The following is a 59981-nucleotide window of genomic DNA, read 5'->3' as shown; positions in this document are numbered from 1 at the left end:
TCTGACAGACTCATCGGCTGCTATAACAAACACACAGCCGCCGCTGGTGGCTGTATGTTTGTTACTCTGTAGTGTGGACTGCGCTCGCTGTCTGCACTACACGGCCCGGGGCTTGCTGAAAATCTGGTCGCCAGGCAACCTGGCCCTCGGATTTTGTCGAGCCCTGGTATAGTAATACCAGGGTTCTCATGTAGTGTATAGTAATACCGGGGTTCCCCTGTAGTGTATAGTAATACCAGGGTTCTCATGTAGTGTATAGTATAGTAATACCGGGGTTCCCGTGTAGTGTATAGTAATAATACGGGGTTCCCATGTAGTGTATAGTAGAGTAATACCGGGGTTCCCGTGTAGTGTATAGTATAGTAATACTGGGGTTCCCGTGTAATGTATAGTAATACCGGGGTTCCCATGTATAGTATATGATATTGATCAGCAATGAAGAAATTTATAACGGGAGAATCTACCTCATGTGATCCATAACAGCCCATATGTGGGATCATGTAATGGGTACAAGGACCTGTGTATGAGGCTATCTGATGGGTCAAAGCGTCTCCCTATGTCAGTAATGTGTCTGCTCTATGTCAGTCATACAGATATAATAGGACAGTTCCCCCTTATACATGGACTAATGTACCTGCCCCTCTGCACATCCCCCAGCTTTGGTCTGAGGACTGGAGGAGGATGCTGGGAATTGTCACTGGAACCATCTATGGTAAATCATCTCCACATTTTCTCTGATAACAACTTAGATACTATTACTGATGTCTGTATTACAGTAAGAATTAACGACATGAAGAAAACATTGATAGAGCCGATGTATTTAGCTTTGGTCACAGAACATTTAGTTTTAAACATTGGTTATGAAATATCAGTGTGTTCTGATGTCTCTACACAGGACACTTCATGGTTATAGCAGGACTGGCTGAGCTGACCCACCACCTCCTAATAATGGTAGGCTGGCTGTTACTGTGCTTCATGCTCAGCAGTGATCACACAGTGCTCCACCACCTGTGACTCCCATCTGACTGCCCTGATGGACTCTGAGCTTAGCCAATCAGCATTGACCACACACTGCTCCACTGCCTGTGACACCCATGTGACTGCCCCGACTCTGAGCTTAGCCAATCAGCAGTGCCGTCAGTCATTGCCATGCAGAGCTGCTCTGCTGTGACATACTGAGTGTTACCGTGACATCACAGACACCTGGCTGCTGCCCAAGCTGCATGTCTGGTGGAAGAGTCTCTGGAGTAAGTGGGGGATGGCCAGGCCACAGGAGTCAGTCACAATGAGCCAACATCGGAACTGAATTATTGATGGTGAGGAAACATTGTAACCTCAGCCTTGTGTAAACCATCGAACATTGGAACCAAGCTATCGATAGTGTGATCTGGCAACATGTATAATGCTGACATGAGAATAATGACATTAGCCATGTTGATAGTCATCATGTAGATCTGTAGAAAGTCACCATATTCTCCCCGGTGGCCCAGCAGCTACTTACCTGCTCCTGATGGCTGCAGCGGCTTCCAGGTCCCGGTGGTAATGTGACTTCACACATGGGATCCTCCAGCATTCCAGGAAGTATCCTGCTAATCTTCCATATAGTGCCTAACTCTAACCCCTCACAGCCTATTCCTATCCCCCACAGCCTAACTATCCACTCACAACCAAACACTATCCCCCACAGTTTAACCCTATTCACCACAGTTTAACCCTATCCCCCACAGCCTAACACTATCCCCTACATCCTAACCTTACCCCCTCACATCCTAACCCTATCCCCTCACATCCTAACACTATCCCCTCACATCCTAACACTATCCCCCCACATCCTAACATTATCCCCTCACATCCTAACCCTATCCCCTCACATCCTAACACTATCCCCTCACATCCTAACCCTATCCCTTCACATCCTAACCCTATCCCCTCACATCCCAACACTATCTCCTCACCCCTCACATCCTAACCCTATCCCCTCACATCCTAACCCTATCCCCTCACATCCTAACCCTACCCCCTCACATCCTAACCCTACCCCCACACATCCTAACCCTATCCCCCTCACATCCTAACCCTATCCTCCTCACATCCTAACCCTATCCCCCTCACATCCTAACCCTATCCCCTCACATCCTAACCCTATCCCCTCACATCCTAACCCTATCCCCTCACAGCCTAACCCTATACCCCCACATCCTAACACTATCCCCTCACATCCTAACCCTATCCCCCTCACATCCTAACCCTATCCCCCTCACATCCTAACCCTATACCCCCTCACATCCTAACCCTATCCCCTCACAGCCTAACCCTATACCCCCACATCCTAACACTATCCCCTCACATCCTAACCCTATCCCCCTCACATCCTAACCCTATCCCCCTCACATCCTAACCCTATCCCCCTCACATCCTAACCCTATACCCCCACATCCTAACACTATCCCCCACATCCTAACACTATCCCTCACATCCTAACCCTATCCCCTCACATCCTAACCCTATACCCCCGCATCCTAACACTATCCCCTCGCATCCTAACCCTATCCCCTCACATCCTAACCCTATCCCCTCACATCCTAACCCTATACCCCCACATCCTAACCCTATCCCCTCACATCCTAACCCTATCCCCTCACATCCTAACCCTATCCCCCACATCCTAGCCCTATCCCCTCACATCCTAGCCCTAACCCCTCACAACCAAACACTATCCTTCACAGCCTATCCCCCACAGTTTAACCCTATCCCCCACAGCCTAACACTATCCTCCACATCCTAACCCTATCCCCTCACATCCTAACCCTATCCCCTCACATCCTAACCCTATACCCCCACATCCTAACACTATCCCCCACATCCTAACCCTATCCCCACACATCCTAGCCCTATCCCCTCACATCCTAACCCTATACCCCCACATCCTAACCCTATACCCCCACATCCTAACCCTATACCCCCACATCCAAACCCTATACCCCCACATCCTAACCCTATCCCCTCACATCCTAACACTATCCCCCACATCCTAACCCTATCCCCTCACATCCTAACCCTATCCCCTCACATCCTAACCCTATCCCCTCACATCCTAACCCTATACCCCCACATCCTAACACTATCCCCCACATCCTAACACTATCCCTCACATCCTAACCCTATCCCCTCACATCCTAACCCTATACCCCCACATCCTAACACTATCCCCTCACATCCTAACCCTATCCCCTCACATCCTAACCCTATACCCCCACATCCTAACACTATCCCCCACATCCTAACCCTATCCCCCACATCCTAGTCCTATCCCCTCACATCCTAGCCCTAACCCCTCACAACCAAACACTATCCTTCACAGCCTATCCCCCACAGTTTAACCCTATCCCCCACAGCCTAACACTATCCTCCACATCCTAACCCTATCCCCCACATCCTAGCCCTATCCCCTCACATCCTAACCCTAACCCCTCACAACCAAACACTATCCTTCACAGCCTATCCCCCACAGTTTAACCCTATCCCCCACAGCCTAACCCTATCCCCCACAGCCTAACTATCCTCCACAGCTAAACCCAATCCCCTCACAACGTAACCCTAACCCCCCCACAGATTTATCCTAACAGCCCCAAAGCCTAAGCCATCCACCCGCAGTCTAACTCTATCCCCCCACAGCTTAACTCTAAACCCCCAAAGTCTAAGTCTCGCACCCACAGCCTAACCTTAGTTATTACAGTGTCCTGTATAGACAATGGAATACATTCTAGGCATTGTCCTCAGTAGCATATAAATACCAGTAATATTGCCCTATACTTTTATTCTAAGCAATCCCAATACCAAATTCTTACCCCAATAGTGCAAATGTTATTCATAGCAAAGTTTTAAAAAAAACATTAAAGATATTATACCTTCAATGTTTAAATATACTAATATACTGCTGTTACACTGACACATATTCATTACCCATTATCAAGGATAAAATGAGTACAGAAAGTATGTGCGTGTATGCGGATAAGCGTGTGTGTGTATGTTCTATAATAGGATTGGGGTAGAAGGTCCCTCTGCTAGAGTAGATGGACACCTCCAAACACACAGCTGCCAGGAAACAACACACCAGACCAGGGTTTTCATGCAAGATAGCTGCAGCTAGTTTTTATTGTACAGTATAAAAATGTAAAGCAAAAATAAATGTTAGCCCATCTGGGCACTAACTAAACAATAAATTCCCTCTCACAAAGTGGCAGGGCCTACTGCCTTAAACACCAACATAGGCATATGCACAGTACTTACAAGTGGTACATCAAAGTGTCTCTGAACAAGCCTGACTGCCTGCTCGCCTCAAATATGAGACCCTGAGCCAAACCCTGACACAGCTTTTATGAGCCCCCTACAGGTGCGATCACTAATTAGCCTGCTCTCAGGATGAAGGCCAGAAAACCCGAACTAGCCTTGTGGATAGAGCCCTATCTTCTCTCTCACATCCACACTCCCAGGACCCATTATCCAGCTTTTACTTAAAGCACAAATGCTAATCAAGCAGAGACATATCCTGGGGGTTTACTTTAAAGTACATAGGTCAGAAACCTTGGACACATATATACCATTTATCACTTTACCAGTGCTTCTGTCACAGTGTATACACTCTCTAATGATATATAAAAATGTACATTGTAATCAAACATTGTTTAGTTCACTGTAACTTGCAGGAAACGAGTATAATAAATCTGGGGTTCCTGCTATTTATACTTTATTACAGATTATATACAATGCAGACAGCCTCCCCTCCCCCACCCTTATCTGCAGCTGACTGACCCCCTCTCCCCTTCATCAGGAGCAGGCAGCTGTCTCCTATCACTCAGTCACAGCGGCCTCCGCGTCTTGCTGGTGCTGCTGTCACTGTGACTGTGAGGCTCCTCCTCATCGCTCTTCTCCAGCAGCACAATGTGACTGAGCACACACAGAGAGCTCCTGTGCAGTGACATCACCATGTGCAGTGACATCACCATGTGAGTTAGCAGCTGAATGCCCAGTGATTGAGGTGGGGAGGTGGAGCTTGGGAGCTACTAGGCAGACTCTTTCCTCCCGGGCCAGGATGTGTATGTAAATCCTTTCCTGACCGGGCGGATGGTAATTAGATTTATTTACAGGGAATTGGGTGATCTGGCTAATGGGTGGCTCAGTGCACACCCGGACCACCCCTTAGTCTCACCTATGATGCTATAATAGCTATTATCCCAGGCTTTGTGTGATAGAGATAGATGTGATTGTATGGATCGGTATGCAGTTGGGAAGCCGGCGGACCTAATCCCGACAGCCGGCTTCCCAACTGCTTAATCCCGGTGAGGGTTAAATGACTGGAGTCTAAATCTAGATGCCTGTCATTTTACTGAGGCCGGGAGACCGGCGCCCGGCATCCCGATCGAAGGGACGCCGAGCGCGGACAGCCGCGGGGGCGGAGGGTTAGGTTTAGGGTTCCCAGGGGGGACTTAGGGTTAGGCACCCCCAGGGGGGACATAGGTTTAGGCGTCGGGGAAGGGCGGGTTAGGTTTAGGCACTTAGAGAGGGGATTAGGGTTAGGCACTGGGGGGAAAGGTTAGGGTTAGGCACCCCTAAGGGAGAGTTAGGGTTAGGGGGTAGAATAGGTTAGTGAATACTTACCTGGGGACAATCGGGATTTTCATCCTTGTCGGGCTGGCGCTGCCGGGATTTGAACCGCCGGGCATGGGTCCGGCAGTAAATCATACTGATTCCGTATAGATCAAATGGGTTTATTATCAGGGGAAATTAATGAATGAACAGTTTGGAATGGGGTAAAATGGCTGCCACCATGTGGCTAATCAAAAGGATTCTATGCTGTCCTTCCCCTTACATTTCACTGTATATCTGTACACACCTGTACACACATACATCTGTACACACACACACACCTGTACATATGTACAACCCTGTACACACACACGCACACATATGTATACACGCACTACCCTGTACACCAGGGGTGGGGAATCTTTTTTCTGCCAAGGGCCATTTTGATATATATAACATTATCATCAGGCCTGGTGCAGGCCACACCCCTCCACATAATGTTACACAAGGGCGGGGCCACAATCACTGGTAATTACAGCAATGCCCGGAGCATCCTGAGCTGTAAGGGCAGTGGTGGGACCATCTGAAGCATCCTAGGGACGCTCCAGGTGGCTCTGCTGCATAGATTCTGGCTGGAGGGGGCCATTCTAGGTACCCTACTAGCCAGATGAGGCTAGCAAAAAATGTTCCGAGATTCAGACCAAATGATTCCGAGGGCCTTATATGGTCCTCAGGTTTTCCATCCCTGCTGTATACACACATACACCTTAAGTGTTATTTTTGAATAATGTGTGCAATGTTTTCCTAAATGAAATTATCCTAATGCTGTAAAGGAATAGTTCCTGGATAAAACCTTGCGAGTAAGATATTAATGATGTATAATAAGTTATTAATTATGATAACTTACTAAATGATAAAAATAGATTTGTTTCCAGTATATGAGATTAAAACTAATGGGAAAGGTAAAAGAAAAACAAACAGAGGAAAAACCACCTTTACATACATGACGGTTAAAAACTAATTATTAGTAAATACGTGTATTTGAAATAGTAATTGTGACTTTTTGTGATTATCAGTACATTATACTGTAAGAACCATATAAATTATTATTGTTGTATTCAATAGTAAAATATAACAAAATAGTATGTTAGTTTTAGTTTACTGATTGTGCCCTCTATTGCAGGGTCGGATTAAGGCTTGTGGGGGGCCCCTCCCCACTCCATAATATTACTAATGATACAAATATCGGCATACTACATGTGGGACCATTGGGGAGGGTGGTCTCTAGGCAGCCAGGTGCCACCTTACAGTGCCAGGCTGCCAGCCAGAGCCCCCCTTCACAGCCGCTGTCCTTGCAATGAGCATTTACCTGTCAGGACCCTGGTGGTCGCGATTGGTGAGAATTATGCACCCGGCGGCCACCTTCCTTCTGCTGGAGCCGCACATGGTCACCGGTCATAACTGAGCAGCAGCCGAGGCTGGGAGAGCAGGGAGCCAGACGAGCGCCGATCCCATCCACCCTGGCCGAGGCTGGGAGAGCAGGGAGCCAGACAAGCGCTGATCCCATCCACCCTGGCCGAGGGGAAGGTGGAAACACTGGACTGGAAGGTAAGTATGTGGGAGGGACTGCAATGCTGCCGAGAGCTGGCCAGGTCAGGGAGGGTTCAGAGTAGGCTGGGTAGGAGAAATGTGTGGGGGACCCTAGGTGACCGCCCCATCTATAATCCAGCCCTGATCTATTGGAAATATGTTATAAATAATGTATTGTACACTGAATAATTATAGCACCTGCTATTGGAAAGATATTGTATATCTAATTATTGTGTATAATGTTTTCTGTTCATTGTCACCTCTATAGAACTGGTAGTAAATGTGTTAAAATCTATATTATTATAATTCCACATGTTGGAAATAAATTCTGCGGCACTCAGATCAAAATTGCCTATTATTGTAATGTATAATAATTATACTATATTTATAACATTATATAAAAGATTAATTTGTGAAAATTAAAAAAAAGATATATTAAATACAAGGGATATATATATATATATATATATATATATATATATCAGCATAGAGTAAGGAATTACTTACTCTATGCTGTTATCTATCTGAAGGAGGGCACCGACCATTGTTGGATGGGATTTAGGTGTTAGTGCTAAGCGTTTGGACTGATATATATATATATATATATATATATATATATATATTATGCAGGTTGAGTCTCCCATATCCAAAATGCTTGGGACCACAGGTATTTTGGATATGGGAATATTCCGTATTTTGGAATAATTGCATACTATAACGAAATATCTTAGGAGTGAGACCCTAATCTAAACACAGAATTCATTTATGTAAGTAATTGCTCCTAATATTTAATTGGAATGGGACATATTTAATACACTAATAGGATTGTTTGTGAAATATATTTTAGAAATCATTAATTAAATATCTCAATATCTGGAGACCAGTGAGAGTGTATATCGGAGGTATCAGGGGATACAATCACATAGGAGCGTCATCTGGAGACCAGTGAGAGTGTATACCGGAGGTATCGGGATACAATCACATAGGAGCATCATCTGGAGACCAGTGAGAGTGTATACCGGAGGTATCAGGGGATACAATCACATAGGAGCATCATCTGGAGACCAGTGAGAGTGTATACCGGAGGTATCAGGGGATACAATCACATAGGAGCGTCATCTGGAGACCAGTGAGAGTGTATACCGGAGGTATCAGGGGATACAATCACATAGGAGCGTCATCTGGAGACCAGTGAGAGTGTATACCGGAGGTATCAGGGGATACAATCACATAGGAGCGTCATCTGGAGACCAGTGAGAGTGTATACCGGAGGTATCAGGGGATACAATCACATAGGAGCGTCATCTGGAGACCAGTGAGAGTGTATACCGGAGGTATCGGGATACAATCACATAGGAGCGTCATCTGGAGACCAGTGAGAGTGTATACCGGAGGTATCGGGATACAATCACATAGGAGCGTCATCTGGAGACCAGTGAGAGTGTATACCGGAGGTATCAGGGGATACAATCACATAGGAGCGTCATCTGGAGACCAGTGAGAGTGTATACCGGAGGTATCAGGGGATACAATCACATAGGAGCGTCATCTGGAGACCAGTGAGAGTGTATACCGGAGGTATCAGGGGATACAATCACATAGGAGCGTCATCTGGAGAGCAGTGAGAGTGTATACCGGAGGTATCAGGGGATACAATCGCATAGGAGCGTCATCTGGAGAGCAGTGAGAGTGTATACCGGAGGTATCAGGGGATACAATCGCATAGGAGCGTCATCTGGAGAGCAGTGAGAGTGTATACCGGAGGTATCAGGGGATACAATCGCATAGGGGCGTCATCTGGAGACCAGTGAGAGTGTATACCGGAGGTATCAGGGGATACAATCGCATAGGGGCGTCATCTGGAGACCAGTGAGAGTGTATACCGGAGGTATCAGGGGATACAATCGCATAGGGGCGTCATCTGGAGACCAGTGAGAGTGTATACCGGAGGTATCAGGGGATACAATCGCATAGGAGCGTCATCTGGAGGCCAGTGAGAGTGTATACCGGAGGTATCAGGGGATACAATCGCATAGGAGCGTCATCTGGAGGCCAGTGAGAGTGTATACCGGAGGTATCAGGGGATACAATCACATAGGAGCGTCATCTGGAGACCAGTGAGAGTGTATACCGGAGGTATCAGGGGATACAATCACATAGGAGCGTCATCTGGAGACCAGTGAGAGTGTATACCGGAGGTATCAGGGGATACAATCACATAGGAGCGTCATCTGGAGACCAGTGAGAGTGTATACCGGAGGTATCAGGGGATACAATCGCATAGGAGCGTCATCTGGAGAGCAGTGAGAGTGTATACCGGAGGTATCAGGGGATACAATCGCATAGGAGCATCATCTGGAGAGCAGTGAGAGTGTATACCGGAGGTATCAGGGGATACAATCGCATAGGAGCGTCATCTGGAGAGCAGTGAGAGTGTATACCGGAGGTATCAGGGGATACAATCGCATAGGAGCGTCATCTGGAGAGCAGTGATAGTGTATACCGGAGGTATCAGGGGATACAATCGCATAGGAGCGTCATCTGGAGAGCAGTGAGAGTGTATACCGGAGGTATCAGGGGATACAATCGCATAGGAGCGTCATCTGGAGAGCAGTGATAGTGTATACCGGAGGTATCAGGGGATACAATCGCATAGGAGCGTCATCTGGAGAGCAGTGAGAGTGTATACCGGAGGTATCAGGGGATACAATCGCATAGGGGCGTCATCTGGAGACCAGTGAGAGTGTATACCGGAGGTATCAGGGGATACAATCGCATAGGGGCATCATCTGGAGACCAGTGAGAGTGTATACCGGAGGTATCAGGGGATACAATCGCATAGGAGCGTCATCTGGAGACCAGTGAGAGTGTATACCGGAGGTATCAGGGGATACAATCGCATAGGAGCGTCATCTGGAGAGCAGTGAGAGTGTATACCGGAGGTATCAGGGGATACAATCACATAGGAGCGTCATCTGGAGGCCAGTGAGAGTGTATACTGGAGGTATCAGGGGATACAATCACATAGGAGCGTCATCTGGAGACCAGTGAGAGTGTATACCGGAGGTATCAGGGGATACAATCACATAGGAGCGTCATCTGGAGACCAGTGAGAGTGTATACCGGAGGTATCAGGGGATACAATCACATAGGAGCATCATCTGGAGACCAGTGAGAGTGTATACCGGAGGTATCAGGGGATACAATCACATAGGAGCGTCATCTGGAGAGCAGTGAGAGTGTATACCGGAGGTATCAGGGGATACAATCGCATAGGAGCGTCATCTGGAGAGCAGTGAGAGTGTATACCGGAGGTATCAGGGGATACAATCGCATAGGAGCGTCATCTGGAGAGCAGTGAGAGTGTATACCGGAGGTATCAGGGGATACAATCGCATAGGAGCGTCATCTGGAGAGCAGTGATAGTGTATACCGGAGGTATCAGGGGATACAATCGCATAGGAGCGTCATCTGGAGAGCAGTGAGAGTGTATACCGGAGGTATCAGGGGATACAATCGCATAGGAGCGTCATCTGGAGACCAGTGAGAGTGTATACCGGAGGTATCAGGGGATACAATCGCATAGGAGCGTCATCTGGAGACCAGTGAGAGTGTATACCGGAGGTATCAGGGGATACAATCACATTTGAGCGTCATCTGGAGACCAGTGAGAGTGTATACCGGAGGTATCAGGGGATACAATCACATAGGGGCGTCATCTGGAGGCCAGTGAGAGTGTATACCGGAGGTATCAGGGGATACAATCACATAGGGGCATCATCTGGAGACCAGTGAGAGTGTATACCGGAGGTATCAGGGGATACAATCACATAGGAGCGTCATCTGGAGACCAGTGAGAATGTATACCGGAGGTATCAGGGGATACAATCACATAGGAGCGTCATCTGGAGACCAGTGAGAGTGTATACCGGAGGTATCAGGGGATACAATCACATAGGAGCGTCATCTGGAGACCAGTGAGAGTGTATACCGGAGGTATCAGGTTATACAATCACATAGGAGCGTCATCTGGAGACCAGTGAGAGTGTATACCGGAGGTATCAGGGGATACAATCACATAGGAGCGTCATCTGGAGACCAGTGAGAGTGTATACCGGAGGTATCAGGGGATACAATCACATAGGAGCGTCATCTGGAGACCAGTGAGAGTGTATACCGGAGGTATCAGGGGATACAATCACATAGGAGCGTCATCTGGAGACCAGTGAGAGTGTATACCGGAGGTATCAGGGGATACAATCACATAGGAGCATCATCTGGAGACCAGTGAGAGTGTATACCGGAGGTATCAGGGGATACAATCACATAGGAGCGTCATCTGGAGAGCAGTGAGAGTGTATACCGGAGGTATCAGGGGATACAATCGCATAGGAGCGTCATCTGGAGAGCAGTGAGAGTGTATACCGGAGGTATCAGGGGATACAATCGCATAGGAGCGTCATCTGGAGAGCAGTGAGAGTGTATACCGGAGGTATCAGGGGATACAATCGCATAGGAGCGTCATCTGGAGAGCAGTGATAGTGTATACCGGAGGTATCAGGGGATACAATCGCATAGGAGCGTCATCTGGAGAGCAGTGAGAGTGTATACCGGAGGTATCAGGGGATACAATCGCATAGGAGCGTCATCTGGAGACCAGTGAGAGTGTATACCGGAGGTATCAGGGGATACAATCGCATAGGAGCGTCATCTGGAGACCAGTGAGAGTGTATACCGGAGGTATCAGGGGATACAATCACATTTGAGCGTCATCTGGAGACCAGTGAGAGTGTATACCGGAGGTATCAGGGGATACAATCACATAGGGGCGTCATCTGGAGGCCAGTGAGAGTGTATACCGGAGGTATCAGGGGATACAATCACATAGGGGCATCATCTGGAGACCAGTGAGAGTGTATACCGGAGGTATCAGGGGATACAATCACATAGGAGCGTCATCTGGAGACCAGTGAGAATGTATACCGGAGGTATCAGGGGATACAATCACATAGGAGCGTCATCTGGAGACCAGTGAGAGTGTATACCGGAGGTATCAGGGGATACAATCACATAGGAGCGTCATCTGGAGACCAGTGAGAGTGTATACTGGAGGTATCAGGGGATACAATCACATAGGAGCGTCATCTGGAGACCAGTGAGAGTGTATACCGGAGGTATCAGGGGATACAATCACATAGGAGCGTCATCTGGAGACCAGTGAGAGTGTATACCGGAGGTATCAGGGGATACAATCACATAGGAGCGTCATCTGGAGACCAGTGAGAGTGTATACCGGAGGTATCAGGGGATACAATCACATAGGAGCGTCATCTGGAGACCAGTGAGAGTGTATACCGGAGGTATCAGGGGATACAATCGCATAGGAGCGTCATCTGGAGAGCAGTGAGAGTGTATACCGGAGGTATCAGGGGATACAATCACATAGGAGCGTCATCTGGAGAGCAGTGAGAGTGTATACCGGAGGTATCAGGGGATACAATCGCATAGGAGCGTCATCTGGAGACCAGTGAGAGTGTATACCGGAGGTATCAGGGGATACAATCGCATAGGAGCGTCATCTGGCAGGCCGCAAGCCAGCTCTTTTTGCCCCTTTATTACACCACAGTGGTTGGATACCGGCGGTGAGTGACTGTATTGGAACACACGGGAGGTCGCAAGTCGGCTCTATCAATCATTTTACTTACATATTTACTAACAAAGACTGCGTTTGGTATTTTCTCACGTTGCTCTGGACTGAACTTCATTCATTCATTCTGGACTGAACAAATCATTGAGCTAACTATGAACAGATCTTTTATATATATTCGCACACAGATTGCTATACATATTGGTTGATGTCATTTGTATGTATATAGGATGCTTATGATTATAGGATAGGTTAATAGAATATATTGTATATTTTTTAATAAATAAGGTATTTTACCCATATGTATTTGTGATTATCACCACTATAGCGTGGTTATATATTCTTTGTAGATCTGATAGGTGATGTGTGAGGAGTTGTATAGCAGCTATACACAGATGGGGGTCATCCTCTAATAAGATATAACATGTTATACAAAGGGGAGGGTTGTACAACGCTAGGGAAATCTAAAGTACTATAATAACATATGGCCTGATAAAGATGCATAAAATGTATGGTATGTAATATGAAAATATCAATGATAACAATATTACAAAAACATATATAGCATTCAGGCAAAATCTGACAAGATGTTCTAGTGCATCACTAGTATGTCCATATAAGCGGGCACCAATAATAGTAAATAGAGAACCAGATGTAAATGGTGACGTCACAAGCTAATAGGTGATGGAAAGAAGTTTGGTGCATCCGGGTAATGGCCAGTTGGCAGATAGTTATATTACCAGGTTGCTGTGACAGAAGTCCGTCCAGTCTTTAGCAGGAAAGCTCGCAGTGGGTGATGGCTGGCGGGTGTAATCGCTGTGTTTCCCCATATTCCTGCTTTCACTCCTGGTCCGGATAAGGAAGGACAAGTGTCCCAAACGTATCCAGCGTTTGTCTGTCCCAGATAGCTTTTTTAAAGGGAAATTCATTGCCTGGGACAGAGAAACGCGTCAGCTAAGAGATTAGAGGTTTCCCCATACTGGAGTTTATACTGGACTGTGTTCATTCATTCTTGGACTTTACTGGTTATAATACCACCAGAGTTTTCATACTAAAGCTGCTCTGACTACATCGTGCTGTCTGGGATTGAAAGACTAAAGGGACTGCACAGGCTGCTGGATATTATTAACCCATTCTGGACATTAATCTTCATGTATTTCTCCCACATATGAAAAGAGTGGTACCGGTAACTATATATGGAACTTTATACATTACTACCATACACAGTGATTGATACTAGTCTATGGGGTCTTGAACCTCTGAGGAAAACGTTATACCCTGTACTTTTATGGCCTATGCTAATTAGCAGCTTATGATATTAATTCATGTTGTGTACAATTTTATTGTTTATTAAATTGTGTATTTGTATAAATGACAGAACACTCTCATGGCCATTTCTATTTCTATTTATGTTTATACATATTTTTAGACTTATTGTTTCATTAGAGATACATGTATCACACATCATATGCGCCGGTTGTCTCTACCCCCCTTTTTTTGGATATATTGTATTTGTTCCCAGAGAGACTACTCTGGTACAGGGCATCAGATTTTAGAGTGTTTCTTTATATAATTGACCATTATTAGTAAATTACAGTGCCATATAGATATTTTTATTTCTCTTGGGATACATTTGGAGTGACACTTACAGCGCCTTATACTTTTGTATTTTTGCTCTATGTGAATGTGAACCTATAAATTGTATTGCAGTGACTGTTGGGAGTTAGTGCATTGAGAATTGAAGCCATGCGCTGGTGCCAATCGCTCATGGGCAGGTTGAGGGGGGCAGTACTCTATTTCTTTGTGCAAATAAATCTTTTGGACTTTGGAACTCCAAGTAAGCTGAGCGGCCTTCACAATTATTTTACTTTAATAAGACAAGTAGCCAAACGCCTTAAATGGCTTTGCCAGTTCTTTTATGAGAAGGGGGAAGAAGGCTGATAAAATTCCGACAGCTCGACTATGTTCTACCAGAGCTCATAAAAATATATCAACCCGGGATCCCCGCAACCAGCTGGTTCACGATCCTACATCTATTAGAGCTGCCTTCCTAGATTACTACGCTGACCTCTACAACCTATCTCCCTACCCTGCCCCCTCATCCCCCTTGCCCACACTGACCTCATCTCTGACTTGGCCAAAGCCAATATCCCAAACTATCTCAGTGCTATAGACCATCTTAATGCTGAGATTTCTATTGCGGAGATTGAACAGACAATCAAAGATCACAAAAATGGCAAATCTCCTGGCCCAGTTTTACAGCCATTTGCTACAAAAAAAATTCTCTGACTCGCTCATACCTCAACTCCATTCTCTCCTTAATAAGGTTTTCCGAGGTGATCTCCTCCCTCCTCAGATGCTGGAAGCCAGAATTGTAGTAATCCCTAAAAATTATTTAAATCCATTTCTCCCCTCTTTAATCCATTACGATTGGGTGGGGTTTATCCCAGGACGCCAGACGAGAGACAACACCAGGTGTGTTGTTGATCTTATCCAATTCTCAAACTCCAGGAGAACCCCTACTATCTTACTCTCCCTAGATGCTAAAAAAACATTTGATAGGATCTCCTGGAGTTTTATGAGGGCTGTTCTTGAAGCTTTAGGTATGTCTGGTGGTTTTCTCACTGGCCTCCTGGCACTATATTCTGCCCTCTCTGCTACGGTCCTTATCAATGGTGTCCCTTTGGCCCAGTCTGCATCCATAATGGCATATGGCAAGCTTGTCCCCTCTCCCCCTTGATATTTGCTCTTATAATTGATCCACTTGTGGCTCAAATTAGATCCCATCCTGATGTACACAGTGTGCAAGTGGGACACACCAGTCCCAAGATCCCTCTCTTTGCGAACGATATTCTCCTGTCTCTGACTCAACCTGCAATTTCTCTCCCTAATCTTTTTTCCACCCTTCAGTCTTAAGGTGCGTACACACTAGACGATATGCTCCCTGAGCGATATCGTGTAGTGTGTCCCCGGCAGGCTGTGCTCAATGTCGTTCATGACATTGAGCACAGCTGCTGAACGATATCATTAACGATATCGTTCAGCGCCGGGCTCTCTCCCCCATTCCCCAACATGCAGCAACCTGACGAGGTCGTCAGATTGTGCTGCATGTTCAGGCGATGGACAATGTCGGAAACGACCAGCGGGAGTGCGCATTGCTGGTCGTTTCCGACATAAAAGTGCACGATTTGTGCACGATTACTGAGCGATTGCATGATTACGATGTCGTAATCGTGCAGTCGCTCAGTAATATCGCCCAGTGTGTACCCACCATAACAGTACTGTCTCAGGCTATAAGTTTAATTATACCAAATCAGAAGCCATGTTGCTACATGTTCCCCCCGGGAGGCTGAATGCCTCTGAACTAATTTTAATTTCAAATGGCAACCCAAAAATATTAAGTATCGGGGGAGTCATCTTACATCCTGTTATGACTCTCTTTTCGTAAAAATTTGCCACCTTTGTTTTCCCCAATGCAGACCAATTTAACGTCCTGGAACCATCTTATTTTGTGGATGGGTAGGATCATAGGGCCTGATTCAGAGCCGGACGCTATCTGCACTCGCTCTTCCAGAAAAAGGGGCTGGCTATTTAACCGTTCGCTCTTTGCGGTCTGTTCACGCCTCTATGTCTGAACGAGCGAACAAAACATGCGAATGTAATTTTTATAAAAACGCCCCCTGGCCGCTCGCATCATACGTCATGTCCGCTATATATTAGATTAATCGAGTACATCGAACGGCGTATGAACTGCTCGCTATTCTTGTGGTTGGTTTTTCCTACCACAATCATGCAAGCAGTTCTAACTATAAAACAACCAAGTGACGTGGTCGATGACGCTGCTGTATTAATTATGCACACCCTTAAAACGCCTGTTTTGACCTTTAGGCACGCCTGCGTTCTGATCTCCACTCCCCGTTTTCAAGCACCTTCCCCTGTTACCACCCACATACGCCTCATTCTGTCACTCAAAATACCAGGCATTCGCTATTTAGCGAGCACACGATTTTCGGCCACACTGACTGGTTCGCGCATGCGTATTATAATCCGTACGCATGCACAGTTGTGCGAACATCGGTCGGAACGAACGAGCGGCCGCTTACAAGCGGCTCTGGATCAGGCCCATAGTCATTAAGATGACTATTAAACCAAAAAGGCTATATCTTTTTCAGACCCTACCCGTAACTGTTCCTGCTTTATTCCTTATTAATATTAAAAAAGCCCTTATCCATTTTATTTATAATGACAGACTTTTGCGAATTGCCTCTAAAACCTTGGGGAGGTCAAACCTAGGAGGTGGTAGAGGGCTTACTGATATTATACTCTGCTATCTGACCTCCCATTTTTCCAAACTTATCGTTTCCTACTCTCCCTGAGGCTCTATTTCTTGGCTTGATATTGAATTGGCCTTTGCCAATCTTCCAGATTTGACCCTTATGGGGTCTATCCCCTACACAGTGACCCTATGCATCTAACTGCTCCCCACTTTCAAATTTAATGCTAAACTTTGGGACTTCTACTCTCTCAAGATGAATCTTTCCACACCATCATCTCCTCTGACCCCTATTTGGCACAATTCTCAGTTCCCTTCTGGATTATCCTCCACGAGGTTTCGTAACTGGTCTCGAGTGAGATTTAAGGCCCTCATTCAGAGCCACTCGCTAGCGGCAGTACGCTCGTTCCGAGCGATGTTCGCACATCTGCGCATGCGTACGGATCGTTATACGCATGCGCGAACCAGTCAGTGCGGCCGAAATTCATGTGCTCGCAATATAGCGAATGCCTGCTATTTTGAGTGACAGAATGAGGCGTATGTGGGTGGTAACAGGGGAAGGTGCTTGAAAATGGGGAGTGGAGATCCGAACGCAGGCGTGCTTAAAGGTCAAAATGGGCGTTTTATGGGTGTGCATAATTAATACAGCAGCGTCATTGACCACGTCACTGGGTTATTTTATAGCCAGAACTGCTCGCAAGATTGTGGTAGCAAAAACCAACCACAAGAATAGCGAGCAGTTCATACGCTGGTCGATGTACTCGATTAATCTAATAAATAGCGGACATGACGTATGGTGCGAGCGGCCAGGGGGCGTTTTTAACAAATAAACGAGCGTATGTTTTGCTCGCTCGTTCAGACTTAGAGGTGTGAACAGACTGCAATTTGCGAACGGATCATTTGAATAGCCACCCCTTGTTTTTGAACGAACGACCGCAAATAGCGAACGGCTCTGAATCAGGCCCTAAATTCCCTGCCTATTTGTCCGACGAGGGTCAATGGTTATCCTTGTCTGAATTACAACAAAAATCCCCATCCCAGACACTTAACCCTTTTGAATTCCTTCAAATTTGCCATTTTCTACACTCCCTTCTTGCACTCTCTGTTCTCCGAGCCCTTACTCCTTTTGAGAAACTATGTAAACACTCCCTTGTCCAAAGGCTTAATCTCCAAGTGTTATGTCCTCTTTCTAGAGGTCACCCTCCCTTCTCTGAGGCCCCATGAAGTTGCTTGGGAGCAGAACCTTGGACCTCCTCCAGATGATAAGGCCTGGGACGATATGAGACTGGGAATAGCCAAAAGCTCTATTGCTACTAAAGTCAAGAAGTCAGCATAAAAAAATTATTATCGCTGGTATTATACTCCAGAGAAATTTAACAAAATGTTTCTGTCCTCCTCATCCAATTGTTGGTCGCAAGAGTATTATGATCCATATATGGTGGAATTGTCCGAATATTGTCCCCTTCTGGGACCTGGTTCATTGTCTTTTAAATTCCCTCCTGGAGGTTTCGATACCAAAAGACCCCTGGATATTTTTGTTGTGCTACCCCCTCCAGGCCTTAGCAAATTGTCTAGAAAATTGGTCGCACACATTTTGTCAGCAGCAAAATCCTTGATTGCCTTAATTTGGAAGATTTCTGCCCCTTCCCTCTCTGCTGTTAAGTCTTAGATTTGGCATATTGCGGCTATGGCGGAGATATCTTATTACCTCCATGACCCAGGACATGTTTTCACCCAAGTCTGGGCTCCCTTGCTGTTTGCTGAATGTAGACCCACATCCCCTTTCTCTTGAGTATTCACTTTGTGAATGGACCCATATGCGGCAGATTAAACATCCTTCTTCACTTTCCTGTTTCCATGGTCTTATTCTGCTATAACCTCTTATTTTTTTGGATGCTTTTTGTGTATCTGTGTTTATTATATGGTTTTGTGGCCTTCACAGTGCTGGAATCGCAACTGCAAAGCTGCCTGCATGCATAAATCCTATATCTATAGCCTGCATGTATACATAATATATAACCTGCGTATATGCATCATATATCTATAGCCTGCATACATAAATCATATATCTACAGCCTGCATGTATAAATCATATAGTATATCTATAGCCTACGTGCATAAATCCTGTATCTATAGCCTACGTGCATAAATCCTATATCTATAGCCTGCATGCATAAATCCTATATCTATAGCCTGCGTGCATACATCATATATCTATAGCCTGCGTGCATACATCATATATCTATAGCTTACCTGTATACATCCTATATCTATAGCCTGCATGCATAAATCATATATCTACAGCCTGCGTGTGTATATCATATATCTATAGCCTGCATGCAATCATCATAAATCTATAGCCTGCATATATACATCATATCTATAGCCTGCATGTGTATATCATATCTATAGCCTGCGTGCATACATCATATATCTATAGCCTGCGTGCATACATCATATATCTATAGCCTGCGTGCATACATCATATATCTACAGCCTGCGTGTGTATATCATATATCTATAGCCTGCATGCAATCATCATATATCTATAGCCTGCATGTGTATATCATATCTATAGCCTGCATGCATACATCATCTATCTATAGCCTGTGTATATACATCATATCTATAGCCTGCGTGTATATCATATATCTATAGCCTGCGTGCATACATCATATATCTATAGCCTGCGTGCATACATCATATATCTATAGCCTGCGTGCATACATCTTATATCTATAGCCTGTGTGTATACATCATGTATCTATAGCCTGCGTGTATACATCATGTATCTATAGCCTGCATGTATACATCCATATATCTATAGTCTCCATGCCTACATCATATATCTAAAGCCTGCATGCACACATCATATATATATATATATATATATATATATAGTCTGCATGTATAAATCATATCTATAGCCTGTGTGCATACATCAAATATCTATAGCCTGCATGTATAAATCATATATCTATAGCCTGCGTGTATACATCCTATATCTATAGCCTGTGTGTATACATCATATATCTATAACCTGCATGTATAAATCATATATCTATAGCCTGCATGTATACATCATATATCTATAACCTGCATGTATAAATCATATATCTATAGCCTGTGTGTATACATCCTATATCTATAACCTGCGTGTATAAATCATATCTATAGCCTGCGTGTATAAATCATATCTATAGCCTGCGTGTAGACATTATATATCTATAACCTGCGTGTATACATCATATAGCTATAGCCTGCGTGCATCTTTGCAATTGCGATCCTTGCTGATTCAGGCCTATATACCAATCTCCCTGTACACATGTAAGGAGAACGAGGCCGCTCTGCTAAGATGGAACCTGCCTGATAGGACATCTGCAGCTGAGTATTCTGAGCCATGGACCAGGCAGAGCTGTCACAATGCAGCTTTCTCTATATTCTAGGACTGCGTATTCCAACATGTTATTTCCCTTTACTGCACAACTATGGGCCTGGGGCACAGATGGAGCTTGTGCACAGCTATGGGCCTGGGGCGCAGATGGAGCTTGTGCACAGCTATGGGCCTGGGGCGCAGATGGAGCTTGTGCACAGCTATGGGCCTGGGGCGCAGATGGAGCTTGTGCACAGCTATGGGCCTGGGGCGCAGATGGAGCTTGTGCACAGCTATGGGCCTGGGGGGCAGATGGAGCTTGTGCACAACTATGGGCCTGGGGGGCAGATGGAGCTTGTGCACAGCTATGGGCCTGGGGCGCAGATGGAGCTTGTGCACAGCTATGGGCCTGGGGGGCAGATGGAGCTTGTGCACAGCTATGGGCCTGGGTCGCAGATGGAGCTTGTGCACAGCTATGGGCCTGGGTCGCAGATGGAGCTTGTGCACAGCTATGGGCCTGGGTCGCAGATGGAGCTTGTGCACAGCTATGGGCCTGGGTCGCAGATGGAGCTTGTGCACAGCTATGGGCCTGGGTCGCAGATGGAGCTTGTGCACAGCAGCTGGGCCTTTGGGTGCAGGGACGCCTGTTATATCCAGTCATATCTGCTCTCTCTATTGGATCTCTGCACGGGAAGAAGGCAGCACAGCTACGTACATACGGTGAGGGTTATGTTGGACGGGCTTCTCTCACGGGTACAAGATACTGTAGGAAAAGGTCTGATAGGATCTTGTTTGTTTTTGCAAATATTGATTTGGAGACTGATTGAACCTTATACAACTTATCATGATGGAAAACAAATGAGCCATAAATGGACCTATAGGCTCCACCTCACCAAATATAGCTGAGTGGCTCTAACACTATTGGCAGCTATATGGTAATGATGGGAAATGAATGGTGTCTCATCGGAAACATCAATGGTTTGTTTTCAGTGGTCGATGGTTTACCCAAAGATGGTGAGGTTCCGATGTTTCCTCACACTAGTGATGTTCCGATGTTGGGTCAGTGTAACGCGCCTAATGCAGAGAGTTATCAGTCAGGCATGCAGCACAGGAGTGGCGGGCAGTCACTCTGAGCCTGTCACTGTGTCTATGACATGATGATGGCACTCAGCATGGCACTGCCTGCCAATGACTGAGTGCCCGGCTGATTGGTTAAGCTCGCAGTCTGTCAGCCCAGTCACATGGGTTGCAGAGCAATGTGTGATCACTGCAGAGCATGAAGCACAGCAGCAGCCAGTCCACCACTATTAGTAACAGGAGTCAGCTCAGCCAGCCCTGAGGAGACGAAGGGGAGTCTTGTGTGGTAACATCGGAAACCATCGATGTTCTGGGATCAGTGCTTAGGTCTAAACAATGTTGTGTGACGAATGCTAATTACACTGACACTATGGACCTCATTCAGACCCGCTCGCAAGTGTGTCGATGTTTAGGCCCTGCGCACTGCACGTGCGCAAGCCCCGGAGCGAGACACTCTCCCGCTCCGGAGCTTACTACAAAAGGGGCGGTTGTCAATGTTGATCGACAGCTCGCCCCGTTTTGTAGGCATGGCGGGGGGTTGTTTCAAAAACGGAGGAGTTCCTTAAGGAACGCCTGAAGTTTTGTGGGCGGCCGCACTGACATCAGCAGTGATGTCAGTGGGGAGCTTCCTGCTCGATCAGAGCAGGAAGCTCCCTGGGGCTTGCGGTTGCCAAAACCCAACCTTAGGGTCTCGTCGCAAGCCTCGATGGTCTTGACCATCAACCTGGTCGGTCGCTAAAGCTGTGGATGGTAACCCATAGCTTAGCTAGCAACCAGGAGGCCGCACTTGAAAAAAAAAGCGGCCGCCCACATTCAGAGCGACTGCTTGCATTTTGCAAGCGCCTCTGAATGAGGGCCTATGTTCTCTTTATGTCCAATCCCTACTATAATGCAAACATCTGTAACACTAGTTATTAATGCTGTCATGTGAGAAAATGTGGAGAATTACCATAGATGGTTCCAGCAATAATGTAACTTCCTCCAGTCCTGTAACTAAAGGTGAGGAATGTGCAGAGGGGCAGCTACATGTGTCCATATATAAGGTGGTATTGTCCCATTATATCTGTATGACTGACATAGAGCAGATACACATTACTGACATAGGGAGACGCTGTGACCCAGACAGGCTCATACACAGGTCCTTACCCATTACACCACATTATACACAGGTCCTCGTAACCATTACACCACATTATACACAGGTCCTTGTACCCATTACACCACATTATACACAGGTCCTCGTACCCATTACACCACACTATACACAGGTCCTCGTGCCCATTACACCACATTACACACAGGTCCTTACCCATTACACCACATTATACACAGGTCCTCGTGCCCATTACACACAGGTCCTCGTACCCAGTACACCACATTACACACAGGTACTCGTACCCATTATACCACATTATACACAGGTCCTCGTACCCATTACACCACATTACACACAGGTCCTCCTACCCATTATACCACATTACACACAGGTCCTCGTACCCATTACACCACATTACACACAGGTCCTCGTACCCATTACACCACATTATACACTGGTCCTCGTACCCATTACACCAAATTATACACAGGTCCTTGTACCCACACCACATTACACACAGGTCCTCGTACCCATTACACCACATTACACACAGGTCCTTGTACCCATTACACCACATTATACACATAGTACCCATTACACCACATTACACACAGGTCCTCGTACCCATTACACCACATTATACACAGGTCCTCGTACCCATTACACCACATTATACACAGGTCCTCGTACCTATTACACCACATTATACACAGGTCCTCGTACCCATTACACCACATTATACACAGGTCCTCGTACCCATTACCCCACATTATACACATAGTACCCATTACACCACATTACACACAGGTCCTGTACCCATTACACCACATTATACACAGGTCCTCGTACCCATTACACCACATTATACACATAGTACCCATTACACCACATTACACACAGGTCCTTGTACCCATTACACCACATTATACACATAGTACCCATTACACCACATTACACACAGGTCCTTGTACCCATTACACCACATTATACACAGGTCCTCGTACCCATTACACCACATTACACACAGGTCTTCGTACCCATTACACCACATTATAGACAGGTCCTCGTACCCCTTACACCACATTATACACATAGTACCCATTACACACAGGTCCTTGTACCCATTACACCACATTATACACAGGTCCTCGTACCCATTACACCACATTATACACAGGTCCTCATACCCATTACAACACATTATACACAGGTCCTCATACCCATTACACCACATTATACACATAGTACCCATTACACCTCATTACACACAGGTCCTCGTACCTATTACACCACATTATACACGGGTCCTCGTACCCATTACACCACATTACACACGGGTCCTCGTAACCATTACACCACATTACACACGGGTCCTCGTACCCATTACACCACATTATACACAGGTCCTCGTACCCATTACACACAGGTCCTCATACCCATTACATCACATTACACACAGGTCCTCGTACCCATTACACCACATTACACACTGGTCCTCGTACCCATTACACCACATTATACACAGGTCCTCGTACCCATTACACCACATTATACACAGGTCCTCGTACCCATTACACACAGGTCCTCGTACCCATTACACAACATTACACACAGGTCCTCGTACCCATTACACCACATTATACACAGGTCCTCGTACCCATTACACACATGTCCTCGTACCCATTACACCACATTATACACAGGTCCTCGTACCCATTACACCACATTACACCACATTACACACAGGTCCTTGTACCCATTACACCACATTATACACAGGTCCTCGTACCCATTACACCATATTATACACAGGTCCTCGTACCCATTACACCACATTATACACAGGTCCTCGTACCCATTACACCAATTTATACACAGGTCCTCGTACCCATTACACCACATTATACACATAGTACCCATTACACCACATTACACACAGGTCCTCGTACCCATTACACCACATTATACACAGGTCCTCGTACCCATTACACCACATTACACACAGGTTCTCGTACCCATTACACAAAATTACACACAGGTTCTCGTGCCCATTACACCACATTACACACAGGTCCTCGTGCCCATTACACCACATTACACAGGTCCTCGTACCCATTACACCACATTATACACAGGTCCTCGTACCCATTACACCACATTATACACAGGTCCTTGTACCCATTACACCACATTATACACAGGTCCTTGTACCCATTACACCACATTATACACAGGTCCTCATACCCATTATACCACATTATACACAGGTCCTCGTACCCATTACACCACATTATACACAGGTCCTCGTACCCATTACACAAAATTACACACAGGTTCTCGTGCCCATTACACCACATTACACACAGGTCCTCGTGCCCATTACACCACATTACACAGGTCCTCGTACCCATTACACCACATTATACACAGGTCCTCGTACCTATTACACCACATTATACACGGGTCCTCGTACCCATTACACCACATTATACACAGGTCCTCGTACCCATTACACCACATTACACACAGGTCCTCGTACCCATTACACCACATTACACACTGGTCCTCGTACCCATTACACACATGTCCTCGTACCCATTACACAACATTACACACAGGTCCTCGTACCCATTACACCACATTATACACAGGTCCTCGTACCCATTACACACATGTCCTCGTACCCATTACACCACATTATACACAGGTCCTCATACCCATTACACCACATTATACACAGGTCCTCGTACCCATTACACCACATTATACCCATTACACCACATTACACACAGGTCCTTGTACCCATTACACCACATTATACACAGGTCCTCGTACCCATTACACCACATTATACACAGGTCCTCGTACCCATTACACCACATTATACACAGGTCCTCGTACCCATTACACCACATTATACACAGGTCCTCGTACCCATTACACAAAATTACACACAGGTCCTCGTGCCCATTACACCACATTACACAGGTCCTCGTACCCATTACACCACATTATACACAGGTCCTCGTACCCATTACACCAAATTATGGGCTTTACTTACATTTATAGTTTTTTTCCTTTAATTATATTTCTTGATTACTGACCATTATATTATTATATATCACCCTCTCCCTCATTACCCCCACACCCCGCTTTTTTCCTTTATACACAAGTTATTACTAAACACAGCATTGAGGCAGAATTTTCTACATCAGAGTCATTTTATTGCAAGGTTACAAGAATATAGTTTCCTTCTGTAGTAACACTTGGAATGTTATTTATTGAATATTTAATACTACAGATTACTATAATATTGTGTGAATGTTTTGCTGCTAGAATAGTGCAAGAAAAGCAGATTATAAAATGAGCAGCTGCTGTATCCTGCAAACCTGGGGGCAGACACACAAGCAGCAGATAAGGTGGGTGGTGCTGGAAATCTGTAACTACAAAGAGAATGGTAACAGCAGCACAGAGTATTTCAGCTCATATAACTCCATTACAACTATGATCAGACAAGACTGACATGGATACAGCTAGGTAACAGTACAGAGTAATGATGTGAGGCTCCCGGCATACTGGTGCAGTGACGCTGTGCTGTATACCTGTATATAGATAACAGATCATATATCCAAAGCTCAGAGATGTGCAGCATCCTGGCATTTTCCATCAGGTGGGGTCTGTACGTATTAGGAGCCATCCATGAGGAATAGGTGTCCTGGCTTTCTCTCTTTGATATAATATGGTCCTTACATTAATGATGAGATTAACATCCTGCACATAATAGTCCTGTAACGTCGTTATTCATACAGAGCAATTCCTGTTATTATTCATGGCTTGTGTACAATGTGTCATTTCTGTATTACTCATGTATTATAAGCTGCAGGATATGATACTCGCACAGTGCTGTCATTCCCTCCATGACACACATACAATACAGATGACATATTATCTAAGACATATGTACTAACAAAATGCTGATATATACCATGACAGGAGGTAATAACAGGACAGGCCAGTGTATCCATGCAGGTGCCCATCAGAGAGCAAATCCCCAACACCAGAGCGGTGTCACAGTGACAGGAGACAGGAAAGAGGGGAACAGGTGTAAGACAAAACCTTTCTTGTTTGGGTATGAGAAATGGATACTAAGACAGTCACAGTAAGAAAGATACTAAAAGCAAAGTTAGGATAAAGCTAAAAACAGGATTTTGGTACTTACCGATAAATCCCTTTCTCCGATTCCACAGGGGACACTGGAGTTCAAGACAGTGGGGTATAGACGGTGGTAGAGTAGAGCCTGGCACTTTAAATAATTTAGAAGTGTGACTGGCTCCTCCCCCTCTATGCCCCATCAGCCCCAGTTTAAGAACTGAGCCCGAGAAGAGACAGAGGACAACAGGAAAACGAGGAGAAGAAGACCACAGAACGGAACAAGACCGACTGAAGGAGAACAGAGGAAACCACTGCAGGGAATCATGCAGTCACACAACCATAGATGGAACCAAACAACTGGCAGGTATGCAGCGCTGGGCGGGCGTCCAGTGTCCCCTGTGGAATCGGAGAAAGGGATTTATCGGTAAGTACCAAAATCCTGTTTTCTCCTTCATCCACTAGGGGACACTGGAGTTCAAGACAGTGGGGACGTCCCAAAGCCAACCTCCTGGGTGGGAAGCGCAGAGAACATGCCAACCCTTTGGCCAACCGAACAGGGACCGCCAAGAACCAGAGGTTCAACGGAAAGGCAAGAGCTGAGGATCAAGTGTCGTGAGCCAGGAGACAATCAGAACTCCCTGTGGAACAGACACAGAAATTCCACAACTTACAGCGTAAATAGAATGGAATAAACGGCTAGCGAGAAAACACCCTCAGGTGAGAAGCATCATAACGCTGTAAACTCAGCTAAAACCAGACCAAGCCGGACTGTTGGGAGCAGAGAACTCCAACCCGAATCCATATGAGAAGGGCAGTAACCCGAGAATAAAACTCGAGAAAACCATACCAGATTCGGAAACAGAAAGCTGCAACAGTCGCAGATAGCAGAATACCAGCACTGTTGGACATAGTCATAAAGATACAAGTATAACGATCCCAATCTACAGAAACAGAGCTGATCCTGTCCACAGACTCCTAACAAAGAGTATGCAGAGAGGTAAAAGTCAAGGCCGAACAGTCACCATGAACCATTCTGGAAGTCCAACTACTACAAAGTTGTAAACCAGCGGAAGGGAGAGACCACAGAAGTCTCCAACGAGTGGAGATCACACTGGGAATGAGGCCGAGGCAGCCTCGAGAGGATTGAGATTACAATACCTGTCAGAGGGTCAGACAGCAGAACAACCCATTCTAAAAACAGAGTAGAAAACAGCGACTGAACACCTGCAGCCGAAAAGCAAATCACAGCCACAAACTCCAAAACAGACAACTTCCAACATGATGGAAGTGCGTAGTCAGTACCAACCGCTGGCCTGAACATAGTGTGAAACAACCAGGATACCCTAGTAGTTAAAGAGAACGGATGCAACAGCCACCCAGGGAGCTACCAATATAGGGAAGCACTCCATACCGCAAGGCTAGAGCACTAGGACAACCCTGAAGGTACCAGTCAATGTGATGAAAACATCCACAGAGACTGAACAGGAAATCCACCAGGCCCCCTGCATAGGACATATTGACTGTCACACTTAATGTAAAGATGTGCACTAGACCCTCGAAGCGCTTCAGTCCATAATCCCAACAGATCTAGTAGAAGAGTGTCACTAATCTCAATGTTGAAACTATGCACCAGGGAAGCTCTAAAGTGTAGAGCCAACTGATTAAAAGAGCAGATGGCTGCTAGGACCGCAGCTAGGGTGCATAAGGGAGAAAGCAGCTATGCAATGACAGGTTGGGCATTAGTGGGGTAAGCCCGCTTACCTGTGAGCGGCCAAAAGCCCTCTGGACGCTATGTAGAATGTCACTGACCTTTTTCATCTCACAGCAACCTGCCCCGTCAGGTATAGGGAGTAGCTTCAGTGGGCTAAGACCCAATGCTCTACAGCACGGACTTCAGTCTGGAGATGTTGCAGTAGAAAACACTGTATAAACTAGCAAAACGTTAGTGGAGGCAGGAAGGTTGTTCAACAGGACTCTATACCTGAGCTTGTTATATTAGGGATGTGTATCCATATAGACATTATACCTATACCACAAAACGGTCTACTAGTTTAAGTATCAGTACATTAACACTTATAATGGAGAAGTGTGTATTACGCCCATCAATCTAATAAAATCCAGGCCTGACCCTGCCTATATCGGCGGGCGGCCCTAGGCCTTCATGTAATTTAACAAATGAATCCCTGATTACAGAATAGAACCTGGATTCTCTATGTACAGATAGAATGTACCTAGGGGCCCTTTAGAGACTCATGTTATTGAGATATGTGACAAGACAATAATATGGAGTACCGGAATATATACTGAGAAGGGTACCTGTACATAGACAAAGTGCATTAGTTATCCCAAGAAAGGAAGGGACATATCTGTAGTGATAACCCCAATAGGGTTAAAAACCAGGTTTTGCCAATTATTAGAAAATATGCATACAAGGAATGGGAATATATCAGTATATATACACCCGTACATACAGATAAACATAGTTGCATAAGAAGGCCATCTCTTTGAAAGCAAGAGTAGTGCCAACATAGCAAGTTAACTTGTCAGACTCCTGCATCGGGAGATCAGCATGCTATATTTATATATGTCCTGCTATATCCTGCATTCTGTGTCTTATAAGTTTGCTACCAAGTGCAAAGTTGAAATAATCATAGATCACCCTAAAGGGGGGCGCCATAGATAGGGACTAACAAGAAGGAACTATAACCCCAGGAGGATGGAAGTACATATCTTTATATACAAGAAGGCCCCAGTCATGTATAGGGTTCATAATAGAAGCAATGTCTATCAGTATGTAAGCTGCAGAACATGACTCTAGTCTACAGAGCCACCATTTAATATATATATATATATATATATATACACACACATATGGATAAGCTGACAGCCTTGGCAATCCCAGGCGGCTTCCCATCTGTGGAAATATAGGTACGTACACACACCCACATACAAATCCTTAGGGAGAGATGGTGTAAAGCGGAGTTATTATACCAACTACTGCATGAGGAGAGTCCAGCCTTCAATTGCAGAATCCTTCTTTTAAATATGCTAGGTACCAGACATAAAACTGATAACAGATCCTACCTCTGCCTTATAAGGATAAGAAGCGATATATATATCTCCATATATGCATACCTACATACAAGATTAGTAGGTGACGATAATATTTAAAATTAGAACATGAGCAATAGTTAGAGCCATGGAAGGAAGGAACTGAGCCACAGGACTCCAGCATGTATATGTTCTATAGCAGGGCTTAGTATAAATACATGTGGCTTACCTCAACGCAGGGAGACTGCTCAAGTGTCGCGTGTAGCCATCAGCCTGCTACGGTGTAATGGGCAGGATATTTTATCAGCGTGCTGTCCCAGACTGGTATTGGACCTGGGACCCCTCTGTTACTGGTGTGCTCGCCTTAATCAGTGGAGCTATATATGTGTGCAGAAGAGTAACAATCCACAAATTTAAGGGATTACTGTCCCCAAAAAGTGAGCTGTATTCTAACAGAGCCTTCCCAACATATTAAAAGGGAGACCTGTCCCTTGGGAAAAACCGCAGCGCAATCCCCCCATCTAAACAGGGGATAAAGGCCTGCTGTTGTTATTAACACAGCTAAAGAAGTGGCCGTCCCAGCCTCTAATGCTGGGCCACAGGGATGGTAAGCCCAATATGGGATTCTCGTTCCTGAGAATGGATCATTCGGGAGGACCTGACCCAAGGCCTGCCCCCTCAGCCAACGCTGGGTTGAGACCCAACCCAATGGAGAGTTCTCCTCACCCACAGATATCGTTCCAATATTTTTGTATATGTGCTGCCAAAGCGTGCACTGGAACGCTTGTCACCCTTGCGCAGTGTGCTAATTAACCTCTCTGGAATAAGGCTTGTCCATAGACCACCCGATTAGCAGAGTAGAAAAAAGGTATACACATACATTCATACATATACACACACACACCCCCCCCACATACAGCCTATATGGGATTACATATACATCTACATACACACACACAACGCGTACATATACATGTGTTGCAGAAGAGACAGAGATGACTCTTACATTGCGCTAGGGTAAAGTTATACCACGCTGTGTGCGCAAAATGTCCATGCTAGCCGGGAAGAGTCCCGGCTAACATAAGCTGTCCCCTCAACAGAACCGCATAAAGCGGAGTCATAGTGCACCTGCTAAGCGCAAGGTTGAGGGAGGGGCAGCAAAAGGCTAGACATATCCATCAGAGCAGCAGGTGTTAGGGCAATGAGCTATACTGCTGTGGAGGGCGCCGATGCGGCTTAAACACAAGTGCCCCGAAGTAGCTAGCGCCGGAGCTTATACATTAAAGCACCGCCTCAGCAGGCTAACAGCTACGCTGTTATAAAACACACGCAAGCACAGGGAGAATATACAAACTCCACACAGGGTCATAGTGGGAAACAAACCCATGACCTCAGTGCTGTGAGGCGGCAATGCTAACCATTACACAGTCTGTGCTGCCCTGTTAAATATATACCGGCTGCCTCAGTGCTACTGGCGCTGTACCTACTGTGAGAGCTCCAGCGCTTTTTGTAAGTGATAGCGCAGTCAGCCGTCTGTCACTTACCTGACCTACAGGTAACAGAGCTTCAATACACATCTCCCCATTGTGGGGGGAGGGGCAGGAGACCCGGACTCAGCCGGCTACACCTAGCGGCGGGACCCGTACTTTCATTTTCTCCCCCGAGCAAGAGTGAGTCAGCGTTGTGCTGTACGACGGACCCCTCTTAATAAAAGAGGGAGTTGTTTATATTGTCCTTAAGAGGGAAGCGCGCTCTCTTGCAGGCGCTGGTCCGCGCTGCATACATCACTGTGTGTAGGCGCCGGGCACGGGGAGCGATCACGAGTAAAAACTTGGTCTCAAAAGAACACCTCTCCTGCTTAGGAGAGCATCAGCTGATGTCCACTGCTCCCGTGAAATGACTCAGCGCTGTGCTTGCCGGCTATGCGGAGTGCTGCTGCGGAGTAATAAGGGGGAGAACCCTTACAAATGGCGCCGCTGTTGCAGTACGCGCCATAAGTGTATGTTTAGGGCGGGTCTCGACGCCGGGTCCGTGCGCTGATGAAGACAGCGGGACTTATTAGCCACGGTAGCCCGCCTTTGTGAGGAGGGCAAGCGCCATCGGCGCTGCTAACGAGCTTCTCTATGCAGCAGCGCTGACAGCCGCGTGGTGTACACAGCGCGGCAGTGAGGAGGGAGCCCGACTATAATAGGCGCCGCTAGCTTGCATGACGCACCATTTCGCTCCAGCAGCCCCAGCGACGACCGGGCTGTAATTTGCGCCCTCGTGACTACAGCACCTGGTGACCCCCTTGACCTGGAGATCCGAAGTCGGGGAGAGGGTGGTGCGGGGGGAGGGGAAAGTCGGGCCCTCTTAACAGTGACAGTGTCACTTATACATCCACTGCTTCTGCCAATCAGGAGCAGTGGTCATACTCACAGCTGCTGCGGCCGGGATGCTGGGCTGAGGGGGCGGAGAGGAACCCGGACACATGCCGTTGTCAGCAGTGGCGGGTCTTCTCGGGGTCCGATGACTCCTTTGTGTGTGCCCCCTCCTCAGGGTCACCGGACAAAGGCTGCAGTAGCCGTGTGGTGCCCTTCCCGGCGGCTCCCACGTAGCAGGCAGACTGCCACAGCAAGCAGCCTGCCTGTCCTCAGTGTTAAATAAAAATTAAAAAATATGAAAAAGGCTGGAGACAGCCTGATGTGCGACCGGCTCTCTCGGGCACATTCTAAAAACTGGGGCTGATGGGGCATAGAGGGGGAGGAGCCAGTCACACTTCTAAATTATTTAAAGTGCCAGGCTCCACTCTACCATCGTCTATACCCCACTGTCTTGAACTCCAGTGTCCCCTAGTGGATGAAGGAGAAAAACAAAACAGTAAAAACTGCATAACAAGAACCTGGGAATACAAAGAGCTGGTGCAACCCCAATATATACCTATAATCACCCCAATATATACCTATATTCACCGGTACCTAAAGTGACAGAGTAATACAGCATGTCAGTTTATATCTAGTTCTGAATGAGTCATAGAAATTATCTGACTGACCAATAGTGACCCGGCTTATGTCTGACGTTTGTTCTTCTGTGGCCCTGACCTCGGCTCGTACCCTGGTCTATAGATGACTGCCCTGTCCCTATCTATGTTATTTTCTCCTGCCAGCTGTGGCCTAGTGTGACCAGCCCGTGAGACACAACTCACCCTCATGCAGAAACCTCTATACTTCCTTGTGACATCTCTGGTTATATTAGTGTTTCCACTAAATCCCTTCTTACAGCAAATCATTAGAACTTAAACCTAGGCCATCACAGAACATGTGCACCACCGAGAGGGCAACTGGAGACTAATCCAGCTTTACTAACAATGTACAAAAACATTCAGGTCAACAAGTGTGGTAAATAATAACATACAATTGCCACACGCAGCTGTGTTACTCCACATGGACGTCAGACAGATCCGTGCAGCGTTTAGTTTTCTTACATGTTACCAAACCCTTTGAACTCATATTTTTGTAGGTGTATAACAAAGCTTGTATTGTCCTTTCTGTGATTTCCTCACTACCAAATAATCTCCATCTCCGGACCCTGCACATTACTGGTGGTGTCACCATTGTGGGAGGTGACAGTGCAGGACATACTGAGGACAATCTGTACTGATCCTACTTATCCTGTGATGTCCCTGTATTATTCCCCAATTACTACGTACCCTGCTCACATCTGTATTCTGCTGGAGATATCGGGAGCTGGATGCACATTACTGGTGGTGTCACCACTGTGGGAGGTGACAGTGCAGGACATACTGAGGACAATCTGTACTGATCCTACTTATCCTGTGATGTCCCTGTATTATTCCCCCATTACTACGTACCCTGCTCACATCTGTATTCTGCTGGGGATATCGGGAGCCTGATGCACTTAATGGACATTACTAAGTGGTTTATACCAGGACCAGCAGCTTCCTGTGTCCCAACACTAATTACATTATCTAATAATATATAAATTACATAAGAGATCATGATATTAATGTCCTTATCCTTTGGAATAGTGTAAATAGTAGGTTACAGAGGATCTAATTAGAAGGAACCAGACATCAGACTGCTGTAAGGAGATTAGAGATCCATTTACCAGGAAACCCAACCAGAGAATACTGGATCCAGTGAGATAAAATCAGAGGTTACAGATGTCATTATATCAGCCATCTCACCCCATCACTTACAGCCCAGTCATCACATGATGTCATAGTTTCCCACTTCCCATATTACATCCCCAGCACATTGTCACGATGACAGATTAGTTATGTCCCTATATTACATCATGTGGTCTTGTTACTGCACAAATACGCCAATAGCACAATAATAATCTAATACAGAGCTTCCCAAACTCCCCCATTACAGGCCAGAGTTCAAGGATATCCATGCTTGAATTCAAATGGTTAAATCAAATTGACTTAGGTACTATTTAGGTGACCTGTGCTCAAGCATGAATGTCCTGAAAACCTGGCCTGTAATAGCAGAGTTTGGGAAACTCTGATCTGACAGAATAAGGAAACTGAAAGCCATTACATGAGGTACCTGTTGGAGCCCTATGTTGGTGACATTCGTGTGGATTTTTATTAAATATTTTAGTATATAGTTTTGAAATTCAAATGTCATTTATCTATCACTAAGCAGGGACAACAATCTAGGCTAATATTGTATAAATGCTTGTTTTGAACATTTTCAGTCCTGCAAATACTGCTGCAATTTCTAGATACTCACACACATTGTTTTTCTCCTGTGTGACGTTTCTGATGCCTAAATAGATCTGATGTCTGTGTAAAACATTTCCCACAATCAGGACATGGAAATGGTTTCTCCCCTGTGTGACATCTCTGATGTTTAACAAGATGTGATTTCTGTGTAAAACATTTCCCACATTCAGAACATGGAAATGGTTTTTCACCAGTGTGACTTCTCTGATGTGTAACAAGATGTGGTTTCAGTGTAAAACATTTCCCACATTCAGAACATGGAAATGGTTTCTCACCTGTGTGACGTCTCTGATGTCTAACAAGAGCTGATTTGTGTGTAAAAGATCTTCCACACTCAGAACATGGAAATGGTTTTTCACCTGTGTGAGTTCTCTGATGTGTAACAAATTCTGATTTCTGTGTAAAACGTTTCCCACTCAGAACATGGAAATGGCTTCTCACCTGTGTGATTTCTCTGATGTACAACAAGATTTGATTTGATTGTAAAACATTTCCCACATTTGGAACATGAAAATGGCCTCTCACCTGTGTGGACTCGTTGATGTTTAATAAGCTCTGATTTTTCTCTAAAACATTTCCCACACTCAGAGCATGGAAATGGTTTCTCACCTGTGTGATATCTCTGATGTCTATCAAGAGCTGATTTCCGTGTAAAATATTTCCGACATTCAGAGCATGGAAATGGTTTCTCCCCTGTATGAGTTCTCTCATGTGTAACAAGGCTTGATTTATATGTAAAACATTTTCCACACTCAGAGCAAGAAAACGGTTTCTCACCTGTGACTTTTCTGATGTATAACAAGATGTGATTTCTGTGTAAAACATTTCCCACACTCAGAGCATGGAAATGGTTTCTCACCTGTGTGATATCTCTGATGTACAACAAGATATGATTTGTTTGTAAAACATTTCCCACATTCAGAACAGGGAAATAATTTATCAGGTGTTTGAGCTGCACTACGTGTAACAAAAGCTGAGGTATCAGGAGAACATTGGTCACAATTAGCGGTATCAGATGCTATAGCTGCACTGTGAGGCGCTGGATGTATATTTTGTGTAATGGGATTATCTCCTGGAGATTCATGTGTGATGTTATCTTCTATTTTAATATGTGTAGACAAGATGAGATCTCCCTCCAAGTCATTCCTGCTTGTGCGTCCATCTGCTGAAAATACAATAACTATTATTATTATTATTCACAGCACTTTATATAGCACAGACACACTGAGAAGCATTTTATATAGCACAGACACACTGAGAAGCACTTTATATAGCACATACATAATGAGAAGCACTTTATATAACACAGATATACTGAGTAGCACTTTATATAGCACAGATATACTGAGAAGCACGTTATATAGCACAGACACACTGAGAAGCTCTTTATATAGCACAGACATAATGAGAAGCACTTTATATAGCACAGACATACTGAGCAGCACTTTATATAGCACAGACATACTGAGAAGCACTTTATATAGCACAGATACTGAGAAGCACTTTATATAGCACAGACACACTGAGAAGCACTTTATATAGCACAGACATACTGAGAAGCACTTTATATAGCACAGACATACTGAGCACTTTATATAGCACAGACATACTGAGCACTTTATATAGCACATACATAATGAGAAGCACGTTATATAGCACAGACACACTGAGAAGCACTTTATATAGCACAGACACACTGAGAAGCACGTTATATAGCACAGACACACTGAGAAGCACTTTATATAGCACAGACACACTGAGAAGCACGTTATATAGCACAGACACACTGAGAAGCACGTTATATAGCACAGACACACTGAGAAGCACGTTATATAGCACAGACACACTGAGAAGCACGTTATATAGCACAGACACACTGAGAAGCACTTTATATAGCACAGATATGCAGTTCCTCTTTCCTGCCTGGGGTATCACTCTCAGCTCTGATGCGTTTTGCACACTCAGCTGATGCAATAAACTTCTGATATAGAGACCAGTGTGTGCTAGAAGCACCAGAGCAGAGAGTGACACCCCAGGCAGGAAAGTGGAACTGCTCAAGTTGAGAGAGGTGCAGGGTGCTAGAATGAAGACTATTTAGTCATTCACGTCAGGCCATGCCACAGTGGAGCTTACAATCTATGGGCCTGATGCGACAAATCCCGGTCGCCATGGCGACCAAGATTTTAGTCCTGGTGACTAGGTTTTACAAGAGTCAGGGCAGGCATAGTACAAGTAAAGCTAATTAAAATAAATAAAATAAAAGCTGCTCCGGAGATGGTTACAGCAGTAGACGAGGCATGCCGGTCACAGGAGGAGGAGTGTGTACCTGCCACAGTCAGTCAGTGTGGCTCCGCCTCCTCCCTCCTGCAAGGCAGCGTGTGTGTGATGAAGGAGAGAAGTCACCAGAGCCTCCTCACCGCAGCATGTAAGTGGGGGGGAGACAGACGGAAAGACCGACCGTCTCACAGGCCATGCCACCGATCTGTGACTGCCCAGCAGAGTGGATGGAGCCCACCCGCCCTGAAGCCACTGCAGGACTGGAGTAATTAGCTGGCTGCAGCATGGTGCCAGGGCCGCTGCGGCTTCCCAAACTCACACCCGCAGGACCAACTTTTACAGGGAGTCCATGCAGACCCAGGTGATGAGGGCTGAAACCCATTCTAGCTCGCACAGCGTTGGGTAGATAAGCATGCAACCCTTACAGCCTGGGGCTCCTACAGTGCATGCTGTTACTTGTAGTTCCTCTACATGTTTCCTCTGCCTAGTATGGGGGAGCCTGCCATTAGCTCCACTGCACGTTTGCAGCTGGGTGAGTTGTGTTGCACCTTGGGGTGGGAATTATTATATTGTGTACCCTGTGGGGTGGGTATTAGTATCAGTACAGGGCTCTGTATTATGTAACATCCATCAGCAACTACTACCCCATTTATGTGCCATTCACCAATAACTGCCCTTCCAGTTGTATATGTGCTAGTCACCAATAACTGCCTCCCAGCTGTATATGTGCTAGTCACCAATAACTGCCCTCCCAGCTGTATATGTGCTAGTCAGTCACCAATAACTGCCCTCCCAGCAGTATATGTGCTAGTCACCAATAACTGCCCTCCCAGCTGTATATGTGTATATGTGCTAGTCACCAATAACTGCCCTCCCAGCTGTATATGTGCTAGTCACCAATAACTGCCCTCCCAGCTGTATATGTGTTAGTCACCAATAACTGCCCCCCCAGCTGTATATGTGCTAGTCACCAATAACTGCCCCCCCCAGCTATATATGTGCTAGTCACCAATAACTGCCCTCCCAGCTGTATATGTGCTAGTCACCAATAACTGCCCCCCAGCTGTATATGTGCTAGTCATCAATAACTGCCCTCCCAGCTGTATATGTGCTAGTCACCAATAACTGCCCGCCAGCTGTATATGTGCTAGTCACCAATAACTGCCCCCCCAGCTGTATATGTGCTAGTCACCACTAACTGCCCCCCCAACTGTATATGTGCTAGTAACCAATAACTGCCCCTCTGTCCTGTCACCTGTCAGTGGTGCTATGAAGGGAGGGGCCTGGCCTCATTCTGGGGGAGGGGATTACAGGGACCATCTGCCACACACACCTCTGTACTGAGACCGACCATCCATCTAACTCATAGTGTAATCTCCATATATGTAAGGGACTCTGCAATAGTTATCACATAAAGGAGAGGTCTTAGATGTGCTAGACCAGGGGTAGGCAACATGTGGCACTGCAGCTTATATGGAGCTACAATTCCCAGCATACCCTAGCAGCCAAATTGTTGCAGGACATACTGGTATGTGTAGTTCTACAGCAGCAAGAGGACGACACGTCTGCTACCCCTGTCACTAGTCAGTACTAGACAGTTCAACTTTTGAAACCGATATGTGCTGTGTGCAGTGTTGTGAGAGGGCTTCACCCTATTTAGGGTATACTGTGTGGCATAATATGAATTGGCGACAGGTATGGGCATGTGATAGAACCTGATGACCATTGAAGAAGCATGATTGGTGGTCTGATGGCATGCAGGGAGATTAAGGGGCAATTAAGCGGCATGCATGGTGGTCCGATGGCATGCAAGGAGATCAAGGGGCAATTATGGGGCATGCTTGGTGGTCTGATGGCATGCAGGGAGATTAAGGGGCAATTATGGGGCATGAGTGGTGGTCTATACAAGTTTTCAAATATTTTGGTTGCGGACGATGGCATGGCTCCTAAATTTTTAAGATGGCTCCTAGACTTTACAGAGATTTGTCGAGCCCTGGTCAGATTCACTAGAGATGGCAATATTGCGTACACACACAGTACAACTGCGATAGCAGCTAATCCACTGCAGACTCAGCACAACATAAGGACGCCCACTTTACCTCACACACATCCGTAATGTTTAGCAGAATAGCCAAACCATCGGTACAATCGAGTCCCATCGCAACCTCACGCACACTTGCACAAGCCCTGACCTTACTCAGGAATTACTAACAACCACGCACACTATGAGACCGCACAATGTGTATAACATGGCACTGACTGATATATAGAGCGGGGGGTGGCAGCTAGACAGGGTAGGGGAATGGCGCAGGGCACAGAGCGGGGAGAGGCAGGAGGACAGGGTAAGGGAGTGGCACAGAGCAGGGGTGGCAGCAGGATAGGGTAGGCGAATGGCGCAGGGCACAGATTGGCAAAAGCAAAGTAATGAAGACAGCAGAAGGGCAGAGCAGGATACAGAGACAGGTCAGCAGATAAAGTGTAACAGTAAAGAGCACCGAAACACAGAGACTGGAGGAAGCCATTGTACAATGACTGGTGTGTGGTTATAGCTCTGTGTGTGTGTGGGGAGGAGACTGGTCAGATCTCTGGGCTGGTAACACACAGTGACATGATGTGAGGGGGAGAGCAGGAGTATAATAGGGGCTGATGGATCCTGATGTATGAGATACACCAGATAGTGTGGGGAGGAGACTGGTCAGATCTCTGGGCTGGTAACACACAGTGACATGATGTGAGGGGGAGAGCAGGAGTATAATAGGGGCTGATGGATCCTGATGTATGAGATACACCAGATAGTGTGGGGAGGAGACTGGTCAGATCTCTGGGCTGGTGACACACAGTGACATGATGTGAGGGGGAGAGCAGCAGAATAATATGGACTGTAGAAGATGATTTTACTGATTGAATTATTTTTTTTATGTATAATCAGCCAATCATAGCGATGTATGCAAGATATGTAGTCATTCCCAAGTTCCATACACATAGGAGTTTTCTATCTACATATCTGAACACACAGGTGCATTGTGTTAGAAGTCAATTAATATACCAGTATAATTTTGGATTGTGGAAGGAAATCCACACAAAACTGGGAGAACATTCAAAATCAACACATATAATACACTGGTTAAAATCAAACTGAACACTATATCATGGTGCAGAGAGAGAATGTGACTCTTTTCTGTAATAAGTGTTTATTACTTACCGGTGTTGATATCTGTAAAACTGTCCTCCTCCATACACTGCTGATCACCCCTCACAAACGTCTCTTCTTCTCCCTCTGTATCTTCTGTCTTCATATCAGTCACATACGTCTCTTCTTCTCCCTCTTTATCTTCTGCCTTTATATCAGTCACATACGTCTCTTCTTCTCCCTCTTTATCTTCTGCCTTCATATTAGTCACATACGTCTCTTCTTCTCCCTCTATATCTTCTGCCTTCATATCAGTCACATACATCTCTTCTTCTCCCTCTGTATCTTCTGCCTTCATATCAGTCACATACATCTCTTCTTCTCCCTCTGTATCTTCTGTCTTTATATCAATCACATACGTCTCTTCTTCTCCCTCTATATCTTCTGCCTTCATATTAGTCACATACATCTCTTCTTCTCCCTCTATATCTTCTGCCTTGTAGTCAGTCACATACATCTCTTCTTCTCCGTCTATATAATTTATCTTAATATTAGTCAGATCTTCACCCTAATTAAATCAGAGCATAAAAAATTGCATAATGTCTGATGTCATTACTTGAGATTACACAGTATAATATCAGTGTATAAGACACACACAGCTTCTGTACAGATCATATACTGACAGTCACTGGGGGACCCTTAATCCCACCTACCTGATGCTTCTGTGGGGATCTGTGATTCTCTATACAATCCTGTGAATAAAGAGGACGGGGACATCTCTCTGGGTTATTTCTGTTACTGGGCCCATCTGTTGGAGACACACAGTGACTGAGTACATTGTATATATATGTGATTATCAGATGATGTGTGTATATAGGGGCCCCCATACCCGCTCTCCCCTGTACAATAAATGACAGTCTCCTCTTACCCAGTGATATGAGGGGCCAGTGATTCTCCATCATCACGTCCTTGTACAGACCCCTGTGTTTCTCTATATAACCCCCCTCCTGCATGGAAACATAAAAAATTACATCTTGACACCTTATAGGAACCTGACACACACAATGATACAGTCATCACCCAGACACATCCCCTGGTGTTACTGTATAATGCCCCATTTCCGCAGTCACCTTTCCAGTCATCCCCCAGACACATCCCCTGGTGTAACTGTATAATGTCCTATTCCCAGCAGTCACCTCTAAAGTCATCACCCAGACACATCCCCTGGTGCTACTGTATAATGTCCCATTCCCAGCAGTCACATCTCCAGTCATCACCCAGACACATCCTCTGGTGTTACTGTATAATGTCCTATTCCCAGCAGTCACCTCTAAAGTCATCACCCAGACACATCCCCTGGTGTTACTGTATAATGTCCCTTTCCCAGCAGTCACCTCTCCAGTCATCACCCAGACACGTCCCCTGGTGTTACTGTATAATGCCCCATTCCCAGCAGTCACCTCTCCAGTCATCACCCAGACACATCCCCTGGTGTTACTGTATAATGTCCCATTCCCAGCAGTCACCTCTCCAGTCATCACCCAGACACATCCCCTGGTGTTACTATAGAATGTCCTATTCCCAGCAGTCACCTCTCCAGTCATCACCCAGACACATCCCCTGGGGTTACTGTATAATGTCCCATTTCCAGCAGTCACCTTTCCAGTCATCCCCCAGACACATCCCCTGGTGTTACTGTATAATGTCCTATTCCCAGCAGTCACCTCTAAAGTCATCACCCAGACACATCCCCTGGTGCTACTGTATAATGTCCCATTCCCAGCAGTCACATCTCCAGTCATCACCCAGACAAATCCTCTGGTGTTACTGTATAATGTCCTATTCCCAGCAGTCACCTCTAAAGTCATCACCCAGACACATCCCCTGGTGTTACTGTATAATGTCCCTTTCCCAGCAGTCACCTCTCCAGTCATCACCCAGACACGTCCCCTGGTGTTACTGTATAATGCCCCATTCCCAGCAGTCACCTCTCCAGTCATCACCCAGACACATCCCCTGGTGTTACTGTATAATGTCCCATTCCCAGCAGTCACCTCTCCAGTCATCACCCAGACACATCCCCTGGTGTTACTATAGAATGTCCTATTCCCAGCAGTCACCTCTCCAGTCATCACCCAGACACATCCCCTGGGGTTACTGTATAATGTCCCATTCCCAGCAGTCACCTCTCCAGTCATCACCCAGACACATCCCCTGGTGTTACTGTATAATGTCCTATTCCCAGCAGTCACCTCTCCAGTCATCACCCAGACACATCCCCTGGGGTTACTGTATAATGTCCCATTCCCAGCAGTCACCTCTCCAGTCAGCGGCTGAATGATCTTGTTGGTGAGTTCCAGGATCTTCTGGTCATTGTGTCTCTCATGTATCAGTGAGTGAGGTGGAGGCACCATGATGGGGCTCTGGGTCCTGCTCAGTCCTCCTGACACACAGGGACGGCTGCTGGGTGTCTCACACTCACTGGATGTCTTCTTCACTACTGTGTAATCCTGAGTATTGGGGAGACAACAATGAAAACGTCAATTAAACTCCACCTACAGTATATGAGGTTGTTTATTCAGGTGTTAACTTTGCATAATATACAAGAAGACTATTTAACAATATCAAGTATTTTAACAATCTCCTATATTTAGGGAAATGTAGAGTATATTGTATGCAGATTGACATATTTGTGTCAGTGACAAAAAGAAGAGAACATACTGAGAACAAAGGCCCTCATTCAGAGCCGTTCGCTATTTGCGTTCGTTCGTTCAAAAACAAGGGGTGGCTATGCAAATGATCCGTTCGCACATTGCAGTCTGTTCACACCTCTAAGTCTGAACGAGCGAGTGAAACATACGTTTCTTTATTTGATAAAAACGCCCCCTGGCCGCTCGCACCATACGTCATGTCCGCTATTTATTAGATTAATCGAGTACATCGAACAGGGTATGAACTGCTCGCTATTCTTGTGGTTGGTTTTTTCAACCGCTATTTTGCGAGCAGTTCTGAGTTAAAAAAAAACAAGTGACGTGGTCATTGACGCTGCTGTATTAATTATGCACACCCATAAAACGCCCGTTTTGACCTTTTGGCACGCCTGCGTTCGGATCTCCACTCCCCGTTTTCAAGCACCTTCCCCTGTTACCACCCACATACGCCTCATTCTGTCACTCAAAATAGCAGGCACTCGCTATATTGCGTACAAATGATTTTCGGCCGCACTGACTGGTTCGCGCATGCGTACTACAAACCGTACGCATGCGCAGATGTGCGAACATCGCTCGGAACGAGCGTACTGCCACTAGCGAGTGGCTCTGAATGAGGGCCAATGTACTCTATTGAGGACTGTGGGACTTATACTATATCTGAGACAGGCTACTTGCTGCTCGGTTATTACGATTACTTCAACATCTAATTACATCCCCTTTCACAGTCCACACATAAGCTCACACATTGTCTTTCTTTCACATCCTCCTGTCATTTGGCCGACATTCCTGTGTGACTGGATCATGCAGCCCAACAGGAAACTGTGTATTCTGGCTGGACCAAAGTGCAATATATATAGCACCTATCCTTGTGTATCTATGCCTATTTCCCTATAGATTGTAAGCTTGCGAGCAGGGCCTTCCTACCTATATATCTGTCTATTACCCAGTTTTGTTCTATTAATGTGTACAATTGTAAAGCGCAACGGAATATGCCGCGCTATATAAAAAACTGTTAATAAAATAAATAAATACTATAGATATAAGTGATGTCACTGTGACACTCCCAGATCCCCTCACCTCCCCAGTCATGTCCCTGTATTATTACTATAGATATAAGTGATGTCACTGTGACACTCCCAGATCCCCTCACCTCCCCAGTCATGTCCCTGTATTATTACTATAGATATAAGTGATGTCACTGTGACACTCCCAGATCCCCTCACCTCCCCAGTCATGTCCCTGTATTATTACTATAGATATAAGTGATGTCACTGTGACACTCCCAGATCCCCTCACCTCCCCAGTCATGTCCCTGTATTATTACTATAGATATAGGTGATGTCACTGTGACACTCCCAGATCCCCTCACCTCCCCAGTCATGTCCCTGTATTATTACTATAGATATAAGTGATGTCACTGTGACACTCCCAGATCCCCTCACCTCCCCAGTCATGTCCCTGTATTATTACTATAGATATAGGTGATGTCACTGTGACACTCCCAGATCCCCTCACCTCCCCAGTCATGTCCCTGTATTATTACTATAGATATAAGTGATGTCACTGTGACACTACCAGATCCCCTCACCTCCCCAGTCATGTCCCTGTATTATTACTATAGATATAAGTGATGTCACTGTGACACTACCAGATCCCCTCACCTCCCCAGTCATGTCCCTGTATTATTACTATAGATATAGGTGATGTCACTGTGACATTCCCAGATCCCCTCACCTCCCCAGTCATGTCCCTGTATTATTACTATAGATATAAGTGATGTCACTGTGACATTCCCAGACCCCCTCACCTCCCCAGTCATGTCCCTGTATTATTACTATAGATATAAGTGATGTCACTGTGACACTCCCAGATCCCCTCACCTCCCCAGTCATGTCTCTGTATTATTACTATAGATATAAGTGATGTCACTGTGACACTCCCAGATCCTCCCACCTCCCCAGTCATGTCCCTGTATTATTACTATAGATATAGGTGATGTCACTGTGACACTCCCAGATCCCCTCACCTCCCCAGTCATGTCCCTGTATTATTACTATAGATATTAGTGATATCACTGTGACACTCCCAGATCCCCTCACCTCCCCAGTCATGTCCCTGTATTATTACTATAGATATAAGTGATGTCCCTGTGATACTCCCAGATCCCCTCACCTCCCCAGTCATGTCCCTGTATTATTACTATAGATATAGGTGATGTCACTGTGACATTCCCAGACCCCCTCACCTCCCCAGTCATGTCCCTGTATTATTACTATAGATATAAGTGATGTCACTGTGACACTCCCAGATCCCCTCACTTCCCCAGTCATGTCCCTGTATTATTACTATAGATATAAGTGATGTCACTGTATTATTACAATAGACATAAGTGATGTCACTGTCACACTCCCAGATCCCCTCACCTCCCCAGTCATGTCCCTGTATTATTACTATAGATATAAGTGATGTCACTGTGACACTCCCAGATCCCCTCACTTCCCCAGTCATGTCCCTGTATTATTACTATAGATATAAGTGATGTCACTGTATTATTACAATAGACATAAGTGATGTCACTGTCACACTCCCAGATCCCCTCACCTCCCCAGTCATGTCCCTGTATTATTACTATAGATATATGTGATGTCACTGTGACACTCCCAGATCCCCTCACCTCCCCAGTCATGTCCCTGTATTATTACTATAGATATATGTGATGTCACTGTGACACTCCCAGATCCCCTCACCTCCCCAGTCATGTCCCTGTATTATTACTATAGATATAAGTGATGTCACTGTGACACTCCCAGATCCCCTCACCTCCCCAGTCATGTCCCTGTATTATTACTATAGATATAAGTGATGTCACTGTGACACTCCCAGACCCTCTCACCTCCCCAGTCATGTCCCTGTATTATTACTATAGATATAAGTGATGTCACTGTGACACTCCCAGATCCCCTCACCTCCCCAGTCATGTCCCTGTATTATTACTATAGATATAAGTGATATCACTGTGACACTCCCAGATTCTCTCACCTCCCCAGTCATGTCCCTGTATTATTACTATAGATATAAGTGATGTCACTGTGACACTCCCAGATCCCCTCACCTCCCCAGTCATGTCCCTGTATTATTACTATAGATATAAGTGATGTCACTGTGACACTCCCAGATCCCCTCACCTCCCCAGTCATGTCCCTGTATTATTACTATAGATATAAGTGATATCACTGTGACACTCCCAGATTCTCTCACCTCCCCAGTCATGTCCCTGTATTATTACTATAGATATAAGTGATGTCACTGTGACTCTCCCAGATCCCCTCACCTCCCCAGTCATGTCCCTGTATTATTACTATAGATATGTGATGTCACTGTGACACTCCCAGATCCCCTCACCTCCCCAGTCATGTCCCTGTATTATTATTACTATAGATATAAGTGATGTCACTGTGACACTCCCAGATCCCCTCACCTCCCCAGTCATGTCCCTGTATTATTACTATAGATATAAGTGATGTTACTGTGACACCCCCAGATCCCCTCACCTCCCCCGTCATGTCCCTGTATTATTACTATAGATATAAGTGATGTTACTGTGACACCCCCAGATCCCCTCACCTCCCCCGTCATGTCCCTGTATTATTACTATAGATATAAGTGATGTCACTGTGACACTCCCAGATCCCCTCACCTCCCCAGTCATGTCCCTGTATTATTACTATAGATATAAGTGATGTCACTGTGACACTCCCAGATCCCCTCACCTCCCCAGTCATGTCCCTGTATTATTACTATAGATATAAGTGATGTCACTGTGACACTCCCAGATCCCCTCACCTCCCCAGTCATGTCCCTGTATTATTACTATAGATATAAGTGATGTCACTGTGACACTCCCAGATCCCCTCACTTCCCCAGTCATGTCCCTGTATTATTACTATAGATATAAGTGATGTCACTGTATTATTACAATAGACATAAGTGATGTCACTGTCACACTCCCAGATCCCCTCACCTCCCCAGTCATGTCCCTGTATTATTACTATAGATATATGTGATGTCACTGTGACACTCCCAGATCCCCTCACCTCCCCAGTCATGTCCCTGTATTATTACTATAGATATATGTGATGTCACTGTGACACTCCCAGATCCCCTCACCTCCCCAGTCATGTCCCTGTATTATTACTATAGATATAAGTGATGTCACTGTGACACTCCCAGATCCCCTCACCTCCCCAGTCATGTCCCTGTATTATTACTATAGATATAAGTGATGTCACTGTGACACTCCCAGACCCTCTCACCTCCCCAGTCATGTCCCTGTATTATTACTATAGATATAAGTGATGTCACTGTGACACTCCCAGATCCCCTCACCTCCCCAGTCATGTCCCTGTATTATTACTATAGATATAAGTGATGTCACTGTGACACTCCCAGATCCCCTCACCTCCCCAGTCATGTCCCTGTATTATTACTATAGATATAAGTGATATCACTGTGACACTCCCAGATTCTCTCACCTCCCCAGTCATGTCCCTGTATTATTACTATAGATATAAGTGATGTCACTGTGACACTCCCAGATCCCCTCACCTCCCCAGTCATGTCCCTGTATTATTACTATAGATATAAGTGATGTCACTGTGACACTCCCAGATCCCCTCACCTCCCCAGTCATGTCCCTGTATTATTACTATAGATATAAGTGATATCACTGTGACACTCCCAGATTCTCTCACCTCCCCAGTCATGTCCCTGTATTATTACTATAGATATAAGTGATGTCACTGTGACTCTCCCAGATCCCCTCACCTCCCCAGTCATGTCCCTGTATTATTACTATAGATATGTGATGTCACTGTGACACTCCCAGATCCCCTCACCTCCCCAGTCATGTCCCTGTATTATTATTACTATAGATATAAGTGATGTCACTGTGACACTCCCAGATCCCCTCACCTCCCCAGTCATGTCCCTGTATTATTACTATAGATATAAGTGATGTTACTGTGACACCCCCAGATCCCCTCACCTCCCCCGTCATGTCCCTGTATTATTACTATAGATATAAGTGATGTTACTGTGACACCCCCAGATCCCCTCACCTCCCCCGTCATGTCCCTGTATTATTACTATAGATATAAGTGATGTCACTGTGACACTCCCAGATCCCCTCACCTCCCCAGTCATGTCCCTGTATTATTACTATAGATATAAGTGATGTCACTGTGACACTCCCAGATCCCCTCACCTCCCCAGTCATGTCCCTGTATTATTACTATAGATATAAGTGATGTCACTGTGACACTCCCAGATCCTCTCACCTCCCCAGTCATGTCCCTGTATTATTACTATAGATATAAGCGATGACACTGTGACACTCCCAGATCCTCTCACCTCCCCAGTCATGTCCCTGTATTATTACTATAGATATAAGTGATGTCACTGTGACACTCCCAGATCCCCTCACCTCCCCAGTCATGTCCGTGTATTATTACTATAGATATAAGTGATGTCACTGTGACACTCCCAGATCCCCTCACCTCCCCAGTCATGTCCCTGTATTATTACTATAGATATAAGTGATGTCACTGTGACTCTCCCAGATCCCCTCACCTCCCCAGTCATGTCCCTGTATTATTACTATAGATATAAGTGATGTCACTGTGACACTCCCAGATCCTCTCACCTCCCCAGTCATGTCCCTGTATTATTACTATAGATATAAGTGATGTCACTGTGACACTCCCAGATCCCCTCACCTCCCCAGTCATGTCCCTGTATTATTACTATAGATATAAGTGATGTCACTGTGACTCTCCCAGATCCCCTCACCTCCCCAGTCATGTCCCTGTGTTATTACTATAGATATAAGTGATGTCACTGTGACACCCCCAGATCCTCTCACCTCCCCAGTCATGTCCCTGTATTATTACTATAGATAGAAGTGATGTCACTGTGACACTCCCAGATCCCCTCACCTCCCCAGTCATGTCCCTGTATTATTACTATAGATATAGGTGATGTCACTGTGACACTCCCAGATCCCCTCACCTCCCCAGTCATGTCCCTGTATTATTACTATAGATATAAGAGATGTCACTGTGACACTCCCAGATCCCCTCACCTCCCCAGTCATGTCCCTGTATTATTACTATAGATATAAGTGATGTCACTGTGACACTCCCAGATCCCCTCACCTCACTAGTCATGTCCCTGTATTATTACTATAGATATAGGTGATGTCACTGTGACACTCCCAGATCCTCTCACCTCCCCAGTCATATCCCTGTATTATTACTATAGATATAAGTGATGTCACTGTGACTCCCCCAGATCCTCTCACCTCCCCAGTCATGTCCCTGTATTATTACTATAGATATAAGTGATGTCACTGACACTCCCATATCCCCTCACCTCCCCAGTCATGTCCCTGTATTATTACGATAGATATAAGTGATGTCACTGTGACACTCCCAGATCCCCTCACCTCCCCAGTCATGTCCCTGTATTATTACTATAGATATAAGTGATGTCACTGTGACACTCCCAGATCCCCTCACCTCACTAGTCATGTCCCTGTATTATTACTATAGATATAGGTGATGTCACTGTGACACTCCCAGATCCTCTCACCTCCCCAGTCATATCCCTGTATTATTACTATAGATATAAGTGATGTCACTGTGACTCCCCCAGATCCTCTCACCTCCCCAGTCATGTCCCTGTATTATTACTATAGATATAAGTGATGTCACTGACACTCCCATATCCCCTCACCTCCCCAGTCATGTCCCTGTATTATTACGATAGATATAAGTGATGTCACTGTGACACTCCCAGATCCCCTCACCTCCCCAGTCATGTCCCTGTATTATTACTATAGATATAAGTGGTCACTGTGACACTCCCAGACCCCCTCACCTCCCCAGTCATGTCCCTGTATTATTACGATAGATATAAGTGATGTCACTGTGACACTCCCAGATCCCCTCACCTCCCCAGTCATGTCCCTGTATTATTACTATAGATATAAGTGGTCACTGTGACACTCCCAGACCCCCTCACCTCCCCAGTCATGTCCCTGTATTATTACTATAGATATAAGTGATGTCACTGTGACACTCCCAGATCCCCTCACCTCCCCAGTCATGTCCCTGTATTATTACTATAGATATAAGTGATGTCACTGTGACACTCCCAGATCCCCTCACCTCCCCAGTCATGTCCCTGTATTATTACTATAGATATAAGTGATGTCACTGTGACACTCCCAGATCCCCTCACCTCCCCAGTCATGTCCCTGTATTATTACTATAGATATAAGTGATGTCACTGTGACACTCCCAGACCCTCTCACCTCCCCAGTCATGTCCCTGTATTATTACTATAGATATAAGTGACGTCACTGTGACACTCCCAGATCCCCTCACCTCCCCAGTCATGTCCCTGTATTATTACTATAGATATAAGTGGTCACTGTGACACTCCCAGATCCCCTCACCTCCCCAGTCATGTCCCTGTATTATTACTATAGATATAAGTGATGTCACTGTGACACTCCCAGATCCCCTCACCTCCCCAGTCATGTCCCTGTATTATTACTATAGATATAAGTGGTCACTGTGACACTCCCAGATCCCCTCACCTCCCCAGTCATGTCCCTGTATTATTACTATAGATATAAGTGATGTCACTGTGACACCCCCAGATCCTCTCACCTCCCCAGTCATGTCCCTGTATTATTACTATAGATATAAGTGGTCACTGTGACACTCCCAGACCCTCTCACCTCCCCAGTCATGTCCCTGTATTATTACTATAGATATAAGTGATGTCACTGTGACACCCCCAGATCCTCTCACCTCCCCAGTCATGTCCCTGTATTATTACTATAGATATAAGTAATGTCACTGTGACACCCCCAGATCCTCTCACCTCCCCAGTCATGTCCCTGTATTATTACTATAGATATAAGTGATGTCACTGTGACACTCCCAGATCCCCTCACCTCCCCAGTCATGTCCCTGTATTATTACTATAGATATAAGTGATGTCACTGTGACACTCCCAGATCCTCTCACCTCCCCAGTCATGTCCCTGTATTATTACTATAGATATAAGTGATGTCACTGTGACACTCCCAGATCCCCTCACCTCCCCAGTCATGTCCCTGTATTATTACTATAGCTATAAGTGATGTCACTGTGACACTCCCAGATCCCCTCACCTCCCCAGTCATGTCCCTGTATTATTACTATAGCTATAAGTGATGTCACTGTGACACTCCCAGATCCCCTCACCTCCCCAGTCATGTCCCTGTATTATTACTATAGCTATAAGTGATGTCACTGTGATACTCCCAGATCCCCTCACCTCCCCAGTCATGTCCCTGTATTATTACTATAGATATAAGTGATGTCACTGTGACACTCCCAGATCCCCTCACCTCCCCAGTCATGTCCCTGTATTATTACTATAGCTATAAGTGATGTCACTGTGACACTCCCAGATCCCCTCACCTCCCCAGTCATGTCCCTGTATTATTACTATAGATATAAGTGATGTCACTGTGACACTCCCCTCACCTCCCCAGTCATGTCCCTGTATTATTACTATAGATATAAGTGATGTCACTGTGACACTCCCAGATCCCCTCACCTCCCCAGTCATGTCCCTGTATTATTACTATAGATATAAGTGATGTCACTGTGACACTCCCAGATCCCCTCACCTCCCCAGTCATGTCCCTGTATTATTACTATAGATATAAGTGATGTCACTGTGACACTCCCAGATCCCCTCACCTCCCCAGTCATGTCCCTGTATTATTACTATAGATATAGGTGATGTCACTGACACTCCAAGATCCCCTCACCTCCCCAGTCATGTCCATTTATTATTACTATAGATATAAGTAATGTCACTGTGACACTCCCAGATCCCCTCACCTCCCCAGTCATGTCCCTGTATTATTACTATAGATATAAGTGATGTCACTGTGACACTCCCAGATCCCCTCACCTCCCCAGTCATGTCCCTGTATTATTACTATAGATATAAGTGATGTCACTGTGACACTCCCAGATCCCCTCACCTCCCCAGTCATGTCCCTGTATTATTACTATAGATATAGGTGATGTCACTGACACTCCAAGATCCCCTCACCTCCCCAGTCATGTCCCTGTATTATTACTATAGATATAAGTGATGTCACTGTGACACTCCCAGATCCCCTCACCTCCCCAGTCATGTCCCTGTATTATTACTATAGAAATAAGTGATGTCACTGTGATACTCCCAGATCCTCTCACCTCCCCAGTCATGTCCCTGTATTATTACTATAGATATAAGTGATGTCACTGACACTCCCAGATCCTCTCACCTCCCCAGTCATGTCCCTGTATTATTACTATAGATATAAGTGATGTCACTGTGATACTCCCAGATCCTCTCACCTCCCCAGTCATGTCCCTGTATTATTACTATAGATATAAGTAATGTCACTGTGACACCCCCAGATCCTCTCACCTCCCCAGTCATGTCCCTGTATTATTACTATAGATATAAGTGATGTCACTGTGACACTCCCAGATCCCCTCACCTCCCCAGTCATGTCCCTGTATTATTACTATAGATATAAGTGATGTCACTGTGACACTATCAGATCCCCTCACCTCCCCAGTCATGTCCCTGTATTATTACGATAGATATAAGTGATGTCACTGTGACACTCCCAGATCCCCTCACCTCCCCAGTCATGTCCCTGTATTATTACTATAGATATAAGTGGTCACTGTGACACTCCCAGACCCTCTCACCTCCCCAGTCATGTCCCTGTATTATTACTATAGATATAAGTGATGTCACTGTGACACTCCCAGATCCCCTCACCTCCCCAGTCATGTCCCTGTATTATTACTATAGATATAAGTGATGTCACTGTGACGCCCCCAGACCTCCTCACCTCCCCACTCATGTCCCTGCATTATTACTATAGATATAAGTGACGTTACAGTGACACTCTCAGATCCCCTCACCTCCCCAGTCATGTCCCTGTATTATTACTATAGATATAAGTGATGTCACTGACACTCCCAGATCCTCTCACCTCCCCAGTCATGTCCCTGTATTATTACTATAGATATAAGTGATGTCACTGTGATACTCCCAGATCCTCTCACCTCCCCAGTCATGTCCCTGTATTATTACTATAGATATAAGTGATGTCACTGACACTCCCAGATCCTCTCACCTCCCCAGTCATGTCCCTGTATTATTACTATAGATATAAGTAATGTCACTGTGACACCCCCAGATCCTCTCACCTCCCCAGTCATGTCCCTGTATTATTACTATAGATATAAGTGATGTCACTGTGACACTCCCAGATCCCCTCACCTCCCCAGTCATGTCCCTGTATTATTACTATAGATATAAGTGATGTCACTGTGACACTATCAGATCCCCTCACCTCCCCAGTCATGTCCCTGTATTATTACGATAGATATAAGTGATGTCACTGTGACACTCCCAGATCCCCTCACCTCCCCAGTCATGTCCCTGTATTATTACTATAGATATAAGTGGTCACTGTGACACTCCCAGACCCTCTCACCTCCCCAGTCATGTCCCTGTATTATTACTATAGATATAAGTGATGTCACTGTGACACTCCCAGATCCCCTCACCTCCCCAGTCATGTCCCTGTATTATTACTATAGATATAAGTGATGTCACTGTGACACTCCCAGATCCCCTCACCTCCCCAGTCATGTCCCTGTATTATTACTATAGATATGTGATGTCACTGTGACACTCCCAGATCCTCTCATCTCCCCAGTCATGTCCCTGTATTATTACTATAGATATAAGTGATGTCACTGTGACACCCCCAGATCCCCTCACCTCCCCAGTCATGTCCCTGTATTATTACTATAGATATAAGTGATGTCACTGTGACACTCCCAGATCCCCTCACCTCCCCAGTCATGTCCCTGTATTATTACTATAGGTATAAGTGATGTCACTGTGACACTCCCAGATCCCCTCACCTCCCCAGTCATGTCCCTGTATTATTACTATAGATATAAGTGATGTCACTGTGACACCCCCAGATCCTCACCTCCCCAGTCATGTCCCTGTATTATTACTATAGATATAAGTGATGTCACTATGACACTCCCAGATCCCCTCACCTCCCCAGTCATGTCCCTGTATTATTACTATAGATATGTGATGTCACTGTGACACTCCCAGATCCCCTCACCTCCCCAGTCATGTCCCTGTATTATTACGATAGATATAAGTGATGTCACTGTGATACTCCCAGATCCCCTCACCTCCCCAGTCATGTCCCTGTATTATTACTATAGATATAAGTGATGTCACTGTGACACTCCCAGATCCCCTCACCTACCTAGTCATGTCCCTGTATTATTACTATAGATATTAGTGATGTCACTGACACTCCCAGACCCTCTCACCTCCCCAGTCATGTCCCTGTATTATTACTATAGATATAAGTGATGTCACTGTGACACACCCAGATCCCCCTCACCCCCCCAGTCATGTCCCTGTATTATTACTATACATATAAGTGATGTCCTGTGACACCCCCAGACCCTCTCACCTCCCCAGTCAGCAGATAGATGATCTCCAGGGTGAGATGTAAGATCCTCTCAGTCCGGTTACTCCCGTCCTTGTCCATCCTCAGTGAATCAGAGAGTATACAGAATGTATGATGTGTAATAAAGACTCTGGTTCCTTACAGCAGGACTGTCTAGGAATAAATAGAATAAATATAACAGATATCACAGGGAACACATATAACACAGTCAGACATGCAACAATGAGTGACCAGTAAGACTCCACTTTCCCCCCAGCCATAGAGCCCAAGTCAGTCAATAAGCAATCTTTCCGATCGAGTCCTCAATAAGGACAACATTTATCTCCTCAGCCAGGGATTATCCTTTTATCTTACATATACAATGGGACATAGCCAGTGGGATGTATCCAATGGGAAGGCCATTTACAGCTGTTTGCAAAGAAACTATTATTACACCAGTTTTACTCTAATAGAGAACACAGCACAAATATAACAGCAAGGATCCTAGTAATGACCAGGCGTGATCCACAGGAGAATTAGTGGTGAGCTGGAAACAGGGACCGAGTGTGGAAACCAAATTTAGCTACAGAGAGAGAATAAAAATTAAGAAAAATCCAAATTATATCAGATTTTACTATATGTCCATTGCTTACTGGGACAACATCTAGGAGGAGCTGAACATCTAAGATCTAACAAAGGGAAGAAGCCTCCGCTGTGAGAGAAATACAAGGATGGAAAAATATCATCATGAAGACATCCAGAAAGGCCAGGAAAGCGCTACTATGGCCAACAACACTGTGCAATAGGGAAGCAGCGAGAGAAACCTCTATGATGTTAGCGGCTATGAGGAACCCTACCAATAACTATACACGGACACAAGGTGGCAGCAGAGGCCATCAGAGCAGGGACAATGTATAATAGGGAAGCAGCGAGAGAGACCTCTATGATGTAAGCGGCTATGAGGAACCCTACCAATAACTATACACGGACACAAGGTGGCAGCAGAGGCCATCAGAGCAGGGGCAATGCATAATAGGGAAGCAGTGAGACCTCTATGATGTAAGGGGCTATAAGGAACCCTACCAATAACTATACATGGACACAAGGTGGCAGCAAAGGCCAGCAGGGCAGGGACAATACTCAGACCACTAGCAGCATTAGATACATACACACAGAATGTGCCGACCAGGCAGCCCTCATCCTGTCAGGGACAGGCAATCTCGAGTCGGCGTATGCCGTGATGGACATCTGAGACTACATAGGACTAAGCTTTCTTCCCATGTAACCAGCAGCTCTGATGGCCTCACCAGATGGGATGATAACCTGGGATATGGGGTCTGTCTATACCGGCAGTAATCAGGACACTGGTATACAGGCAGTGACATACTTCCTCACAACAGGCAGCGTCATTATCAGTTATACTGTACATTCCCAATTCTACTCCGGTACAGCGGGGGCTCCAATGGGGGTCTATATGCGGTTATTCCAGGATATAACATTATGTGAGAGCAAATACAACAGTTTTATGGTTATAGACAAACAGGACTATTCTCTAAGACTGAGGCTACATCCCCCTACCCCTATTACACACAGGACGTAAGGGTCAGAGAAAGTCTGACTAGTAGTCACCAATGTATAATAGGGATGTGCAGGCTCGGTTCTACTCGGTTCCGTTCGGTTCTTTTTACCGGATCTTATTGGGTTTCAACTGTCACGAGTTTTGGATAGCCAATAAGATTCGGTAAAAAGAACCGAACGGAACCGAGTAGAACCGAGCCTGCACATCCCTAATGTATAATCACTCCAGGTGTTTCTGTATTACTTACACACTTATTATACACTCATCTTATTATTATAGGCTTCAGCAACTATTTCACTCATAACGCTAAATATTATCTATTAAGTACTTGTATAATTTAGTTATTCACAGACACGACACCCAGCAAGCACTTACTCCTAACATACCTGAAAAGCATTAATACACGGTGTGGCCGGAGGCAGGCCACACAGGGTTAATGGCTGCCACAGCACTGAAGGGGTTAACCCCCGTGCTGTGCCACCATTTTTAAAAGGACAAAAAGGCGCCAGGTGCCCATTGTAAATGTATACTCTGCGCTACGCGCTGAGTATTAATAAGTGTGTTTTTTAATGTTTTATATGCCGTGGCCTGGACCCACTGCACTGGGGGAGTGTAGGTAGAGTGTGGCTGCACTGGGGGAGTGTAGGTAGAGGGTGGCTGCACTGGGGGAGTGTAGGTACAGGGTGGCTGCACTGGGGGAGTGTAGGTACAGGGTGGCTGCACTGGGGGAGTGTAAGTAGAGGGTGGCTGCACTGGGGGAGTGTAAGTAGAGGGTGGCTGCACTGGGGGAGTGTAAGTAGAGGGTGGCTGCACTGGGGGAGTGTAAGTAGAGTGTGGCTGCACTGGGGGAGTGTAGGTAGAGTGTGGCTGCACTGGGGGAGTGTAGGTACAGGGTGGCTGCACTGGGGGAGTGTAGGTAGAGGGTGGCTGCACTGGGGGAGTGTAGGTAGAGTGTGGCTGCACTGGGGGAGTGTAGGTAGAGGGTGGCTGCACTGGGGGAGTGTAGGTAGAGGGTGGCTGCACTGGGGGAGTGTAGGTAGAGGGTGGCTGCACTGGGGGAGTGTAAGTAGAGTGTGGCTGCACTGGGGGAGTGTAGGTAGAGTGTGGCTGCACTGGGGGAGTGTAGGTACAGGGTGGCTGCACTGGGGGAGTGTAGGTAGAGGGTGGCTGCACTGGGGGAGTGTAGGTAGAGGGTGGCTGCACTGGGGGAGTGTAGGTGGAGGGTGGCTGCACTGGGGGAGTGTAGGTAGAGGGTGGCTGCACTGGGAGAGTGTAGGTAGAGGGTGGCTGCACTGGGAGAGTGTAGGTAGAGGGTGGCTGCACTGGGAGAGTGTAGGTAGAGGGTGGCTGCACTGGGGGAGTGTAGGTAGAGGGTGGCTGCACTGGGGGAGTGTAGGTACAGTGTGGCTGCACTGGGGGAGTGTAGGTAGAGGGTGGCTGCACTGGGGGAGTGTAGGTACAGGGTGGCTGCACTGGGGGAGTGTAGGTACAGGGTGGCTGCACTGGGGGAGTGTAGGTAGAGGGTGGCTGCACTGGGGGAGTGTAGGTAGAGGGTGGCTGCACTGGGGGAGTGTAGGTAGAGGGTGGCTGCACTGGGGGAGTGTAGGTAGAGGGTGGCTGCACTGGGGGAGTGTAGGTAGAGGGTGGCTGCACTGGGGGAGTGTAGGTAGAGGGTGGCTGCACTGGGGGAGTGTAGGTAGAGGGTGGCTGCACTGGGGGAGTGTAGGTAGAGGGTGGCTGCATGCTGGGAGCCACTGCAACCAGCGCTGAAACAGTTACGGTCCCAGTGAGGACACAGTATAAAAGCACACTGCACATGGTTTATAATAAACTGTATTAAAATATATATGTATTGCTGTAATGCACTCTAGCTGCTCTGCAATGCATTAGTGCATGAAGTAACGTATATTTAATAGGCTTTGCACTATGTGGTTTAAATGTATATTTTGTAGAGAAAATGCACTTCTTGAATATATGCCTGAATATGACATGACAGCCTCTGTGTCTGCAGAAACTAGCAGGAGGTCTGATGAATAGGAAGACCTGTTGTGGTCAGTGACCTCTGGCTGGAAGGTTACTGTGTGAAGGTGTGAATGGTGTCATATGGCCAAACCCTTCAGGTACAGAACTTCCTGTGAAAAGACAATCTGTTTTTAAGAACCTTTTGGATGTCACTGAATGCGTTAGGGTTGGGAATGCCAAACTGATTGATACTTCCATTGGGAAGGATGAACGTCATTTACTATTTCCTGTGAAATGTTACATCAACATGTTATACTGTATGATAAATCAGTTTTGTTTAGGTTTGGGGGACTCCTTTGAAATGTAATATGTGGTTAATATGAGGAACACAGGGTGGATTTGCCCCCTGTGATGATGTGTGTAAGAATTATATAAAAAGAGGGACTGTGAGCCCTGTATGTGTACATCCTTGTAAATCCTGTGTGGAGAAGAATTCCTATAACATCTTATGTATGCTGATATTCCCCTTCAATCCGAAGGGACGGCCTTTTTTAAGACTGAGAGCAATAAACATCTTTTGCCTTTAAATTCTACTACATCTGTACCCTGCGCCCAACAGAATTGCGCAAAACACTATTCTGTTCTCCTGCTGTTCTGGGTAAGAGCTCATAATCTCCAAGTTCAAGCCCTCTGCCAAGCTACCGTGCAGACCTGGTCCATTGCGAGGGATCAGGTGGGAACAGCCGACACCAAACAGGAGGTGTGTCCGCAGTTAATCAAACGCATACACAGCAGAAGCGGTTCCAGGTGCCGAGGTAGGAGCCTGAGGGTAACGTAAAAAGCGGTTCCAAACGCCGATGGTAGAGTTTGGTGGTGGCAGCATTGTTACACACCCACGGCGCAGTGAGCGGAGTCAGTGACAGGCAGTCACCGACGGTGAGTGGGAGTTCGAAAGCGCTAACCCATGACCAGGGACGGCCTAAACGAAGGGCGTCCAGTCACATCCTCCCTATCAGTGTCCCCCCCCTATGTATTGCTCCTTAGAGTGTCCCCAGAAGTGGTCACGCATGCTGCTTACAAATACATACTTACCTTAATTCTCGCTCCTACACCTGCCGCTGCCATGCACAGCCTTCCGGCTCCCGGCGTGGGAGGACAGAGGTGCGCAGGGGAGTGGCGGGAGCAGGAGCGAGGATTAAGGTAAGTATGTATTTGTAAGCGGCATGGGGGACCACTTCTTGGGGCACTCTAAGGCGCAATACATAGGGGGGAACACTACAGGGGCACTCTAAGGGGCAATACATAGGGAGGGACACTACTGGGGGCACATAACATAGGAGGGACAGTGCTGGGGGCACTCTAAGGGGCAATACATAGGGGGACACTACTGGGGGCAGTCTTGGCAGCACAGGCAGTGTAATGGTTAGCGTTACTGCCTCACAGCACTGAGGTTGTGGGTTCATTTCCCACTTCGGCCCTAACAGTGTGGAGTTTGTATATTCTCCCTGTGCTTGTGTGGGTTTCCTCCGGGTGCTCCGGTTTCCACCCACACTCCAAATTTATTCTGATAGGTTAATTGGCTCCCAACAAAAATTAACCCTAGCGTGTATGTGTGTGAGCATGTGATAGGGAATATAGAGTGTAAGCTCCACTGGGGCAGGGGCTGATGTGAATGGACAAATAGTCTCTGTAAAGCACTGCGGAATATGTGTGCGCTATATAAATAACTGGTAATAAATAAATACACCCCAGTTACCTGGACAGTGGGCACCCACGCTGCTCTATTTCCCCCCTAATTAAGTTTAGTTACCCCCTTAATTAAGCCTAGTTACCCACGCCCACCCCCAAGTAAGAAGATCTTACCTGGGTTCAACACAGCAGCCCGGTCTGTAATGCAGCTTGTGGCACCTGGAGGTACGCTGGGTCTGGAGGTGCAGAAAAGCTCATCGTCGCCCAGCTGTATTACACGCCCACACGAAAGGGACAGGGAAATAAGTGAATTGCGACCTAACCAGCAGCTGCCTAGCCGCGATGTAGGGGAAGAAACAGGGCAGTGATATAGCACACCCCAAATACTACTGATACCTCCCACAGGGAGCACAATCCTTCCCCAGCTCCTGTTATG

At 46.0% G+C, this 59981-nt stretch overlaps 1 protein-coding gene across 1 annotated transcript; it reads right to left on the bottom strand.

Moving 5' to 3' along the window:
- Positions 1-35261: 35261 nt before the first annotated feature.
- Positions 35262-59873, bottom strand: LOC148451059 (uncharacterized). The gene is made up of 8 exons (XM_088462309.1): positions 59720-59873; positions 54340-54489; positions 42303-42494; positions 40913-40991; positions 40698-40792; positions 40289-40552; positions 40057-40240; positions 35262-35742 (listed from the first exon to the last, which is right to left on the bottom strand). Exons 2-8 carry the CDS (start codon positions 54415-54417, stop codon positions 35351-35353), a joined length of 1284 nt encoding a protein of 427 aa, XP_088318435.1. The 5' UTR covers positions 54418-54489; positions 59720-59873; the 3' UTR covers positions 35262-35350.
- Between the last annotated feature and the right edge of the window lie 108 nt (positions 59874-59981).

The sequence above is a fragment of the Taudactylus pleione genome, unplaced genomic scaffold (genome assembly GCF_031769625.1).
Source record: "Taudactylus pleione unplaced genomic scaffold, aTauple2 ptg001186l, whole genome shotgun sequence".
NCBI lineage: Eukaryota > Metazoa > Chordata > Amphibia > Anura > Myobatrachidae > Taudactylus > Taudactylus pleione.
The sequence above is the reverse complement of the archived record's forward strand: the minus strand, read 5'-3'. Positions and strand labels throughout refer to the sequence as shown.

Bases quoted from the DNA above. Each gene is read 5' to 3' on its own strand.
- LOC148451059 (XM_088462309.1), bottom strand. From the start codon at position 54,417: ATGGACAAGGACGGGAGTAACCGGACTGAGAGGATCTTACATCTCACC. The intron at 40,553-40,697 runs GTAGGTGGGATT...TGATTTAATTAG, and splicing joins GATCCCCACAGAAGCATCAG to GGTGAAGATCTGACTAATAT. The intron at 35,743-40,056 runs GTAAGTAATAAA...TTGTATTTTCAG, and splicing joins TTTTACAGATATCAACACCG to CAGATGGACGCACAAGCAGG.